Below are 72,089 nucleotides of genomic sequence, written 5' to 3'. Positions count from 1 at the left end.
TTTTAAATAAATTTGGAAATGTTTAAATTTAGACAATTGAGTGTATAAGTTGTTCTTTAATGCACCATGTAATTAAAATGGAAGAATTGCACCTGGCAGAGAAACACCCAGATGGACAGACTCCTACAATACTGTTCTTACTCACTTTGGACGCTGTCACCTGGCAGGTCTCCTCTTTCCATGTTATATCTTGCTACTAATCAACACTGTCCTGTGGTGCACTGAACTGAAAAGAATCTGCAATCAATCCTGGTGCTGTGAATATTATAGTTTGATAACAATGTGTTGGTGTGTGGATAAACAGATGCCAAAACTAACAAGATTCAGATGACAGCAAGAAAGATGAGAGAAAGAGTCAAGAGGAAATGCCAAAGACTGGCATCAGGGGAAACAGAGAAAGATGGATGAAATATGTTCTGCTTAGGATTCATTCAAGAAAGTTGTGGTTAGGGAGAATAGGAGGAAAGGGATCATTTGGGTTTACCAGGCAGGATGTGGGAGAATTTGAAAGTAACTCCATTTACTGCTTGCTTTCGTTCCTTGTTCTCTGTACAGTAACTCTGCTACCTCTTTCTGACTCTTTTGCACACTGCAGTTTTTTCACATCCCCTCTCCCTGGCAGAATGCTCAGGGAACATAGTCCTCCTCTGTCAGCCCCCCACACCCCCATCTTCTGCTTCACAGGTAATTAAATGGATTTCCTGTCTTGTAGTCAGTGAGAGAACATGACCCTGCACTCTGCTAGAGCGTGTCCAAAGGCACTCCAGGGCCGGCTCCCTGCACCATCTGCATCTCAGTGTCCAAGCAGAGCACTGGCCCTAAACAAACACACTCCACCCTGGGGACTGTCAAGCCACGGGCACCCTGACTAAACACACTCCACAGATACAGTGAGCAATAATGAACTTTGGGGAAATTGAGCTGTAAGCACCAAAGACCTAAACTACAGCACAAGTGTAGTGTTTAAAATGAGTAAGATTTACTGGTGATAACAGGTAAACATAAATAAATTGATAAATATTGGCAATAACTAGTATAAAAGGATCATAATTGTCTGAAATAATATCGGAGAAGATGTCCACTATTGCTTTTAGTCTGACCCCTTCCCTGAGCCCATTATGCCATTGGGGACCCTACCAGAGGCTGAAGCCCCCCTGACAGCGCAGCCCCCCAGATTATGGGGTACTCAAACTCAAAGTTAAGGTGACAATTCTGTGGAGGAACTGGAGAGGTTAGCTGTGGAGAGAGGTGCCTTGGTTTTTCTCCTGGACCTGTCACCTCCATGACCCTATCCATCCATTTTGATGGCTGAATGGAAAAATATGCTTACATTGTTGTTCCTAACATGCATTTACAGTCATAACTAGTAAGCACCAAAGTGGTGATTGTGTATATTTCAACAAAGGGCAGAACTTGATTTTGAAATTTCTTCTTTCCCTTTTTTGATATCTCAAAAGAAGAAAGACACTGCTATGAACGCTGGTGTCTCCCAGGGGCAGCATCTTATTGTCTTACCTAACACCATGATTTACTCATCCCATTAGCAAGGCCTGAGTTTACTTCCAGTACAGGACCAACGATTGTGAGCGTAAGCAGATCTTTTCCTTTACTTGGCTCTAGTTCAAGCATCTTTGACATGAGACTTCAGAGGTCTGACATAAAGATGAATTACACCTGACAGTCTACTTAGAGGCATGGGAAAATGTGTATGCATGCAGGATCCTGTCAAAGTCAATGCAGTCATCAAAAAGCACTATATGTCTACTGGCAAATAGTACCCAGAGTTTAAATGCTGTTAGGAACTCTGGTGCTACTCAAACCACAAATCTCTCAGATATTTTATTTCTGTAAAACCAATTTGTAAAGCAAAATTTGTCTCATGTTTAGAAAAACACAAAAACTGAACTATTTTTACTTAACAATCATTTGTATCTGTCAAATATTTTAGGTTTTCAGATTTTAAATTAGTTGGGCATCATGTTGGTCAAAACATCCTTTCTTAATCTCATCATAATCTCTTCAATTAAATTATACACCAGTTCCCCATGTAACATCTAGCTAATGACTCCATCGTAGTACTGCAAATTTCATACAAGCTATCTAGACACTGCCTTCAAATTATAACTACCAAAAAGGACAGGTGGCTTTATTTTGTGAAGAAAAACATCACTAACTTGTGTTGGAATGTGCATATACTCACTATAATTGCATTCAACTGTCAACTCAAAAGAGGAATAAAAACAATTTAAGATTTTTAGCTTTACATACTTCTTCTGAATAAAGTGAAATAAAAGCATAAACCCATGTCAGACCTTCTCTCAGTTTCCACTATGCATTGTTGGGACCACAGTATTGGATTTTAACATCAAAACTCCAGTACAAACTTTTCTGGAACTTTAAAAATAAATTGCATTTAACCGATTTCCAGCACAACTTCCGAAGGAGGAAACGGGATAACTGCGGAATTCCTGTGATGTCACTGCCTAAATAAAAGCACCGCTCTTGCTACATCCTGCCTCTACCATCCACACTCTGTGGAAGGCTGGCTGGTGAGAAAGCTCGCCAATGTCTGTTTGCTGGCAAAAAGACATAAACTCTTCAAACTGGATCCAACGGTGTCATAAGATCACGCGATCATAAGCACAAGTTAAGTACTGATGAATTACTGTTGAAAGAATCCAGTATTCATTCATAAAAGGGAAATTAAGGTATAAGCATTGCTTTACTTTCTCTCTGAGGCCTGCAGAAGCAAACCGTGCTCCAGAGTTCCCTGCAGAGACACGGTCTCTACAAGCCAAGTCTGAAGGAAGGACAACGGCCCTGCATCACTGTGGTTACGTAATGTGCAGTTGGTTGGCAAACAGAACGAGCCGTCTTTCATCCACAGCTACGGAGGTTAGCTGGAAGCTAACCTTTTGTTCACGGAGCTTTCTTCAAACGTTGTCGTCACCTGGACTACTCCTCCTCAACACAATTCAAACGAGGTTAGAGTTTGGGCAGAGAGATATTTAAGATGAAATTATCTAAACGTTTTTCATTTTGTGAAGTTTGGTTTTGTTTGTGTTGAACTCAGCTATCTTGGTGCTATCAGATGATCTGCAGCACACGTGTTCAGTTTTGTGTTCTTTTTTTATGTGTTTTTAAAGTTAAGACAAACTTTACTTGAAGGGTGATTTTAAACAGAAGATTGATCATAACGCGCCATCCGCGCTTATGCATTTTAACCCTTTTATTGACGGTATTTTTAAAGGTGTGTGTTTGATTCGGGTGCTAAGCTATCAGCTTCCTTTGTTAGCTTCAACTGCTAACAGTTATGGACACGTGCTTGCTGCCAAATAATATTTACCCAGAAAGGTTTAGTTTTCAATCCAGTAAATGTGTCCTTAACATCATTTTACTAAATTTGATAACTAAGTAAACACCATTAAGCCCCATTTCTCCAGAAAGATTTGGCTTTTCCAAAATATTCCCTTAATATTTCTTTGAATATTATTTTAATAAGTAAAGGCAGCTAATGAGACACCATTGAGAATTAGTCATCCAGAAGGTTGGTTTTATTCAGCAGATCATTCTTAAAACATTATTTTATTAAAATAATATTTTATCTGATCTTGCATTGTGAATGGTTGTCTAAAGGTATGCTGATTGTTGCCTAAGTTCATCTTTAATCAACTTGTTTATATTGTACATAGCCCATGAGTCTTCGTTATTCTTTAATTCTGCTTGGTAGTTTAGTTGGATTGTTTTAGCATAGTAAAGAGTTTGTTGATATATGTTTGACTTTGAGTTGACTTATTTTTGTTAATAAATTATTGTATTTTAAGAAATTGTGTGAATTTATTCCATGTGTGTACAGAGTTTTTGCTGTTCAATAATGTCAGAGCTCGTCTCACACCTTTCTATTTTGTCCTAATACCATCGCCTTACTGGGCTGGTATTCACAGGATAACCCTTAACAGATCGAAATATTATTTGATAAAAGATTAAAATATTATTAAATAATATTCTCAGATTCATAATCACAATAGCATTCATCTTTTCAGGGACCAAGGTAGTTTTCTCTGGTAGTTTGTCTTCGCCCTGCGTTTCCACTGCAGATACTAGAACCAAATCAGTCAAAAGTAGATAGAAATCTAACCCAAAAATGACCCTGGTAGGAGGTAGGACTTTTTAGATGGACCCTGAACTTAAGTTGGAGCTTTGTAGTGGGAGGACACTAAGAATTTATTACTGATTGAATGTCCCCAGTTCATCTCTTCCGCAGGTAATTTCTTCTATTAACCACAAATTAAGTAACAGTTTCCTTTAACTTCATAAACTAGCTTTAATGTCAAAGGGATAAAAAAGTTAGTGTTCTTTTAATGATTGACATGATTGAATTTAGGATGAATACTTAGTATTACTGTTTTACAATGAACTAAACAATAAAACTGTATTATTTTACTGCGCTAATAAAGCTGGGTTTTTTTGGTCATCAAACACCGGATAAAAGACATGTCAGCAAAAGGCAATGAGAAAGCAGCGAAAATAAAGCAGGGATATTCCGAGCAGCAAGTGTTTAATGTTTCTTTATCCTCACTACGTGCAGAAAAAAACAACTTGAATCCTCAGCCACCAGTAGCTTCTTGCTGCCTATTGGCCAGAGCTAACTATCTTTACTTTTAGCTGAATGTCTCTCTTCGGAAGTTTTTTTTTTATTTGCCACCAGCTTGGACTGTCAGCACTGTAAGTGAATGTCTGCTTATACTGGGCAGGACAGCAAAAATAATAATGACCCTGAAGCAACAACATGCTATTTTGTAGCATCAAATTGGAGACTGAACTAAGACAACTTCCTTCAGATCTTCATAATAAAAGCATTAAGCATACATATTGTGTATGGAAGCAAATCGTTACCATATTTCAAATGAAAAAGCATTTCTGAAAATGCTTTTTCATTTTAAGAATGTGACTGCATTGTTTGACTCATAAATGAAATTTGTAATCAATAATCCTATTTGCATTTTAATTTTCTTCTTCAACACTGCTCATTCTTTCACTTAATTAAAATGAAAAAAAAAAAGACATTTGAGATTTATTTTTCAAAATGTACCCCAGCAAATAGATACCAAAATTCAATTTGAAATATAAAATTTGAAAATGACAAAGCATTTCCAGAAATGCTTTTTCATTTTAAGAATGTGGCTGCATTATTTGACCCATAAATAAAATTAGTAATCAATCATCCTATTTGCATTTGCATTTTCTTCTTCACGACTGCACATTTTATGTCATAATCAAAAAGAAAACAAAGCAGACATTGCTTTTTCGTTTTCGTGGTCTGCCCACAAAGTACTGTCCAGAACTCGAAAACAAAAAAGCATTCCGAGCGGCGGGCACAGAAAAATGACGTCAGCAGCCGCTCTTCCTTGGCTCCCTGCTGACCGAGCTACCCATCTTGTTCGGTAGGGGGCGCTGTGCACATCTACATTGCATTACATTGCAAGCGTGCTGAGAAATTGATTGAATTGCAGCAGGGCCGAGCTCAATTTGTGGCAGTGGCAGGCAGAACTGGCAGTTCCAGTGGCAGGCTGTGGCAGTTCCGCCACAGCCTGCCGCAGGGTGGCAGGAGATTCCGCGAGGATGCCAGAAGGTGCCAGACCGGTCATAAAAGCTTGCCAATGCAGTTGCCGCTGTTTTTGTGGAATGTGCTGATTATCGGCAAATGGGTTGTTGTTATTGTTATAGCCTGTTGGCTTTAAATATATAATATATTGATTATTATTTAATAAACAGCTTTAGACCCATAACATAAGGTGATTGTATTTACTTGACATGGAAAATAAATAGCACTATGTGTATGTGTGACGTGTTGAAAGGATGACGAAGATTTATTGCACAAACAGCCGGTTTATTATAGAGTACGAGCGGCTATTCTGAATTGTCACTCACAGAAAATTATAAATAAATGCTTAAAAACATGCTCGATGTCCCGGGCCATAAGGCTGCCACGAGGATGCCACAGCCTGCCACCGGAACTGCCAGTTCTGCCTGCCACTGCCACAAATTGAGCTCGGCCCTGCTGCAATTCAATCAATTTCTCGGCATGTTTGCAATGTAATGCAATGCAGACGTGCACAGCGCCCCCTACCGAACAAGATGGGTAGCTCAGCCAGCAGGGAGCTGAGGAAGAGCGGCTGCTGACGTCACTCTGCTGGGCCCGCCACTCAGAATGCTTTTTTGTTTTCGAGTTCTGGGCAGTACTTTGCGGGCAGACCACGAAAACGAAAAAGCAATGTCAAAAGCAAATGCAAATAGGATGATTGATTACTAATCTTATTTATGGATCAAATAATGCAGCCACATTCTTAAAATGAAAAAGCATTTCTGGAAATGCTTTGTCATTTTCAAATTTTACATTTCAAATTGAATTTTGGTATCTATTTGCTGGGGTACATTTTGAAAAATAAATCTCAAATGTCTTTTTCTTTTTTATTTTAATTAAGTGAAAGAATGAGCAGTCTTGAAGAAGAAAATTACAATGCAAATAGGATGATTGATTACTAATTTCATTTATGAGTCAAACAATGCATCCACATTCTTAAAATGAAAAAGCATTTCTGAAAATGCTTTTTCATTTGAAATATGGTAACGATTTGCTTCCATAATTGTGAACCTCAAAGAACATGTTTTAAAGCCTTTTGAAACAGCTCACAGTATCCTTTTAAAAACACAGCAGTGTGAATACAGGGAGTATTGTGTCATTAGGCTGACGATTATGATTAATGTATATTGCCATTACCTGATGAACTCATGAAATCAAACACTGAAACCAGGCTTTTGGAGCGTATTGTATCGGTAGGTCTCATTGTCTGCAGGTGAAATACAAAAAGAAACATCGACCAAATCAACAGGTCACCACTCAAAGTGTCAGTTTGCAGTAACCACCGCAAGAGACTACAGTTGGACTTTGCTATTTCCTTGGCTTAACGACCCTGCTATTAACAGGCAATTGAGATGAACCAATAGAAATCACAGCTCGTGCTCAGAATTTATTAAGAGCCAGAGCGTGACGAGTCACAAGAAGCACAGTAATGCAAAGCAGGGTGGCACTGCTTCGGGTTTTTCTTTTTTTCCTCCCTCCACCATGTCTGCTGAACATAAATCAGACAACGAGACAGTGTCATTGAGACAGAGCACCCCTGGAGTCTTTGTACTAGTCAGAAAGGAGTATGCAAATGAGGACCTTGACCCAAATCAAATTCCAGAGCCCGTTCGTTAATTGCAAATTACAGACCTCGACACCCCAATCAACGGCCTTTTAAGGGAATGATTTCAGACTCATTTTTGCTATCCTCAGAAAAACATGAAAGGGCAAGACTAAAATGCAAATGTCCTAGTTATATGAAGCATACACCAGTGTAAATTGTACCAAAACCACTTTTGGTAAATCCAGTTTGTCTGTGCCACAACTAAGTGGAAGGGGTTAACTTATTTATTTTTGACAAATTCTGTTTTTTCTAACTGCCCAGGCTGCAGCTGAGATGACAATCAGTTCATCTAAATCTAAGGACAAGGTTCCCAACAAGGTTCCCAACTGTGTCCCAACCTCCAGGTTGGGGAACAATCTGCCTCAAGGGAGAAGTTTAGCAGTGACGGTAAACTATAGATGGATAAACGGATTTTAGGTGTTATCTGCAGTAATGCAGACATTGCTTTGCATGGTTGTACTGAAGAAAGAGTGGAGCCAAAAAGCAAATCTCTCAGTTTATTGGTCAATCAATTAATCAATCGATCAACCTTTATTTATATAGCACAATTACAAACAGTGAAGTCACCAAAGTGCTTCACAGGTAAGATAAGGCAAAAAGAGATAAAAGCAGTAAGCCATAAACACAATATCACAGTTAGGATTAATTAAACAATAAAAACACAACAATAAAATTTACCCTAAAAAAACGGACCTAATGCTCAAGCTCCCCAGAATTAAGTACCGACCGTCAGTTGTGTTCAGCAGATATGGATCATGACTGGAAGAACCACTTCCCAAATACAAGCACCTTAAATAAACCTCCACCATAGGATTGCTGAGCTCTATCAGCTGGGAGGAGCTCTTAGTACCACTGCTCCTCCACCCTGAATGGAATGAGCTGAGGTGGTTCAGGTAGCTGATCAGAATGCTTCCTTGGGTGCCCCCTTTGGAGATTTTTCAGCCACGTCCCAATAGGAAAATTTACATTTACTTTCTGCCCCGGGAATGCCTTTGGATGCCTCATAATGATCTACAGAGTGAGCCTGAGAAGAGGCATGTCTGTGTTTCCCACCTGGACCTGTTTCCCCGCCCACCTTATCCTGGATAACAGGAACACAATGAATGGATGGATGTTTTTTCAACCAACTAGAATCCTTGGAAGTGTCATCCACCTCAGTTAACCACCAACTTAAAGCACTTCTTTGTGGAGGCACTCATATTACTGCATGTGACAGTGACTATATTGTGGAAATCCTCCTTTAGCTTTAATACATCCTGACAAATTAGGAGACACCACTTTGTAAATGCAAATCACTGTTGTGTTTCTCCATCTCTCCATCAGTGTTTTGTCAACTGCCCTGCAGGCCCAAAGACAGAGAATTACTCCCAATTCATATTTTCTGTTCTTGTTTTTCACACCTGAGCTGTTTTCTAACAAGCAGCAAATAAGGGAATACAATATACACAATTTACACAGTTCCTGTAAATGTGGGGAAAGGACTTTTGTTTCTTTTCATTTGGGGAGCATGACTTAAGCGGTTGTGACAGATATTTTGCATTTATTATACTGTATCTATTACCGGTTAGTCTTTTTTAGAACTTCCTAGTTAACAGTTTAGAGGGAGAAGAGCGTATTTATACCCCCTGTCACATTTTGTCACATCACAACCAAAAACTTCAGTGTATTTTATTGGGATCTTATGTTATTAAAATACACAAAGTTGCGTAGTTGAGGAAGTGGAAGGAAAATTATGCATAATTTGTAGAATCTTTGCCAATAAAAATCTGAAAAGTGTGTCATATCCTTGCAAAAGAAAAGCATCGCAACATCATGATCCTGCCATCACTGTTTCAACATGATTAGAAGATGCTTGAGTTTTGTTTCAGATGTTCCTCTCATCATGATTATGTTTTCCAGGTCGTGCTTTAGTTCATTCCTTTAGGTTTTGTTTTTTACTTGTTCTGTTTATGGTGCATTTTATGTGCTGTTACTTACTCTCAGCCACTGCTACCTTCGGCTTTATTCGGTCCATATGCTCCATGCCCATCAGTCTCAATGTTTCCACCTGTGCCGTGCCCTATATTTACTCATCCATTCTGTTTACTCCTTGCTGGAGAATAATGTTTGTTCAAAGCCTTTTGGGTCCTACTCCAAGAGCCTCCTCCATTGACACATAATGTTTAGTTTTGGTTGCTTCTGACCAGAGTATGTTCCTACATGTTAGATGTCCCCTCTACATGACCTGTGCCAAACGTTAACAAGACTTTCAATGATTTTCTTTCAGCAATGACTTTCTTCTTGTCACTCTCCCGTCTAGTCAAATTTATGGAGTACGTGACTAATACTTGTCTGTCCTGTTGACAAAGTGTCCCACCTGAGTTTTGGACCTCTGCAGCTCATCCAAAGTTACAAGAGGGCTTTTCTAAATACTTTCATTGCCCAGCCTGTCAGTTTAGGTGGACAGTCATGCCTTGATAGGTTAGTATTTTTTCCATACTGTTTTCAGATGATGGGTTAAACAGTGCTCTGTGAGGTGTTCAAAGCTTGGAACATTGTTTAATAACCTCACCCTGCTTTAAACATCTCCGTAACTTTATCTGACATGTTTGTTGTGTTTATCGGTATAGCATAAACTCAATGGGGGTTACTGATTGCTAAAAGGGCATTTTAACTCTGTTACACTACTTTGCCTCCTATCACATAAAATCCCAATGAAGTACATTTAAATAATGTGAGAAAATGTGAAAAGGGGTATAAATACTTTTGCAAAGCACTGTAATCATTCCCTGATGCCTTTGGAAACCAGACTTCTTTGTATTATCCTCCTGAGCAGAGACCTCACATAAACAGGTTCTGATAGAGACACACACACACATCCACTGCTTCACAAATGCTCTTCGTTCTCTGTGAACAACGCCCAAACACACACACACACAAACACATAACCAGGCAGTTAGGAGCTGTGAATGAAGCGATATGGTAACCTCAACCTATGCGGCACTTCCCCACTGTGGGTTCAGCCAATGAATTATCCCCTCCAATAAATCCTGTTTGGAGGATAATCCCTTTCCCATCTTCCGGACAGACACTTTCTGTAATGAAATAGCCCTGGGTCCTCCCTGTAACCCAGTCCCATACCAGGCCTCTAACTCGGTCTGTCTCAGGGGGAAAGAAGGGCTTACAGTGTGACTTCAACCCCACTCAACCCCTGCTTAGCTTCAATGGCTTTGTCACCAGGCCCCTGCCCCCACAACTAACCCAGCTTTACGTCGCTTCTTCCTCCCTTCGTTCCCAATGCAACTTCATTTCCTGCAGAATCTTGAGTACAGTAGGCTCAACCTCTGCTGCAGATCTCTCATGGTTCAACAGCTCATCCCTCTAACTCATCCAAGTATTGCTTTCTCCTACCTTTTTTTTCCTTTCTGTTCTGCAAAAAAAAAAACTGAATCAAGCACAACTCTTCTTGTCTGATGATCTGAATGAAGGCAAACAGCAGAAAGTCTTATACTGCTGTAATGAGATGTCTCGCTGTGTCATATACTCTGTCTCTATTTCCTAGTAGCCCAGTTTTACTTGTGGACTGTGTGTTCTTGATCAGCAGGGGGTAGTTGTAGTTGGCAGCGTGCAGCAGGGGGAAGGCAGCCTAAGCCAGTGCGGGAGATGGAGGTGTAAATGACACCGGTGGAGAGCTGAGAGGAAACTCTCCGGGGCCCGAGACAGATGCAGGATGCAAGGCGTAACTCTGGGAAAACTAAGCCAGGGTTTTATTCAGTAATTGGGTTGGGGTTAGCGGCTGGCAAGCCGAGAAAGAAAAGACTTGTAAACAATGCTGCACACTAGAACATGGAGGCACAAGTGGAAATGTCCTTTGCGTAACTTTTAGAGGGGTTGTGTCAGAGTAGATCACTGAGAAACTGGAATGTCAAAACAGAATAACATGTCTCACAGATGTTCTGCAAAATACCTTTTTTATTGTTGTTTTTTTTGTTAGATTTTTTGGTTGTTTTGTTTTTATGACATGCCCAGGCTATATTTTCATTAAGAAAACAGTAAATGTGTCATGTTCTTCGATTTTCTGTCTGAGACTCTAGAAGGACAACAAGGATAAAACATTAATCCGATGTAGATGGTGTACTTGTAAACAGAGGATATAATAATGTGTGTTCTGCTTGTTCTGCAGGGAGTTTCCTGAGAGGAATTGAAAGACGGAAAGATTTTCAGTGAGTGCCGGCCCACAGATGGATGGAGTAAGATATGAAAAATTAAAGTTGTTGTTTAGTGTCTTACTTGGTTGGGAGGCTAATGATATCTGAGGAAATGGTACCATATTTCTTGCTGTGGCTAAAGTTGGCAGAGCTCAAGATGGTGTTGGCATTTCCTTGGGGCTTTTTCCTAGTAGATCCTTTGGGGAGGTGTGAGCTGGGGAGGGCAGATGGGCAGGTGTGTGACATCCAGGACTCGATCCAAGGAGCAGTTAGGAACTCAGGAGAAGCTTCCTTTTCTATTGTTGTATTTAGAACAAAATGCCACAGACAACACAGTCGAACATGTAATAGTATTTTTGCAACAATGAAGTCTCTTTTTTAAATAATTAAACAAAAAAACACAAAACATGGGATTGCAGAAAAACTCCAAAAACATTAGGGTAGCTACTTATGCCGAAGGCAGACAGTAGCTTCGAAAGCATGGTGACAACATAAAGGTAAATCATGTAAATGCACACATGCACATGCAAAGCACCAGTTAAAGAAGGCATACATAACACACCACAGAACTGGTGTGAGCTGGTTAAAGGAAGCTTTATAGAAAGAGCAGCACATTTAAAATCCAAAAGTCTACAAGACATTACAGATAAAATCAGTGCAAAAAAAGTCCTTTCTTCCTATTTTATTATCCCGTGAATGATATTTTTAAAATATTTGAATTTCAGACTAAACAAAGCAGATCATCTTGCTTTGGTAAATACTGCCTTCATCTCCCAGCCTTCCCTTGCTAACTCCATCACCTCACCCCACTCCAATCTCCCCACCCAGCCTGCCTCATCTTCCTCGCAGTATCTCTTTCATGGACACCTGGCTGATATGGCCGCTTAGAGGCAGGAAGCTTCCCCCGCTTATTATCATCTCTGTCTGGCAGGCAGGAGCCACTCCCACAAGCCTTAGAGTGAGTCTGCCCTTTCCATTCTCTTTCTCTGCCTCCAGAACACTGTCTATGCATGTGGAATGAGTAAGGTGTGCATAATAATTTAGTGTAATATTTGAGAAAGTTATAGAACCTTGAAACCTAGCTCTAAAAGGAAATGGCAATGTACAATTGGAGGTTCATGACAAATCCTAAAACAAGTCAATTCCAAGTATAGACAAAACAGAGATCCACGCATATTGTTCCTAGATTTGTAGTCTCAAAGAACATTTTCACTGCTCTTTTAAAGGTATTAGAAAGATAAAATGATATCTCATATAATCTCATCTGGACTGCAAGTCTTCAATTCCTCCACTCCTGCATTTACATTCTCTTGCAAGTTGTCTGTTGTCTTTGATCGTATCATTGTGGTTTCTAATTCCACCCTCTGTTTAACCCATGTTTCCTGCTAATCACCACAGGTTGCACCAATTGTTTAGGCTTTGATATCTATGCTAAAGCCTAACACCTTTCCCTCCCCCTATTGCTTCACTGACCGGGGAATGTTAATCTTTGAGATGCACGAATGTTTCCAATTAATAGGCGTCATTAGTGAAACGGTCGATCCCTGGTGCAGAGAGACATGATAAATGGGCAGGTGAAGGGGCGCATGCAAGTAAAAGTGAACCCTTGTAATGTGCCATGTGGATGCATGCCAGAACATGCTGAGTATCATTATTCTGTGTTTACCAAAGCTTGATGTTTAATGTGTTTGGCATCCAAAGATCAGAGGTGCATTTGTCAAAATTTCAAACAGCTTTGGGATAAGGAAAATTCTTCCATCTGCAGGTGATACAGCTTCCTTCTCCAGATTTTGCTCGTACGAACATATTCAATCTGAGGTAAAAATGTGAACAAGACTATTTGCTGTTGTTAGCATATGAATGAATACATTTTAACACTAACATTACAAGTATGTCTCAGTACATCGTTTTTAGACTGTACTTTATTGTGCCCCTGCTCATCACAGTGTTAAGGTCTGTACATACTCCCCAAGAACAGAGAAACTTGATCCTTACTCAGGGTGGCATGAACAAGATCTTTCTCTCTTGGACATTTTATACTTTACAAATTTAGAACTCCTTTGTTAAGTGGCTTGTACACAATCATCATACCAATAGCAATCATGCAGCTTGTGAAATGCCTAAACCTTACTTTCATTAAATGATAATCACTTACATCAGTGTTTCTCAAACTTTCTTAGGCTGAGAACCACTTAACCTATTCAACAAACTCTCACAGACCACCAAACTTGAAATTTCCCCCACAACTACACAACATCAACACTTTAATGTATACAACCTGAAATGAAAATGTCAGTCTCTTAACTCATTCATTGTTGTCTTCTTTTCTCATTCGAATGAGAAGGGTTGTGCTGTTTTTTCAGGGATACAAGTAAATAAATGTCTGGCTCCAAAGTGGAGAGTTTCAGCCTCATGTCATAGTCCACACTTGTGGACTATGACATGAGGCCTGTGATTGTGCTGCTCTGTTTTTACGCTAATAGGTGTTGAAAATCCCACTTCAGCCTTCCCTTGAGCCACATTCATTGTGTTGAAAGTGCTGAAAGAATCATCTAAGTATGCCAATTTTGCAAGCCACTGGGAATTATGCACCTTTGTCATACATTTTATCAGTATGCTCCAGGAAGAGGTTTACCTCATCTGAGGTGAAGGTGAGAACGTTTTACATGATAACCAGTAAACCTCTGTGTGAAAGAGAAGTTTGGTGTGTTTGCTTCCCATGTCATCACACTTTGCTTGAAAAAGATGTGTTCAGTGGCTTTCCTTTAATCTTGTTAACTATTTTCACAGAATCGTCCAGAGCAGATTCTAGGCACCGCAGCATTTTTTTCCCAAGCAGCTGTTTTGTGTGGATGCAACAGTGTGTTGCAGCTGTAGATGTTGCAACTGCACGAACACACGCTACCAATCCTTTTTTGTTTTACAGTCATGGCAGTTGCACCATCAGTGCACAGCTTGTGACACATCTTGAAAATCCAGTCCAGGTTATTTTTCACCAAAAACTCATTAAATGAGATGAAAATTGCTTCACCTTTGGTGTTTGTTGGCAGGAAATGACAGAAGAGAAAGTCATCATGCACTCCACTGGCATCAATGTATATTACATAAACTATGTTGGTAGATTCATCCAACTGTAATGAGAACAACCAGCTTTGGCGTAAACGTGTCACCAGCTGATCTTCAACACTTTCGGCCACAGATTTTATGCGGCATCATATGCTTCTTTGGTTCATTGTGTTTTATTTCACATAATCCGATAGGTTTCCCCACATACTCATTGTGTTTATTTTCAAACAGTCGTGTTACTTTGAAGGTTTCATATCCCCATTAGCTAACATTTCATGATACAAAGCACAGTGTGGTTTTGCATCCTTCTCATGGCCAGTCCATAAAAAACTACTTTTATGTAATCATGGTGGGATTTTCTTTTTACCTTGGCAGTGGATTTTCTGCACTCATGTCAAGTTTGTGCTGGGGTCGTTTTTGAAGAGATTACTAAAGTTTAACCGCGGTCCTCCTGGGGCTCAACAGCGATGCTTGAAAGGATGCTGCTTGCACTAGCATCAAGTTGTCACACTTTCCCTGTTGTGTCAGATGTTTCTTCAGATTTTCTTTTGAGCGACTCAGTCCTAAGCCATTACTCATTATTATTTTTAAATGTAATCTGTTTAGATTTGCTTACTGCACACGTTGCATTTTCTTGAGCTCATAGCAAATAAACACAGTAGTAGCATGTGGACCATTGGGGGCACTCCAGGGACCACAGTTTGAAAAAGACGGACTTACATCAAGTGATTCAAAGAATGCAAATGATTAGAAAACAGCATCAAAATAAATATTACAATATGATTTTCTGGAATTAAAGGGTACAATGAGGTTGATAAAGTTTGATCATTTTGTAATTATACAGGGAAACTGTGGATATCTTCCTAAAGGATCATCAAAACAATGTGTAGGGCCGTAATTCATGTTTGCAAGCTATGCTCAGGAAAAGCTATGCTCAGGAAAACTACAAAAAGTAGACCACCATCAATAGGAATCGGTACAGGAATTAACCCTAGGCAGGAATTGTTAGGACTTGAGCAATGGAGGACCCCAGAATGTAGATGAGGAGGCAGCATGATGGTAAGTGAAAAAGGATTTAATGACTAAAAAACAAAAACTCACTCAGAGAAGAGGCAGGAACAAAACAGTAAATGGGCTGGCAAGACAGGCATGGCATGACCCGAAAAACAAGACATGAGCAAGATCTGAAAAATGTTTCCACGAGGAATAAACAGGACAGGTGTTTATATATGGAGTATGAACCAGGTGAAGCAAGAAGACAGATTAACTAGGTGCAGGTGAACCGAATAAACTTAATTGACAGGAGAGAACAAACGTGACTGGAGCAAAACAGGAATTCAAGAATACAAACTAATAGAAACATAACTAGAAAAACATGAAACGAAAGCATAATCAGATCCAAAAACTTAACAACACATGAACTAGAAGACAAAAACTAAAGCATGACTAGGAAAATAATAAACAGAAACATGATTTAAAACCTTAACTGTGAAACAGACCAACAAAACCCAGAAACACCCACAAATCATAACAGGAATTATGATTATGATCATTTAAAAAGGTCTTAACTAGGACCCTGTCCAGTACCTGCAATCTGACATTCATTGTCATACTTTAAGGCATTCAGATTCATATCATTGCACAGACATAGTGTATATGCTTTCTGTTGCCTTAACATATTAAACTCCTCATTTGTTAATATAATCAGTGCCATTGACACTTTTTTATAGTAAATAATGATGATAGTAAATGACAAGTTTTAGATGGAAAGCCCTGATTAAACAGTGTACTTGTTAAAAAACAAAATAACTCATTTATACAAGTAAAAAAAATGTTTTACAAAATGCAAAAAATTATTTGTAGTTAATATTATTTAATGATTTTGGAATGCACAGTGAAATTGCAGAGCCTCCCTGTTGATTTTCATCCATATTGATGATTTAACCAATTACTTCTCCATCGAAATTTATGCATGAGGAAGATTATTCATGAAAGAAATGTCAGAATTAGATAGAAATCTTTTTTCACTTTCATTTTGATGTGGGGGATGTTTTGACAGTCCCTGTCCCATCTGGACATACTTAAAGAAAAGAACAGACGTCCTATGAATATTGACATTCTCTCAGTCCGGAAATTGAGCAATTTATGATGAATTATTTCATCCCATCAAGTATGTTTGCATTTGAAATGATGAAGCAAACATTAAGAAATGCTTGACATCCAAAATTATATCTATCTGCTCAAAGCTTCACTATACTTTGTGTTGATTTTTGTAAAACAGATGGTTCTCCTCATCAAACATCTACAGACTCTTTTCGCTCATCTCACTTCGAATTAAAACCCACAGAGGGTGCACTTTCAAAAAAAATCTTCTATTATGTATATGTTCCTGTCTCAGCACCTCTGTGTTAGGAGGGACCCACCGATACCCCGAAGCAGCTTCACAAATACACATTTTGATCCAGTTAGTCATCTCATCACAGTACGCGATGAGGGGACATTGTAATTAATCTCCTCTGTCCTATCTGACTGTTAGATCTTTCCACACTAATGTCGTCCTGCTGGTTTGATTGGAGGGAGCATTAGATGTTTTGTTTTGAAATGTGTCAAGCATGAAGAAACTATTAGCATCTAAGACCTACTGGCTGCCCTCTGGCACACTGTTGCACTTTTCTGCTACATCTATGAAATTCTTCCTCTTTGTGCTTTTAATATTGTCTCACCAAGGATATCTAGGCAGAAGACGCCAGGTGAAAGAGTTACCATTGCAATGATTTAAGGGCAGTACACAATATTCTAAAATAACTTTAGTAGTTATAGGTGATGTCACATTATTTATTTTTCACCACAGAACAATTGAAAATGGACAAAAGTATAAAATGAGAACACATACCTAAAATTTCTATAATTGTATGAGAATAAGTGTTTTCAAAAGGCATAAGTGGGGTATACAGCATTATTGCACTTTTCATTAAGTTGAGCTCAAAACATTCATACCTGCCATATATAAATAGCAGGCATGAGTATATCATGAGTAAAACTACAATGGCATTATGATATGACACTCAGAAAAAACTAAATATAGTATAATACAGGTAGAACTCTTAGTTTACATAAAACATTTTTTCCACTTACTATCAATTTGAACAGTTTAGGAAAGATCAGATGATAATGTCGTCTGTTTTTAAGCTCGCAACATCTGATTTAAATGGAGACACATCTGTCGATGTATTTTAAGGCATCACCTCAAACCCTTTGCTTTCGTCATTTGAAAATCAAAGAAATCACCCAAGATATGAGGAAGCAAACTCTGAACCACCAGACATCTTGTTCATCCTCAGGTACAATATCCAGATCCATGAAGGTGCCACATTAATATGTTCATTCATTGTACTGTTCAGGAAGGACGGAGCTCCTCTGTCCCAGAGATAAATAATGTTTGGTGCGGATTGTGCCTATCAACCTCAGCACAAAAGTTAAACCTTGTAAAAATTTGGTCTGAAACTGGTAAGAGAATGTCATTATCCACAGTAAAATTAGGCCTGTATTGACATGGACTGAAAGGCCACTTAACGATGAAAAAGCCATTACCCAAAAACAACAGAAAAAATGCCAGATTACAGTTTGCAATTTAGCTGTAATATCCATGGAGGAAAGGATAATCAGGAAGCTTGCAAGCCTGAGGTGTCACAATCATGTTGTGGGGTGTGTTGCTGCAGGTGAGACTGGTACATTTCACAAACTAGATGACATTATGAGGACCACAATTTGAGCAAACCATTGTGAGAAGCTTATGAAAGTATAACTACAGAATCTGTATGCTCACACACATTAAATAATAGTGTGTAAACTTCTAAATATAAAGAAAGTTAAAAACAATTCTCTAAATCATTCTCTTATTATTCTGCCATTTAGTGAATAGGAACCCTATTTCTGCCCTCAACTGTATAGTATCTTTAATTTAAAACAGAAAAGCGAGTATCATTCCAACTGCTGTTAAAACAGTATAACGCAATGAATATTACAGTTGTGCCATCTATAACATTTATATATTGTTACTTTGATATTTAACAGACTAATGCAAAAATATGAAATAAATATCAGGTAAATCTATTAGTTTTCAAGTGCTTTTTGTGAAGAACATTATCCCACTTTGCCATTCTGCTCTTTATAATGCTGATATTAGCAGGCTATTTAGACAACCCAGGTTTCCAATTGTAGTTTTTTGTTTAAAAAGCTGCTGCCTGTTATATACCATTGGGCAGCTGTATATGGTAGTGTTTTTGAGTACTAATGTACCACAAAACATTTACAATGTTTTGTGAACAACCGTCTTGTTCACGCAAGGTTATTTTCTCACTGGCTTACTTAACCATGAGGCATCATCAGTTTCCAGCAACTAACTAACTAACTAACTAACTATCTTACCCACCTACCTACCTACGTACCTACCTACCTACCTACCTACCTGCCTACCTACCTACCTACCTACCTACCTACCTACCTACCTACCTACCTACCTACCTATCGATCTAGATAATAACAGTATAACTACGCTGCCAGTCAAATGTTTAAGACATACAGGTGTTGGACAATGAAACTGAAACACCTGGTTTTAGACCACAATAATTTATTAGTATGGTGTAGGGCCTCCTTTTGCGGCCAATACAGCGTCAATTCGTCTTGGGAATGACATATACAAGTCCTGCACAGTGGTCAGAGGGATTTTAAGCCATTCTTCTTGCAGGATAGTCGCCAGGTCACTACGTGATACTGGTGGAGGAAAACGTTTCCTGACTCGCTCCTTCAAAACACCCCAAAGTGACTAAATAATATGTAGATCTGGTGACTGTGCAGGCCATGGGAGATGTTCAACTTCACTTTCATGTTCATCAAACCAATCTTTCACCAGTCTTGCTGTGTGTATTGGTGCATTGTCATCCTGATACACGGCACCGCTTTCAGGATACAATGTTTGAACCATTGGATGCACATGGTCCTCAAGAATGGTTTGGTAGTCCTTGGCAGTGACGCGCCCATCTAGCACAAGTATTGGGCCAAGGGAATGCCATGATATGGCAGCCCAAACCATCACTGATCCACCACCATGCTTCACTCTGGGCATGCAACAGTCTGGGTGGTACGCTTCTTTGGGGCTTCTCCACACCGTAACTCTCCCAGATGTGGGGAAAACAGTAAAGGTGGACTCATCAGAGAACAATACATGTTTCACATTGTCCACAGCCCAAGATTTGCGCTCCTTGCACCATTGAAACCGACATTTGGCATTGGCATGAGTGACCAAAGGTTTGGCTATAGCAGCCCGGCCATGTATATTGACCCTGTGGAGCTCCCGATGGACAGTTCTGGTGGAAACAGGAGAGTTGAGGTGGACATTTAATTCTGCCGTGATTTGAGCAGTCGTGGTTTTATGTTTTTAAGGATACAATCCGGGTTAACACCCGGACATCCCTTTCAGACAGCTTCCTCTTGCGTGCACAGTTAATCCTGTTGGATGTGGTTCGTCCTTCTTGGTGGTATGCTGACATTACCCTGGATACCGTGGCTCTTGATACATCACAAAGTCTTGCTGTCTTGGTCACAGATCCGCCAGCAAGACGTGCACCAACAATTTGTCCTCGTTTGAGCTCAGGTACCCCATAATGTTGTGTGCATTTCAATATTTTGAGCAAAACTGTGCTCTTACCCTGCTAATTGAACCTTCACACTGCTCTTACTGGTGCAATGTGCAATCAATGAAGACTGGCTACCAGGCTGGTCCAATTTAGCCATAAAACCTCCCACACTAAAATGACAGGTGTTTCAGTTTCATTGTCCAACCCCTGTACTTTCTCATTTAATGGTTCTCTTTATTTTCATCACTTTTCACATTGTACGTAGATTATCACTGAAGGCATCAAAACTGAATCAACACATGAAATTATGTTGCAACAAATTATAAAATAACTTTAAATATACAGGGGTTGGACAATGAAACTGAAACACCTGTCATTTAATGTGGGAGGTTTTAAGCCTAAATTGGACCAGCCTGGTAACCAGTCTTCATTGATTGCACATTGCACCAGTAAGAGCAGAGTGGGAAGGTTCAACTCACAGGGTAAGAGCACAGTTTTGCTCAAAATATTGAAATGCACAAAACATTGTGGGTGACATACCAGAGTTCAAAAGAGGACAAATTGTTGGTGCACGTCTTGCTGGTGCATTATGTGACCAAGACAGCAAGTCTTTGTGATGTATCAAGAGCCACGGTATCCAGAGTAATGTCAGCATACCACCAAGAAGGACGAACCGCATCCAACAGGATTAACTGTGCACGCAAGAGGAAGCTGTCTGAAAGGGATGTTCGGGTGCTAACCCGGATTGTATCCAAAAAACATAAAACCACGGCTGCCCAAATCACGGCAGAATTAAATGTGCACCTCAACTCCTGTTTCCACCAGAACTGTCCGTCGGGAGCTCCACAGGGTCAATATATACGGCCGGGCTGCTATAGCCAAACCTTTGGTCACTCATGCCAATGCCAAATGTCGGTTTCAATGGTGCAAGGAGCGCAAATCTTGGGCTGTGGACAATGTGAAAATGTATTATTCTCTGATGAGTCCACCTTTACTGTTTTCCCTACATCTGGGAGAGTTACGGTGTGGAGAAGCCCCAAAGAAGTGTATCACCCAGACTGTTGCATGCACAGAGTGAAGCATGGTGGTGGATCAGTGATGGTTTGGGCTGCCATATCATGGCATTCCCTTGGCCCAATACTTGTGCTAGATGGGCGCGTCACTGCCAAGGACTACCGAACCATTCTTGAGGACCATGTGCATCCAATGGTTCAAACATTGTATCCTGAAGGCGGTGCACCAATACACAGAGCAAGACTGGTGAAAGATTGGTTTGATGAACATGAAAGTGAAGTTGAACATCTCCCATGGCCTACACAGTCACCAGATCTAAATATTATTGAGCCACTTTGGGGTGTTTTGGAGGAGCGAGTCCGGAAAAGTTTTCCTCCACCAGTATCACGTAGTGACCTGGCCACTATCCTGCAAGAAGAATGGCTTAAAATCCCTCTGACCACTGTGCAGGACTTGTATATGTCATTCCCAAGACGAATTGACGCTGTATTGGCCGCAAAAGGAGGCCCTACACCATACTAATAAATTATTATGGTCTAAAACCGGGTGTTTCAGTTTCATTGTCCAACACTTGTATATCTAAGATTCCTCAAAGTAGCCACCATTTGCTTTGGTGACAGAAATATTACCCTTCGCTCATTGAACCTCTGGGAAGTTATTTTAAGGCCAAGCAGTAATCAAAGCAAAGGGTGGGTATTTTGAAAAATATAAAATATAAAAGATGTTTTGAGTTATTTCACATTTTCTGTTTGCTGCATAATTTCATGTGTTCAATCACAGTTTTGATGCCTTCAGTGACGATCCACAATGTAAATAGTCATGAAAATAAAGTAAACCATTAAATGAGAAAGTGTCTCTAAAGTATTTGACTGGTAATGTACATAAATAACCTTAAAGTGATAGTCATAATAATCTGACACTTTCATCATTAAACATATAATCACATTTTATATGCACAGCAATAATCCCTCATTTTTGCTTTGGGTTCATATGCCTCTGTATTTCAGCATTAGTGGGAGAGTGCTTTCTTAGTTTTCTATCCTGCTAATGAGTTGACCTCAGTTCTCCAAACCAGGAAAATACTTCTTAAAGTGTTTATTACGTGTCACCACAGGCTAGGGTAGCGATGGGGTGCATTTGTGGTTTCTTTACTTATCTTTCTGTCACCCTAGTACTGAGTCCGCAGGCCATTAGCTATGTAGAATCCCAGAGGGACCAACTGTGGGGTCCATGTGGTAAAGTATAACTTCAGCTGCACAATATCTCACCCTCTAAAGAAAATTATTTAACAAGAAACACAAAAAGATCCAATAAGAATACATAGTGAGCCAATTTTAAGAAGTAAAGCTCAGAATAATGCCACCATATTTTACCAGCAGCATCAAATTCGGAGAGTTAAAAGGATGCTATGAGTCAATGACAAAGAGTACATCTGTGTAATGGTCTAGACTGGGAATTGGTGTGTGAATGCCTGCATTGGTGTTTGTATCTGAAAACAAAAAACAAAGCAACTGAAGAAGTAATAGAAAAAAGGCAAATGAAAAAGTAAGTTCTTTTCCAGCCTTTATAAAGAGGTTTTATGCCCTTCCCATGTCTAGTTTGTGCGTTAGTAAGAGAGAGAGGGAGAGAATCATGTCCCCAGACAGCTTGATGTGTATATGCTTTCATGGAGGAGTGCTGTAGCCTGCTGTCTGTAGAGTAAACTTTGAAACGGAGTGCCGAGCTCTGCTGACAGAGTGAAAACATTGCAAGGTGTTTGCACTGTGGTGACTAACTGTCGCACATTAACATCTGGATAGGTGCTAAAATGTCCTTTAGAGCACGTTGTCAGTGTTCATGCTACCATTACTGTAAGCTTTTTCTTGGCACTGTGAAATCTAAACCATCAAACATAAAACTAATTCTGTGACCATCTGTAAACTAAAGCATTCCAAACATTACTTATTAAATTAACTAGATCCTAAGTTTTGCTATACACTAGATCTAAAAACTTTCCAATTTATTGGAATTTTATGTGACACACCAACAATAATTCTATCAGTGTTTAATTTGGAAAGCAAATTAAACACTATTTTTTTGTAGAAATACAAATATGAAAAATGTGGCCAGGACACTTTAAATTAGCTCACAACAAATGTTTTTACATTGTTGTTTATGTCATGACATGTTTTGTCCTTTTACAAAAAAAGCAGCATTCAATTCATTTACCGAAACATATAGTAAATTAAATTCACCATATAGAGAGATTCAGTCAATTGCATAAATGCCAATTACAATGCAAGCAGTCAGTCAGTCATTTTCTATACCGCTTCTTCCATGTTCTGTTTGTTGTGCTTGGGTATGCAACCTGCTTGATGACTAAAATATGCAATAAATAAATGCAGAAGCCGGTTCTTATGCATCTGTGTATTATGCATCTGTGCTTATCCGGGGGCAGCAGTCTCAGCAGAGACACCCAGACTTCCCTCTCCCTAGACACTTCTTCGAGCTCTTCTGGGTGGAGCCCTAGGAGTTCCCAGGCCAGCCGGAAGACTTGGTCCCTCCAATCACATATATTAAACTGTCACATTAAAAATCATATGCAAATTATTTTAATATAAAATATGTAATTATAATCCATAGTTGATGTGAGTTTTGTATTTTTAAAATCCGAACGCTGAAATGTGCACACACCTTTGACTTGGCATGGCTGCCCAGGTAAACAAAGACTCAAAAAGGGCAAGCTCATTAATATTGAGACACTTTGATTAAATGAGTGGCGCACTGATTAAATGATTACATTTATTTGTCCTATGGAAAAAAGGAGGATAGTGAGAAGGAGAATTAAAATCTCAGATTCAGTTTTGCTCCCATTTTTATTTAGATTTTTTTTTTAATTGGGAACCATACCCCCTTGGAGGCAAAGTCATTAGGCCTTATACATAACCATTGCTGCCACATTAAAATCACATTACACAACAACGATAATCATTGCATTCAATTACACATGGTAATAAATACTTGACGCCATCTCCTGTAAATCCATTAGCCTGGGAGACACACACAACACATGCAGCCATTAGAGAATCTCAGTGTTTGGACCCCTGGTTTCCCAGATAGCTCTCAATTGGTCTTATGGATACATCAACTGTTTACATTGTCTGATTGTAGCACATTATGAGGTGATTACAGTAACATTTGGCATAAGTGGGGTATACAGCATTATTGCACTTGCTTTTAATTAGACACAATATAAAAGAGACTTTCTGGGATAACGCAATAAAAAACTGCTTTAACTTTGGCCAAAAGCTAGAATTTATACCGCTTCAGTCCACTAATTCCTCAGCAATACATCAAATAAGTCTTATGTACTCCAGTTCCACAGTTTTATGCTACATTACTCTTTGAAACATTTTGAAACTTGCAAGCTGCATCTTTTCAAGACTACTCAGTGTCTTTCGTACAATGTGCATCTATCACTCAAATGACCCAAGATATGAACAAACTTATACCAAACAGGATTTTTGTCTCACTTCATTAACAGGTGACTGAAAGTGTGGTGTGGGGAGCAGGCTAACGTGCTGCAGGTTGCTGTGCAAGTCTTAAAAAAGAAACTGCTAGAACTGGAAGGCCTAACAAGTAGGGGTCTATATAAAAATTTCCCACTTATATGCATATACACAAGCATCCTCAACTTGATGTATTTCATTTCATATCTCTGCTGTCATCCACTCAATATTTCTCCACCCTCCCTCTTGCTTTAACAAAGACAATCCCACACCTTGCCTGCTCTACCTTTTTGTTAGCTTCAATCTGCTTCTCTCTTTTTCTCCTTCTTGTTTGATGGCAGCCTCACTTGTAATTAACTGTTATGTGGGGGATTGATTGCGGACAGCTTAGCATTGACCAGCTTCATTATGGAGTCCCTTCAAAGTGGGATTCTGGGCCTGCCAATACTCCTGAGTTTATTTCAGTGAGGGGATCAATAGTCTGCGCATTAAAAGCTTTATTTGGGCTTTGTCCGCCCCACAAGTACCTTTGCTCTGGCTGCTCTGTGGAGATTTTAGGTGCCACAAAAAAAAGCCGTTTGGCCTTTCACAGGTGGGAGGATGGAGTGATCAGTGGTGCATGATGAAAAATATAGCGGGAATGGAATCTCACATTGCATTCAGTCCCTTGAAAAAGCATTCATGATCATGTTGTAAATTTAAAAAAACTTCAGTGTATAATGGTTTATTATGATGCTTCACCCAACATTTGCAGCTTCAACTCTTGTGAGAAGGCTTTATGTTGAGAAATACTATCACTCTAATTCTCTGCCCTAATTCATTCCTGGGTTAAAGTCAGAACTCAATTTTTTTCTCACCAAACTCATGGCACATCCATATACAGGTCCTTCTCAAAATATTAGCATATTGTGATAAAGTTCATTATTTTCCATAATGTCATGATGAAAATTTAACATTCATATATTTTAGATTCATTGCACACTAACTGAAATATTTCAGGTGTTTTATTGTCTTAATACGGATGATTTTGGCATACAGCTCATGAAAACCCAAAATTCCTATCTCACAAAATTAGCATATCATTAAAAGGGTCTCTAAACGAGCTATGAACCTAATCATCCAAATCAACGAGTTAACTCTAAACACCTGCAAAAGATTCCTGAGGCCTTTAAAACTCCCAGCCTGGTTCATCACTCAAAACCCCAATCATGGGTAAGACTGCCGACCGGACTGCTGTCCAGAAGGCCACTATTGACACCCTCAAGCAAGAGGGTAAGACAAAGAAAGAAATTTCTGAACGAATAGGCTGTTCCCAGAGTGCTGTATCAAGGCACCTCAGTGGGAAGTCTGAGGGACGGAAAAAGTGTGGCAGAAAACGCTGCACAATGAGAAGAGGTGACCGGACCCTGAGGAAGATTGTGGAGAAGGGCCGATTCCAGACCTTGGGGGACCTGCGGAAGCAGTGGACTGAGTCTGGAGTGGAAACATCCAGAGCCACTGTGCACAGGCGTGTGCAGGAAATGGGCTACAGGTGCCGCATTCCCCAGGTCAAGCCACTTTTGAACCAGAAACAGCGGCAGAAGCGCCTGACCTGGGCTACAGAGAAGCAGCACTGGACTGTTGCTCAGTGGTCCAAAGTACTTTTGTCGGATGAAAGCAAATTCTGCATGTCATTCGGAAATCAAGGTGCCAGAGTCTGGAGGAAGACTGGGGAGAAGGAAATGCCAAAATGCCAGAAGTCCAGTGTCAAGTACCCACAGTCAGTGATGGTCTGGGGTGCCGTGTCAGCTGCTGGTGTTGGTCCACTGTGTTTTATCAAGGGCAGGGTCAATGCAGCTAGCTATCAGGAGATTTTGGAGCACTTCATGCTTCCATCTGCTGAAAAGCTTTATGGAGATGAAGATTTCATTTTTCAGCACGACCTGGCACCTGCTCACAGTGCCAAAACCACTGGTAAATGGTTTACTGACCATGGTATCACTGTGCTCAATTGGCCTGCCAACTCTCCTGACCTGAACCCCATAGAGAATCTGTGGGATATTGTGAAGAGAACGTTGAGAGACTCAAGACCCAACACTCTGGATGAGCTAAAGGCCGCTATCGAAGCATCCTGGGCCTCCATAAGACCTCAGCAGTGCCACAGGCTGATTGCCTCCATGCCACGCCGCATTGAAGCAGTCATTTCTGCAAAAGGATTCCCGACCAAGTATTGAGTGCATAACTGTACATGATTATTTGAAGGTTGACGTTTTTTGTATTAAAAACAATTTTCTTTTATTGGTCGGATGAAATATGCTAATTTGTGAGATAGGAATTTTGGGTTTTCATGAGCTGTATGCCACAATCATCCGTATTAAGACAATAAAAGACCTGAAATATTTCAGTTAGTGTGCAATGAATCTAAAATATATGAATGTTAAATTTTCATCATTACATTATGGAAAATAATAAACTTTATCACAATATGCTAATATTTTGAGAAGGACCTGTAGTTATAGACCTTGCTTTGTGCACTGGTGCACCATCATGTTGGAACGGAAAAACTGTTCCCACTAGCAGAAAATTGTCCAAAACGTCTCGGTATGGTAAGGTACTGAGAGTTCATATCATTGGAATAAAGGGACAAAAATGTTGCAGCAGGACTTATTGCAAATTTGGCATGCTATCACGGTACAGTGCTGAAATTGCTCAAATCCCGAGAACAATCCATTCTGTCTGCAATGTTTGTTTAAGCATTCAGCAAGCCATGGTGCTTGACTTTATAAACTTGTGGACATGGAAGTGGTTGGAATTCAATGATTTGGGTTGGTGAACAAATACCTTTGGCAATATTGAGTATTTTATTTGGATTTTTTGTGACACACCAACACAACGATGTGTATTATTGTGAAGTAGAAGGAAAATGATACACTGTTTTCAAATCTTTACAGATTGTCTTTGTAATCAGACCCCCCCCCCCGAGTCTATAATTTGTAGAACCACTTACAGTTCCAAGTTTTTTGGGGTATGTGTCTACCATATTTTTAACATTTGAGCCCACCATTTTTTGCGAATAACTTCAAGTTTTTCAGTCTTGCCACAAATACTTGTTAGATTAATGACAGGATGTTGACTGGCCTAGTCTAACACAGAGATAAGCATTGATCTGAACTGTTCCATTGTAGCTGTGGCTGTATGTTTAGGATCCCTGACTAGCCAGAAGAAGAATGTCTGCCTCATTGTTTCTGGCCTCTGACTGTTTCTTTTGCCCCAGGATTGCCCTTAATTTAGTTCCACTCTGCTTTCCATCGACTCTGACAAACGTCACTAGTTCTACTGGCAAAAAACATCTCCAACACATGGTACTGTCCACACCATGTTCCACCATCGAAATGGTTTGTTCAGTATTAGTTTTCAGCTACACATGGAATTTTGCATGTGCAAGCCAAAAACATTCATGTTGGTGTTATCTAACCAGAGCTCCTTCTTGAACACATTTTTAGTGTCCTCCAAATGGATTTGCAAACTTTAAACGGGAATTATTAGGTCTTTCTCTTTACCTGTTTTCCACAAAACCAAGAGTATATGAGTAACAGTTGTCATGTGAAAAAATTCTGGATCTCCAGAGTTTCCACTGGCCTCCTAGCTGTTTTTGAATGTTTGTACACTAATGTTGGCTAACAAATGTCTGAGGCCTTCATAGAACTGCTATATTTATATTGAGAATAAATTACACACAAGTGGAGACTATTTCCTAATTAGGTTGCTCTGAATCTTATTTAGGGGTATAAGATTTATGTTTGCTATTGTCTTAAACTTATCTCTAAATTTGGAAACTAAGTGCCTAACAACCATGCTAACTTAAAAATCGTATTAAAAGCATGAGGGCAGTGACGTTTGACAATGTGAGAAACTGGCAAATCTAGTGATTTCTAATCAAAATCTTTCAAAGAGGTTTTGATGTCTAACTTAGTCATTAAGGTGTCTGCACATAACTAAGGCAGTGAGTGGGAAGCAAATAGAAAATAAATATGTGAAGGAAAGAAAAATACTAAATTAATGAGTACTGTTAAAAAACTAAGGGAAAAAAGTCAAGCTAGGTCTCCTATGAATAGAAATTTCTGTTGTCTGAATTTAACACATTACTTCCAATTAATTTTTATATCAACTGGTTGATAAAGTTTGGATTTGTGCATGTTTCCAGAAAACATAAGGACACGTTTTAAACGATTTAGATTTTCAAAAGAGATTCTAGACATTTTACTTGGAAAACTAAGTCTAAAATAGTATGTTTGAAGCCTGTTTTCACTTTTACTCACTTTTTCAGTATTCTCAGAGTCCAGTTGTCTAAACTAAATGACATTTGTGTGTTTTTAGATATATTTGGGTTCAAGCTGTGCAAAAGTATGTTTTACGCAAAATGATGTCCTTTTCCTATCCACATAACTTTTGTGTTTTGTCTTTTGTGTTTAAGCCTTACCAGATTTGTTGCTTAGACTTACTTAACAAAACACATTGTACCAAAAAACCAACACTCACAAACATACTATGACATATTCTGTTACTACACTTAAAATGTGTAAAAGACGTTTCTCATTCAAATCCCTATTGTTACATCATTGCTTTGAACCCACAAAGGAGGTCTTCTCTTCCATATGCCAACCAATACAGCTCCTTGACTACCTCACATGACCACACAGAGATTTAGGAAAGGCTGGCTGACTTCCACCCCACCACCGCTCCATTTAAAAAAATAATTACATCAGGACAGAATAAATGCATTTCATTCCCAACCTGAAGTGTTTTGTGAAGGTTGCTGAAGTAGACTTGTAGACCTCTTGTATCCGATTCCCCTCAGATAAGGTTTCCATGAATTGATTCATGCAACTTGAGAGTTTTAAAAAGAAAAGCTGATCTTAAAAAGAAAAATTCCGATTTTTTGAAGTGGGTTTCTGTGAAGGTACTCCCTGCAATTATTCCATTTTTCTGTCACAGGGAGTGTGTAGAAAAGTCCAGGGTTCCTCCGCTGAAAATTATGCAATTTGATTTAACCATTTTCAAGGTCTAGATAAGTGTGGAAGAAAATAGTATGGCGTATGGAAAAATATTTGTATTTCTAGACGTATTTCCCCATTCCATTGTCTAAAGGTTTTGACCACCCTATATTGTACCTTCCTTTCTCTCTCATGTTCTTCCTTTTTTCCTTTCTTTGTTTCTTTTCTGGTGTCGTTCCATATGCAAAAGGTAACCAATGCAGATATTGTTGCCAAAAAAGCTTTTTTTTTCCCTCAGTAATGGACTAAGAATTTTAAAAGTATTAAATTTATACGTGAAATATTTGTAGAGACACTGAAATTGAGTAAGTCCTCTGAACAGACGAAGGTTAGAAGCTTCCTCCACCTGTGATTTCATGATCCGCAACTGTTTTGTGTTTGTTTGATTGCACTCACCTGATTTCTGTTGTATTTGAGTGCGTGTTTTCTGTTTCCTCATTGTTGGGTCTTTTGTTTTTCTTCCTGCTGTGCTGGTCTGTTAATCCTTCTGTTAGGCTGTTAATCCTGCTGTCCTGTAACTCCTGGTTCCTGAGTTTTCCTTTGTACCCTATAGTCTTTGGTCTTTGTTTTATTAAATGTATCTTTCCACCATGCGCCTGCTGATGATCTGCTGCCCCGTTGGTCCTTCACAACCTTAAACTATGACACCTTGTTTTTGCTCATTTTAACGATTTAAAACAACTCACCCAGAAAATGTTCACATCATGTGATACAAGGTCAAATTTGCCAATACTGATGATGTAAACACTCACAAAATACTGTTATTTAGGTGGTTGCTGATTTATTAGCTGAACAACTTCTATGTTATTACACAAATGCGGCCAGCTGTATCAGTTTTCTCGTGATCAGCTCCTACCTGTGAGTCTGATCAACATTTGCCAAGAGCATTGTCAACCTTTTGATATTGTGAGAGGCTGTTATTCAACATCAAAGACAGTGTGTTCCTGTGTTTTTTTTCAGGAATCGTAATTATTTCAGTGGACTCACAATCAGCTGAACAGATGGATCAAAACAGTCTCTAAGAATGTAACAATTAAAACTGACTAAAGTAGCAATGCATACCACAGATAAAAACAAAAATAAAAAAATTATGTTTAGAATTGCTATAATCAGTCAATTTAACTAGCTGTCTTCCCCTGCTCTAGTGATTATTCCCTGTAATATATCTCCCTGCTACATGTGAGAGAACTATTACGGAAAACTTCACAGAAACTCACTTCAAAAACTCCAAGCCATCTATTTGAGGTGAGATGCTGATGCAAGAATCCGAAAACTGCTACCATGCCGGCTTCTATGATCTTCTTAGTTATTGAGCACTTAGTTTATCTTCTGCAATCAATTAAAAAATTGTAATAAAAACCTGACAGAAAAACTGTTAATCAAACACAGCCAAGATAACACTGCAGAACATTCACAGTCTTACTTATTCTGCTTGCTCTAACTTTCTTCTAAACCTTTTGTTTGAGGTTTAAGTGCACCCACCTGCACACATGTTTATGCACCACGCGCACGCCAGCACTACAAAAGCTAGGCTTTGCCTGACATTATTAGTTTTGCATTTGGGCGCTCTGCCCAGAGTAACAGTATGGATTTTTGCCTTGGTTTCCTATAATTGGATGAGTTAAATTTCTCCATTCATTACATGTGCATCTGAACTCTGGACCTCAGCAGCTCCAGTGTTTTATTAGCACTCTCATCCCCTGATAATAGGGAAGCCTTTCCTTCACACACATTCCCTGAGTCCCAACAAATTAACTCTGTGTTGAGCATCCATGTCAAAGACAAAATATATACAATAGTAATCCATTTAATGCTCTCACATTCTTGTTTTTTGAAAATTTAATGTAGCGATCTGCAGAGTAAACAATTCTATGAATTATGTTGTAAATTTAATTTAAGTTTTGCTCTTTACAACTTCTTGCTGTCCTGTGGAATTGTCCATTGCAAGAGTTTCTCTACATTTCCTTTGTTTCCCACCGCTTGAACCTGTCACATTAGTAAGCCAAACTTTAATGTGTTTTATTTGGATTTTATGTGATACACCAAGACAAAGTAGTACTTTCAAATTTTCTTTCAAATAAACCTCTGAAAAATGTATTGCCTATTAGCATTGTTCCCCTTTTACTCTGATCCTTCCTAGATAAAAGCTTGTACAAGCAATTGCTTTCAGGGGTAATTTAGATTAGATCAGGTGTGTCTGTGAAGCTATTTTCAAATCTTACCATACTGTATATTGTCAATAGAATTTAGGTCTGGACATTCACTGGACAATTCTGACACAAAAATATGCTAATGCTTTGGCTCTATGCTTAGTGTAGTTTTCTTGTTGTAAGGTGAATCTTTACCTCAGTTTCCGTATTTCCTGATGAAAAAAAAAGCATCCCTACAGCTTGATGCTGCAACTACCATATTTCACAGTGGGGATTGGACCAGAGCACATTTTTGGTGTGTCTGCCACATGGCTTGTTTTGAACAGCAAATAGGACTTCCTCAAAGGTCAAATTAGTGCAGTGAACAACTAATGGTTGTCCTTTCAGCAGATTCTCCTACCTGAGCTATGCATCACTGCACCTCCTCCAGAGTTACCATTGCTACCTTAAATGCATATTTGTCATCGTTTTTAAGGCCGACTTGACCCACATGCAGAGAACACTCAGACAGAGAAGCGTAAACTCAAAGTTTTATTACTCAGTTCAAGGAGGCGGAAGAGCGAAGCGGGCTGGTCGTCAGACTGTAAGGGAAAAGACAGAGATGAGCTAAGGAAACAGAACGGATTATTCGATTCCTAGATCTATGCTTACTATTAAGAGGTGATCGATCTGCCTGGGGGGGGGGGGGACAGGTGCGAGTCTGGGGCGTGACCCTGCGCTGACTCGACTCGACTGGAGCGCTCTATTGATCCAGATAAGCGAAGGTGGGTGGACCGGTTGCGCTCAAACAGTCTGGAGGTTTTGCAAGGGTGGCAGCCAGGCCAAAAACAAAGTCCAGTTTTCACAGACTGTGTGTTCCAGAGAGAGAATCCCAACTCGGCGGCTCAGCTTGAATGGCCTAAGGCAAAGGGGAAAAAACAGACCATTAGTCAAAGCTTACAAGAGATCTTCCAAAATTCAGGAAAGGCTGGCCAGGTGATCACTACCGCAGCAGGCAAAACACTCAGGCGTAGAAGTGCCGGCGAGCCACCCTCATATAGTCCTCCATCTGATGAGGCAACGATGTGCACCTGTCAAAACTCCGATCTGCAGCTCCAGCAACTCTTAGAGGTGAGAGAAGGTTAGTAGCAGGCAGGCAGAAAACAGACTGTGACAGTATTTGATTTATGCTCTCCTTGCTCGGCTTGTGAGTTTACGTGGATGGCCATGTCTTGGTCTCCGTTGTGTCTTGTTTGTTTTTCGCATGATACATTATAGATGCTCAAAGCTTGGGATACTGTTTAGCCTTATCTGAGATTAAATTACACACAGGTAGACTCCACTTACAAATTAAGTGACTTCTGAACTTGGTGGCACTGGATTTTATTATAGGAGGAAAAGGGGGCTTAATTCACGTTTCAGATTTACATCTTAAAAATATATATTTTTTAAAACTCAAATCCTCCTTTCCATTCTTCATGTGTTTGTGGTTAATGTTTTGTTCTGTTACACAAATACACAAACTTTTTGAGTATTGTAAGATAAAATGTAAAAAAGCTCAAGGCGCTGTAACTACATTTTCAGATTTGTAAACTAAACATAAACACAGAGCATAGTTATACAAGTACTGTCTGAGTTGGCCTTGTGTAACAATGCTGTGATAATTTTGGCTGAGAGAAGATGAAACACATGAAGGAAGTCACAGATATGATCACCATGGTTCAGTGGGACACAGGTGAATTACATCTTCTGGTTTCTAATCCCTGCGGCTGCAGCGACAGGCTTTGCATGCCAACCCTGGTCATGTATATTTCATGGGAGCATGTATTTTTAACACCGCCATTTATACCATATGTGGATATGATGTATGGGTACTGACAACAGTCCTCGACATTATATGCACAATTACTCTTTGGCCCTGCTGTAAATTTTCAGATTCACTGGTAGTAAACAAAAAAGAAGAAATGTGTCTGAGGGGACTTGAGTTTGGTATAAGGTCAAAGCCATTGTGGACGACTTAATCTGTGACTTTATACAAATAGCCCAGACTAAGAATCCATTTGTCAATGAATAATTTACAAAGATAATGTATGCAACAACAAATGTTCCCACACAGCAGAGTAAGGCACCAGAATCAAGACAGAAATACTTTTCTTTGTTCTCCTGCAATCCTGGCTTTCACATTTAGATCTTCCGCATTCCTAAGGGCCCAGGTGACACCTTATTGATCACAACCATCTTTCAAGGCCAGGAACTTAAAGCCTCATGTGGCAATTTCAATGACCTTTGGAGACAGTAATGTCATTAGCAATTGTTCTCTGAGGACCCGATGAACAAGTATCTGTCTGGCAGCAGGCTTTTGGATAAGAGTTTCTGACAGCTGCAGAACAATGTTAATGTATGCTCTTTTGCTGGAGCTAATGTGTAATCAGCTCAGCACTCAGCTGTTAAAACGTTACTACAGTAATGTATGCAAATATGAATTCCATTTATTTCCCACCAGGTCCCAACAGGCAGGCTTTAAAGCTGCAAACTGTCTTACATCACAAATTACTTTGCTGGCACCAAATGCATTTTATACCCCTCAATCCTGGTGTTCCACACTAATTAGTTGGACTTGCCAGCGTGCATGTTTTCATCATTATTTGGTAACATCAAAATCTTTTTTTCCATGGTCCCCCAAACCTACCCTGAGCTCGCAGTCTTTCCACAGAGCAGGTGAAGCAATTTGAAGGTTTTGGATCACAAAGGCTGTAAAATAGTTTTCATAAGTAATTACATTCCTTTCAAGCTGAACCAAACTAATCAGAATTTCACAAGCCCTCTGTACTTTTGTCATTAAAGCAATGGTGCCTCTAAGGATTGTTATAAATCCAAATAAAGATATTAAATGGAACGAAAGTGTCATTGTTGGCCAAGAATAAAACCACAGGTAGCGCTCTATACAGGTCCTTCTCAAAATATTAGCATATTGTGATAAAGTTCATTATTTTCCATAATGTCATGATGAAAATTTAACATTCACATATTTTAGATTCATTGCACACTAACTGAAATATTTCAGGTCTTTTATTGTCTTAATACGGATGATTTTGGCATACAGCTCATGAAAACCCAAAATTCCTATCTCACAAAATTAGCATATCATTAGAAGGGTCTCTAAACGAGCTATGAACCTAATCATCTGAATCAACGAGTTAACTCTAAACACCTGCAAAAGATTCCTGAGGCCTTTAAAACTCCCAGCCTGGTTCATCACTCAAAACCCGAATCATGGGTAAGACTGCCGACCGGACTGCTGTCCAGAAGGCCACTATTGACACCCTCAAGCAAGAGGGTAAGACACAGACAGAAATTTCTGAACGAATAGGCTGTTCCCAGAGTGCTGTATCAAGGCACCTCAGTGGGAAGTCTGTGGGAAGGAAAAAGTGTGGCAGAAAACGCTGCACAACGAAAAGAGGTGACCGGACCCTGAGGAAGATTGTGGAGAAGGGCCGATTCCAGACCTTGGGGGACCTGGGGAGAAGGAAATGCCAAAATGCCAGAAGTCCAGTGTCAAGTACCCACAGTCAGTGATGGTCTGGGGTGCCGTGTCAGCTGCTGGTGTTGGTCCACTGTGTTTTATCAAGGGCAGGGTCAATGCAGCTAGCTATCAGGAGATTTTGGAGCACTTCATGCTTCCATCTGCTGAAAAGCTTTATGGAGATGAAGATTTCATTTTTTCAACACAACCTGGCACCTGCTCACAGTGCCAAAACCACTGGTAAATGGTTTACTGACCATGGTATCACTGTGCTCAATTGGCCTGCCAACTCTCCTGACCTGAACCCCATAGAGAATCTGTGGGATATTGTGAAGAGAACGTTGAGAGACTCAAGACCCAACACTCTGGATGAGCTAAAGGCCGCTATCGAAGCATCCTGGGCCTCCATAAGACCTCAGCAGTGCTACAGGCTGATTGCCTCCATGCCACGCCGCATTGAAGCAGTCATTTCTGCAAAAGGATTCCCGACCAAGTATTGAGTGCATAACTGTAAATGATTATTTGAAGGTTGACGTTTTTTGTAAGATCTGAAATATTTCAGTTAGTGTGCAATTAATCTAAAATATATGAATGTTAAATTTTCATCATGACATTATGGAAAATAATGAACTTTATCACAATATGCTAATATTTTGAGAAGGACCTGTATATAATGTCTCTCCAATGTTGTAAAACCTGTCTTGGATATCTTTCTGGACACATCATAAAGGTTTGTAGCACAAGAAGAAGTGTGATAAATTGAATACAGTGCAACAGCACTTTTCTTTGTCACAAGCTCCAACTATAAAACTCTTTTCTGCTGGGACAGTAATATGACATCTGCTTGCTGTAGGTGAAAGAAGTGCAGGATACATTTGTATTAAGCCCCCTTTACTCTGAACACCCCTCAATAAAACTTACCAACCAGTTGCCTTAAGAGATCAGCTAGATTAGATGGAGAGCAGCTGTAGATAGGGAGGAGTAGCAATAAGAAAGTCATTGTTGAAAAAAACCATAGACGTCCAATTTGGCAATGTGAGGTGCACAGCTAATATGTGAAGGAAGGTGCTGTGGTCAGTTAAGGTAAAAACGTAAACTGTTTGGTCAACATGTTGAATGCTATGCGTGGTGAAAAATGTGCACACCCTGACAACACCATCCTCATGGTGAACAATGGTTATACAATTGCAGCAAAAGATGGTTCTAGAAAGCACTGACTGGGGATACATACATATGCATGCCAAGATTCTGAAGTTTTTCTGTAATAGGTTTTGAAACCGATGTATAATTTTCCCACCAATTCACAATTATGTGCTACTTTGTGTTGGTCCATCACACAGAATCTTGGTAAAATATATTACCAATAAAAACAAGGAGGTATTCAGGAAATGTGAATACTTTTGCAAAGCACTCTGGTTTGCCTATTATACTTTATAGGTTCATTTTAAGAGATTGCTTTCATCTTTTTACAGAGCTTTGCCTGCCAGAATAAACTTTGAAAATGTGTAGAACATCAATTGTTTTGCATTCCTCACTGATTCTAATCTGAAATAAATCACTGCTCCAAGAACAGTATTTCCATGTAAAGATAATTGTTTTTTTTTTTATATTTCAAATGTCAAACATTGCCTGTGAACTTAAAATGGTACCTGTAAAACTTTGTAGTTTATTCCTTCAAAAACTTCAAAGTCAGTTGCTTTAAATCTCATTAGTTACAGTGGATTATAGTTGTGTCAAATTGTCATTGCAAAAAATACATTAACATCTCAGTCATATTTTTGGCAAAACGCAACTGAGCAAAATTTATGCTCAGCTTTTTTAGCTTATGATTATGTATACATGTATTAGGGTCAGGTTGTGCTAGAAACAAAGCAGTTATTCCAATCATAAAGGTGATTATTTATCTTTTACAACTTTTAGCATATGCACAGAATTTGGGCAATACACAAGTGCATATCTTGGATATATTGCATGGCAATATGATTTTTTTGTGATTATTGCTGTTCCGTTTCTTTTTGTTGTAACAGCTGTTGTTCAAAGCTTATTTTTACCTTTCAACAAGAGCTTTGAAGCCTCAGAAAGATCAGGCTGAGATTTTTAAAGAAATATGATTCAAAACACTCCTTGATCAGATGCTTCTCTGACAACTGAGAAAACTAACAACGAAGTCCAATTATTGGTTTAATGATGCCTTGTTTGATTCACAGAAACAAGAAGCTGAGGATGTAATGAATATTCACCAAAAAAAGAAGAAAAACATGGCTGATGATTCATTGTATGAGAAATCAAGAGCTGATTCATATGCTGACCTTGGAGATGCTGCAGATGTCAGGATGTCTTACAAATCCTCATTGGCATTCATCGTATACCACCAACAGCACACATGCAATATGTGATGAGAATGGAAAAAATACAATATCGATAACTGAAATATGCCTCTGTGCATCTGTGTGTGTATTTGCTTCTGCTTATTTGAATTAATGGCTGCACATGCTACACTGCAGTAAACACTGAAATACTGTGAACTGTTTTCTGTGAGCAATACGACTTGAACAAACAAACAATCTAAAAACAGGCTAAAATGTGAATATATTTTCAGCCATAAGCATATTTAATAAAATGTAATTATCAGAATAATATAATTATCTTGGTTCTGTGAACGTGCTATTGAGAAGCTTTAGAAGTGCTCTGTTAATTTTATTAAGCAAAGATATGTTACTTGCTGCAGCAAAGCTTTGTGGTTAATTTCAAGTCAGTTTACAGAGTTTTGTGCAATTAGTAAACAGACTTAACACCTCATCACAATATTGTATGTTCAGCTTGCATGTCTGAGCAGGGCTCCAGTGTCACCTTTCTATGAATATGACTTTGGAGCATATTTAATGTGATTTTCAGCTAAGCTGGGTCGGCACATAACTGTATTTTGCACGTTTCCAAACAACTGACCTCAGCAACTTAGACACAATAAACATGGCACATGGGTGCCACTGTAACAGCATTTCTATAAATGCTATGCAAATGTTGCAGCAAGATCTAATAATGTAGACTAATCTACTTTCATTATAGCACATTTAAAAAAACACACGATGGAGACATAGGTAGCCCAACATTCAGAATACATAATAAACAATAGAGAGCAAACAATCCTAATGCAGAGTTTTAAGCCAAGAAGTAAAGATATTTAAGAGACATTTAAAAATTAAAAGTTTAACAGTTCTTGAGCCAGCACTGAGAAACTCAGTCACCTCCTGATTGTTGCCTTGTTTTAGGAACAACAAGTAGAGAAGATTTATCAGTGAACCTTAGAGCCCGAGAAGGTGTATAAAACTCTGACAGGTTTAAGAGGAATTAGTGCTAATCCGTTTAAAGACTTAAAAACTAAAAGTAAAGTTTTAAAATTAATCCTAAAACAAACAAGGACCCAAACGGGGAGAGACCAAATGAGGAAAGATTTGATCATGTTTCATGTTGTGGTTATTATAACATTATTTAATCATGTTTTACTATGCAGACTCTCAGTCTACACAGACGAAGATTCACTCACTGCTGCATTCCAAATGCTTGGAGTGGCTGACATAGACTAAACAGTATTTTGAGCATTGACTTTAGTCAAAGATGGTTAAGGAATTATTAAGAATGAAACAAATAAACAGACAGTGATGTATTGGCAAAAGAAAGTTACTGTGTCCATACAGACTGGTAGTCTGGATATTTTCCAACCTTCATCATAATATGCACACACTACATAAAAAAGGGTCACACGTCATAGGCATACTTCAGGACTTGCTGTTTCCCAAAAGATTTATTTTTCTCTTTATATTTAATCAGTTTCTTAGATATGCTAACCTATGTGGCAACACATAGTAGAAAAGAAGAATAAGATCCTTTTTGTTTTTCCTCTTAAAAAACAAAAATCACATGAACTTACGTGCTGTTTTCAGATTATGCTACAATGAAGGTAAAATGTGATAGGTGAAAAGGAAGGATAACACCAACCTGCTCTAGTTGAATACAAATGTATATTCTGGACACCATGCAAAAGTTATTTTTTATACTACTGCAACCTTTTATCTACCCAGGTAAAATAAAGTGTAAGTTGTCAGATTTTGTATTCCAGTAGGTTTGTGTAAAGAAGGGCAGTAATTTTTACCTAAAGAAAAAAGTTTGCAAGTTCTTGGTTCTTTTTTTACTTTCTCCTTCTGTCACAGTCTGACAAATAAGTGAAGGGCAGCTAAGGGCAGAGACCCCTTGTAGGCAACAGCTTACATTTGATAGAAACTACCCAGCTTCTTTGACAGATCTGAATTTACCTCATGACATATGTGACTCAGCAACAGACCAGAATTGGAATCCAAATGTCTTGACATTTAATTGCCACTTGTAGGTCACTGGCAATCCAAAAATCCTGCAGTAGATCAGATCATCAAAGCGCTGACAGATTCCCAGCTTCTCTCTCTTTCTCCTGGCACCTGATGTCGGTGCGAGGTTGCTGTGCAGGCTGTGATGACCTGGTCAATAATCAGTAATAAAGATGGTGTGCTGAGCATGATTGTAGAATGATTGGTCTGTCGATAGTGCATCGAGCCAACACACCGAGAACCAGACAGATGCACATTTTGGAAGCAACTGAAAGGCAGCACAGCACGGTCTAAAATACGGTAGTTATATTAGGACAATAACAACACCAAAGCACTCAAGCATTGAGCTTATAGACCAGGGCTCTGTATACATCTGTTTGAGCTTTTTATTATAAATGTTTCATTTCATAAAGCTAATTTCAATGCATGATAAAAATGTGCTGGGTAAGTACAGCATGCAGTTTTCAAATGATGATTTCAGTTATTAAGGGAAACAAGCCAATCCAAACCAAGCAAAAACGGAATTGCCCCTACACCTAATAACAGTGTGTGCCACCCTTGGTTGCAACAATTCCCATCAAGCATTTGCTATAACTGGATATGCATATTTTAAATCACAGTGGCGGAACCTTGGTCCACTCTTCTTAGTAGAATTATTTTACAGGTCCTTCTCAAAATATTAGCATATTGTGATAAAGTTCATTATTTTCCATAATGTCATGATGAAAATTTAACATTCATATATTTTAGATTCATTGCACACTAACTGAAATATTTCAGGTCTTTTATTGTCTTAATACGGATGATTTTGGCATACAGCTCATGAAAACCCAAAATTCCTATCTCACAAAATTAGCATATCATTAAAAGGGTCTCTAAACGAGCTATGAACCTAATCATCTGAATCAACGAGTTAACTCTAAACACCTGCAAAAGATTCCTGAGGCCTTTAAAACTCCCAGCCTGGTTCATCACTCAAAACCCGAATCATGGGTAAGACTGCCGACCTGACTGCTGTCCAGAAGGCCACTATTGACACCCTCAAGCAAGAGGGTAAGACACAGAAAGAAATTTCTGAACGAATAGGCTGTTCCCAGAGTGCTGTATCAAGGCACCTCAGTGGGAAGTCTGTGGGAAGGAAAAAGTGTGGCAGAAAACGCTGCACAACGAGAAGAGGTGACCGGACCCTGAGGAAGATTGTGGAGAAGGGCCGATTCCAGACCTTGGGGGACCTGCGGAAGCAGTGGACTGAGTCTGGAGTAGAAACATCCAGAGCTACCGTGCACAGGCGTGTGCAGGAAATGGGCTACAGGTGCCGCATTCCCCAGGTCAAGCCACTTTTGTACCAGAAACAGCGGCAGAAGCGCCTGACCTGGGCTACAGAGAAGCAGCACTGGACTGTTGCTCAGTGGTCCAAAGTACTTTTTTCGGATGAAAGCAAATTCTGCATGTCATTCGGAAATCAAGGTGCCAGAGTCTGGAGGAAGACTGGGGAGAAGGAAATGCCAAAATGCCAGAAGTCCAGTGTCAAGTACCCACAGTCAGTGATGGTCTGGGGTGCCGTGTCAGCTGCTGGTGTTGGTCCACTGTGTTTTATCAAGGGCAGGGTCCATGCAGCTAGTTATCAGGAGATTTTGGAGCACTTCATGCTTCCATCTGCTGAAAAGCTTTATGGAGATGAAGATTTCATTTTTCAGCACGACCTGGCACCTGCTCACAGTGCCAAAACCACTGGTAAATGGTTTACTGACCATGGTATCACTGTGCTCAATTGGCCTGCCAACTCTCCTGACCTGAACCCCATAGAGAATCTGTGGGATATTGTGAAGAGAACGTTGAGAGACTCAAGACCCAACACTCTGGATGAGCTAAAGGCCGCTATCGAAGCATCCTGGGCCTCCATAAGACCTCAGCAGTGCCACAGGCTGATTGCCTCCATGCCACGCCGCATTGAAGCAGTCATTTCTGCAAAAGGATTCCCGACCAAGTATTGAGTGCATAACTGTACATGATTATTTGAAGGTTGACGTTTTTTGTATTAAAAACACTTTTCTTTTATTGGTCGGATGAAATATGCAAATTTTGTGAGATAGGAATTTTGGGTTTTCATGAGCTGTATGCCAAAATCATCCGTATTAAGACAATAAAATACCTGAAATATTTCAGTTAGTGTGCAATGAATCTAAAATATATGAATGTTAAATTTTCATCATAACATTATGGAAAATAATGAACTTTATCAGAATATGCTAATATTTTGAGAAGGACCTGTATTTCAGAGGGTTTTTTTGAGCATGAATTACCTGTTTAATGTCATGCCTCAGCATCTCAGTTGGATTTAAGTCCAGAATTTAACTAGGCCACTCCATAACTTAAATTGTTTTGTAGGCCATTCAGAGCTGGATTTGTGTGTGTGCTTCAGATCACTATTGTCCAGCATTACTCATTAGGGTTGAAGTTAAGCTCACAATCTAATCTAACTTTTCATCAGGATTTTTTTACAACATGCTAAATTCATGGTTACATCAATTAAGGCAAGTCCTCCAGGTCCTGAGGAAGAAAATCATGTTTTCTTTTTTTTTTTTCTAAAATGGCATGTTGGTTTACACAAGATGCACAGTTAAGCCAAACATTATTTATTCTCATGGCAGATTTAGATTTACAGCAAGTTTTATTCTCTTAAGAAGTTTGTTTTTGATATACAAATTGAAGGCATCTCTCAAAAGATAATCAAACAGGTTGCAGCACATTGCCCACATACGGAGGCCTCAGTCCTTGACACAGTCATCCCGGGTTCAAGTACCGACCCCAGAAGCCATGCTACATGTCTTCCCCCTCTCTCCCTTTCTGCCTACTTTACAAAAATAACAAAAATAAGGCCACTAGTGCTGCTACAAAAATAAAAGATAACAAAACATTGTAAAGAAGTATCTTGCTTGAAAAACTGGTTTTTATTTAAATTTTGTTAAAACTGCCATTTTATGTTCCCAACATATCTAAAAGTGTACAATTAAAGTGTTTAACAGGATTTCTGCAAGGATGGTAAGGGGTGGTTCTGGTTTTGATGATTCCAGCCATTTGAAGAAGTCCATGCATAGTTTACTAATGGAGCAGCTCTTTCCGGTTGTGATTTTCTCTTCACGCATCTCTCACAGGCCTTGATTTTGTCGTATACTTCTGCTGTCTTCTGAGGCCAGAAAAACCTAGACCTAATGAGATCGAGTGTTCTTTCAATGCCTAAATGGCCCATTTGGTCATGGAACTGGACAAGGACCTCTGGCCAACACTCCTCGGGCAACACAAGCTAGTAGGGTGGTTCAACCCCAACGTTTCTCTTCCTCAAGAGAACATCCTTGTGTAGCTCCAAGTGTCTCAGTTCTCGCAGGAGTAAAGGTAGGTCAGGAAGCTCTTCCCTCAGAGAAGTCCTTGGAGTTTCTCTTAGTTCCAACTGGCCGATGACGTGTTGAATGACTGGATCAGCCCACTATTTGGCAGCAACCTCGGCATCCAAAAAGGAATGAATCACAGGAGATCCAAATTGCAGGTCATCCACAAAACTGTCTGGCAGACTGTCAGCATCGATGGAGAGAGTTTGGACAAGAGCAGCCACATGGTCTTTTTCAGACAAACTTTACATCAGTTGTCAGTCACACATGTGGCCTGGACTATGTGCTGGTTTATTGCAACACAGGCAGGATCCTCAAGGTGTTTCTGGGTGAACTTCATGATTTTCTCATGTCTCCATGTGGTCATCGAAAAAGTCCATCCGCTTTGGTATTTTGTAGATGATCAAAGGGTACGTCAAAGGGTTAGTATGTGTCAACACAGTAAACTCTGTTCCTTACAGGTAGTCACTGAATTTTTCGGTTACTGGCCCCTTGAGCACCAAAAACTCCAGTTTGTGGGCGGAGTATCTGATTTAAATGTGTGACAGACCTCTGTTGGCGTTTGCAACAACTCTGTTTCTTCCCTCGTGCTCCTGGCATAACACTGCACCTAGGCCGGTAGAGCTGCAAAACAGTAATGGTTCTTTTAAGCTTAGGTAGTGCTGAGGTTTTATAGACTGCTTCAACTTCCTCTGGCTAGGTGGATATTCTGATGTTAGCTCGTTCAAAGGTTTTACAATTGTTGAGTAGCCCTGTATAAACTGGCGGTAAGATCCTGCAAATCCAAGAAACAATCAAAGCAACTTGAGGTTTTGTGGTACGGGCCAGGTTTTGAGCGTGGCAATCTTATCCGGTCCAGTCTCCACATAATTTCTCTACATCACATGCTCTAGGTAACAAACAGAAGTTTGAAAAAAGGCACATTTCTTAACAAATAGCTTCAAGCAAAACTCTTTCAATTGATGAAGCACTTTCATTAATCGCTCCTAGTGCTCTTCCAGCATTAGAGCAAATACTCTTGTCCAACTCCTCAATCTCAATTTGATAAGAGCCAGGTGTCAGATCCAAAACAGAGAACCACTCTGAGTTTAAAAAAAGTTAAATCAAATAAATTAAAGTTGTGGTATTAGGGCATATTTTTGCACGGAGACTAGGATAAATAATTAAATGTGAGTAGTTAAACTCGCACTAGAATTCCTCAGAAAAAAAGACAATAATATATTCTTGATGATATGTTTGTAATGACATAATGATGTGGATCTGACTTGGCTCCTAGGTTGTGAAAAAGCAAACTGGTTCATAGAAACAGTTAGGAACTGTCTCTAGCACCATCCCAGTTTTAGGGATTGGAACCTCCATGATATAAAAACCCTATCTGTGATTTGCTGGAGTCCCAAGGCCAGGGTATAGTTTTGTAAAACTTCCTGGACTGATAGATGTCAATGAATTTCTTTCTCATTGGACTCTTTAGCCTACTTCATGTTGTAAGATATGTTACATTTAACGGATTTCTTGAATCCACAGGTTTGGCTATAGTAAGGCCTGAGTGTGGCTAGCAGATCTGAACAAAAAATGTGCTTATCCAAAGTTAATTTATTATTAACTGGGGGCAATTATATTTAATACCAGATTAGTTTATTTTTTCTCTTTTTTACTCTTAACACATCAAGCATTTTAAAACTGCATTTTTTTAATAAACTTAGATTATTTTTATCTGATATTTGAATTTGTTTGACATATGTCAAATAAAAACAGAAGAAACATGTAAGTGGCCATTTTTTGTTTTTTTGCTGTACTCTGTAGACTTAAGGAAACTTAGCTAAACTAAATAGTTCAATAAACAATTGTGTGCCACTGACAGCTACCACAGAAAAATTTAAGAAACAGTTGACACCAAAAACGAAAACAATCTGTGTATCAGAATGATATGTCAAACCATCTATCAGGCTTTTGATTTGTTCTCTTGCATGAAATACATTTTAGTGATGATTGGATCTACTGGAGTTAAGAATATGTATAAAAATATCACCTGAATTTTGTAAACTACATAAAATAATTTTCCTCGAAGAAAAGTGTCACTTTAGTTTAGCTTATCAGGACAACATTTATGGCAATCAAACCAAGAACACAGACGTCTCGTCCTAACAGCAAATGATCATTCAACTGCCAATCAAATGAGTCACCCTGCCATTTGGGTTCTTTAGATCACTAGGAAAACATGGACATTAAGTGTGAACTAATCTAACCTATCCAGTCAAAGGTTTTATAGAAGTATAAACTATAGATCAAAATGTAATTCTTTTTAAAGCTTGTTGTGGAAAAATATTTAATGATCCAAGCACTGTTGTGGCTGTTTCTCAATTATATTACAGGTGCAGTCTAGTAGGCAACCTTCAGAGTGGGAAAAGAGAGAATCTATCCAACACATAGTTCATAAGTTTAACATAACCCCTAAACTCAGGACAGTCTTAGCACTTTGCAAGACAAAGGTCAAACAGTCATCAGACAGTAGCCAGAAACAACATTTTCTACTGCAAGAGTAAATGAGGAACTGTACATACAGTACAGACCAAATGTTTGGACACACCTTCTCATTCAAAGAGTTTTCTTTATTTTCATGACTATGAATATTGTAGCTTCACACTGAAGGCATCAAAACTATGAATTAACACATGTGGTATTATATACTGAACAAAAAAGTGTGAAACAACTGAAAATACGTCTTATATTCTAGGTTCTTCAAAGTAGCCACCTTTTGCTTTGATTACTGCTCCGCACACTCTTGGCATTCTGTTGATGAGCTTCAAGAGGTAGTCACCTGAGATGGTTTTCACTTCACAGGTGTGCCCTGTCAGGTTTAATAAGTGGGATTTCAAGCCTTGTAAATAGGTTTGGGACCATCAGTTGTGTTGTGCAGGAGGTGGATACAGTACACAGCTGATAGTCCTCCTGAATAGACTGTTAGAATTTGTATTATGGCAAGAAATAAGCAGCTAAGCAAAGAAAAATGAGTGGCCATCATTACTTTAAGAAATGAAGGTCAGTCAGTCCGAACAATTGGGAAAACTTTGAAAGTGTCCCAAAGTGCAGTCGCAAAAACCATCAAGCGCTACAAAGAAACTGGCTCACATGAGGACCGCCCCAGGAAAGGAAGACCAAGAGTAACCTCTGCTGCGGACGATAAGTTCATCCGAGTCACCAGCCTCAGAAATCGCAGGTTAACAGCAGCTCAGATTAGAGAACAGGTTAATGCCACATAGAGTTCTAGCAGCAGATACATCTCTAGTACAACTGTTAAGAGGAAACTGTGTGAATCAGGCCTTCATGGTAAAATAGCTGCTAGGAAACCACTGCTAAGGACAGGCAACAAGCAGAAGAGACTTGTTTTGGGTAAAGAACACAAGGAATGGTCTTTAGACCAGTGGAAATCTGTGCTTTGGTCTGACGAGTCCAAGTTTCAGATCTTTGGTTCCAACCATCGTGTCTTTGTGCAGCGCAGAAGAGGTGAACGGATGGACTCCACATGCCTGGTTCCCACTGTGAAGCATGGAGGAGGAGGTGTGATGGTGTGGAGGTGCTTTGCTGGTGACACTGTTGGGGATTTATTCAAAATTGAAGGCATACTGAACCAGCATGGCTACCACAGCATCTTGCAGCGGCATGCTATTCCATCCGGTTTGAGTTTAGTTGGACCATCATTTATTTTTCAACAGGACAATGACCCCAAACACACCTCCAGGCTGTGTAAGGGCTATTTGACCAAGAAGGAGAGTGATGGGCTGCTGCGCCAGATGACCTGGCCTCCACAGTCACCGGACCTGAACCCAATCGAGATGGTTTGGGGTGAGCTGGACCGCAGAGTGAAGGCAAAAGGGCCAACAAGTGCTAAGCATCTCTTGGAACTCCTTCAAGACTTTTGGAAAACCATTTCAGGTGACTCCCTCTTGAAGCTCATCAACAGAATTCCAAGAGTGTGCGTAGCAGTAATCAAAGCAAAAGGTGGCTACTTTGAAGAACCTAGAATATAAGACATATTTTCAGTTGTTTCACACTTTTTTGTTCAGTATATAATTCCACATGTGTTAATTCATAGTTTTGATGCCTTCAGTGTGAAGCTACACTATTCATAGTCATGAAAATAAAGAAAACTCTTTGAATGAGAAGGTGTGTCCAAACATTTGGTCTGTACTGTATGCTTTTATTGTGTTGGCAGGCTTCACACACGTGTTTGTTAGATTTGACCACTGTTGTTATGATCTTCAATTAACATTTTATGCACATCTAAATTTGACTTTTAGGCTGCCAGTTAAATGTTATTTAATTATCTTGAACATGAATGAGCATGGACTCTGAACTGTACACACAAATGTAACAAAGTTAAGTCATGATTTCTTGTTCAAGTACCCAGCATTCATTCATAAAAAGGGGGTAATTAGGACAAATTGACTTCTTTTCTGAGGCCTACAGAGACGTCCTGTGTCCCAGACAACTCCCCAAAGCAGCTCGAAGGGAAGCGGTTTTCCCCACAACCTGAAGGAAAGGTATTGGGACTGCAGTTCAGCCGTTTAAAAAAGTTGAGACAACTTTATTTAAAGGATGGTTTTTAAACACAGATCAGCTATAAAGCGCCGCCAGTTCTTATGCATTTCAATCCTTTTATTAATTGTATTTTAAAGGTGCGTGTTTAATTTGAAAGGAGTGGTAACAAGCTATAAGTTTTCTTTGTTAGCTGAAACTGCTAATAGCTGGCACCAGTCAAGTTAGTGGTAACACATGACTCGCCGCCGTCTTATCAGTCCATAGGCTTTGACGTTACCAGGTGAGGGCCAGTGAAAGATCATTTATCCAGAAAGGTTTTTAGTTTCCTCTCTGGGAAAATAATATTTCCATAAATATTATTTAACTAAAAGTGATAGCTAATTAAACACCAGTTTCGAATATTTTTTCCAGGAAGGTTAATATTTCCTTAAATAGTATTGTACTAAATAAAGGCAGCTAATTAAACACCATTGAGAACTAGTGTCCAGAAGGTTGGTTTTATTCAGCAAATCATTCTTTGAAATATTATTTTGTTAAAATAATGTTTTATCTAAAGTGTTGCATTATGCTTGGTTGTTTGGAAGTACCACTTATAACCTAAGTTAGTTACAAGACTAATTTAACCTCATTTCCATCTTTCTCAAGATAATTCTTGGTTCTCAACATAAATAACATTGAATGGTAACGTTGCATCATTTTATTGGTCATGGTTTTAACCATCTTTGATTCCCTTGTTTATATTGTATATTATTAATTGCTCTTACTCATCCTTACATTTTGCTTTAGTTGGATTGTTCTAGTATAGTATAACATTAAAATATGTTTGACTTTGAGCTGACAAATTTTTGTTAAAAAAAAATTGTGGTATGTTAATAAATTGTGTTAATTTATTCCATGTGTGTGCAGAGTTTTGCTGTCCAGTAATGCCAGAGCTTCTCTCACCCATTTCACTATTGTCCTAATACCACTGCCTTATTGGGCTGGTATTCGCAGGACAACACTTAACAGACCAAATCATTATTTGAAATTATTTGAAAGTTTTATTTTTGGGTCTTGCCTCTTATAATGATTGTTTATGTTATCCAGATGGGGCTTTAGTTCATTCCTTTAGGTTAATTTTCTGTTTTTGGTGCATTTTAGTTCTGTAACTTTAGGATTTGTCCTTTGGTTTCATTGTCATTGTTTCTCTGTTCAGTTCCAATTATGTTTTGTTTCCACCCTCAGCCATTGCCACCATTATCAGCGTCATTCAGTCCACCTATTTGATGTCAATCAGTCTCCATGTTTCACCTGTGCCATCTACTATTTATACTCTGCTGTTCTGTTTACTCCTTGCTAGTCCATACAGTTGTCATGCCAAGTCTGTCTATGACTGTCTGCTACGCCAAACCTGCCCATGTTTATGCCTGTCTGTGCTACCACCCACCTGTTGTAAGTTTTTTTTTTCACTTACCGTGGGCTGCACAGTGGTGCAGTTGGTAGCACTGTTGCCTTACAGCAAGAAGGTCCTTGGTTCAATTCCCGTCCAGGGGTCTTTCTGCATGGAGTTTGCATGTTCTCCCTGTGCATGTGTGGGTTCTCACCAGGTGCTCTGGCTTCCTCCCACAGTCCAAAGACATGCCTGTTAGGTTAATTGGTCTCTCTAAATATCACTTAGGTGTATGAATGAGTGTGTGCATGGTTGTTTGTGTGTTGCTCTGTGATGGACTGGTGACCTGTCCAGGGTGTACCCTGCCTCTCGCCCATAGACTGCTGGAGATAGGCACCAGCTTCCCTGCGACCCACTATGGAATAAGCGGTAGAAAATGACTGACTGACACTTACTTACCACACTGACTCTGCCTGCCTGTCTGCAATTTGGTCCTACTCTGAAAGCCACCAGCTTATTGACAATTATGTTTTGTTTTTGTTTTTTGTCAAACTCAGAGCGGTTCAATGACAATCCCAAGACAAGAAGCAAGACTTAATCACTGCATTTCAGGTTATTTCTCTTAAGTATTTTTTACTTTTTTGTAAAATGTACACACACACATGTGCCCACAAATTTATTCATACCTGAAATGGCTACTCAGCATTTTAAAGCGTATTTGCCTTGTTGAAACCTCAAAATGAAAGAGCGCACTGAAAGAAGATAGGAACAGGGATAAAGCTTGCAACCCATGTATGGAGGCTACAGTCCTCGATGCATCTGTCACGGGTCCGAGTCCCAGCCTGTTGACCTTTGCTGCATATCTTCCCCTCTCTGTCACCAACCCAATTCGTGTCAGTCAACTTACAAAATAAAGGCTCGTAGTGCAATAAAAATAAAAAAGAAGCAGTTTATTAGAATGGTAATTAATTTAAAGAGAACTAAAACTATTTTGAGATCAGTGTATAGAAAATAGTTCACAAGTGGAAGACATAGAAAACACTGATATCATTCTTTAATAAAGCGGAACACATGTTGTTAAAAAAAGTCTCTAAAAAGTCTAAAATGTCATTATGGGATGTTGCTACTTTGTTGAGAAACGGTCTGTTTGTACAAACAGATAGAGACAGCACAACTTAATTTGAGGGTTTAAAGGAGGAAGCCTTTGGTCTCTAAGAAAAACTTGAAGACCAGATTAAAGTTTACCATACAGAATATAAACAAAAACCAGGGCATCTGGAATACATTTTGTCAAACAAATCAGTCTAAAAATGAATTATATGAACATGAGAAAAGATTACACGTTTGGCATGAACCATATACAGCATTCCAGGAAAATAACTTCATACCAACTGTGAAGCATGGAGGTGGAGATGGTTTGGGATTCTTTGCTGCAATAGGACTGGATCAGCTCACCATCATAGAATCCACCAAGTATTCAATACAGTCCATCAGAGGATCCCTGAGGAAAATGTGGGAGCATCTGTAAAAAATTAAAGCTGCAGCAGAACTGGACCCTGCAACATGACAATGACCCAAAACATAGTAGTAAATTCACCGAGGACTGGCTGAGAATTAAGCGATATGTCTATAAGGTATAAGGTATAGATAGATAGATAGATAGATAGATAGATAGATAGATAGATAGATAGATAGATAGATAGATAGATAGATAGATAGATAGATAGATAGATAGATAGATAGATAGATAGATAGATAGATAGATAGATAGATAGATAGATAGATAGATAGATAGATAGATAGATAGATAGATAGATAGATAGATAGATAGATAGATAGATAGATAGATAGATAGATAGATAGATAGATAGATAGATAGATAGATAGATAGATAGATAGATAGATAGATAGATAGATAGATAGATAGATAGATAGATAGATAGATAGATAGTGACATTTTTTTTTGGTCTCTTTCACATAAAAAAGTCTGCATTACAAGATTATTTCACAATTCCCAGATCGCTAAATCTAGCTGCTCAGTTCAAATGAGACAAAGCTCGGAGGAATGTGGTCACTGTCGTTAATGGTACTTAGATGAGCCACAGGGTTTCAAATTTTCACCACTGCACTTCATATTCCCCAGAGGAAATTGAACATTGTCATGGATGGATTAGCTCTGTTATGGTGAGACATAGCTTGAGCAGGGGAGACCAGCTAAAAAACATTGGCCAAATGAAGGAGGGAAAAAGGTATGAAATTCATTTCATACCTCCTCAGGCACACTGACTTCAGGACTGTCTTCCTTCCCACAATGCTAAGCCAGTACATAAGCAACTTTTGAAACATTTGAAGATTACATAATGCAGCCCTTAAAATTCAAAGAACTGTCTTCATTTTCTGATAAGAACTAAATATTTTTTCACTCAGCTTCAAATTGTAAAAATATGTAAGCACATAATTCTCAGTTATTGCAACACATTACTCTTGCAGTTTTATTTTAGGTCTGCCAGGTATAATGAGCAGACTCACAAAATGGGATATACTTTACTTACAGTAAGATATGGTTGGAGTTGCTCTTTAAAAGTTTGTTAAAATGTATAAAAGTTTGTTATAATGTATTCTCATGTCATATTGTAAAGTATGACTCTATATATGACAAGCTCACCTTGTTGCAGCTGAAAATTTGAAAAAAACCTGATTTAAAATGGAATCCCTTTCTTTTTTTTCCAATGAAGTTACAGATGTCCATGAGCTGTAAGTCACTGTCTGCAAACTGCAGCTCTTCATTCAATAGATAAAATATTTCCTTGTGGAAGTGTCTTTTATTTTATAAAGAAAAAGGCAAAGCATGTAATGTTCAGATGATTTATAGCTCCAGGAAAGGCTGTTTCCAGGACAGTGCTTAGGCTACTTGAAACCCATTATTTGTTTTATGTTCCATACTGACAGTCCTGTAATAGAAAATCATGAAACAAGGATCATTTGAGATGCAGATGTGTTTTTGCCATAGCTAATTCAGTACAGTATACTAGCTATGCCCGATTATTTGGAATTACTACTACTACTATTTGGAAACAGTTAAATCCATTGTATTTACTGCTAAAATTCATATATAACATATGGCCCCTTGTTACAGCAGCATCCCATATCTGTGGGCTCTTTCACATACTGTATGTTTATTTCTCTGGGGGGTTCTTGAACTAAATAGTCTCTAAAGAGAAAGTACAGTAAAAATGAGTCAATAAAATGAATAAAATCTCTAAAATGTAACTGAATGTCCAACAATAAACATTAAATAACCAGGGTTGTTGGCATTCCAATTTAGCTTTTTTTTTTTTTTTTTTTTTTTTTTTTATGTGTAGATTAGGAAGTGACAAACATGAAACTTTCAAAGTGGTTTTGTCATGCTTTTTTCTCTGTTTGGTCTTTTTGTTTAGGTGTTTTTTTAATGTTTAGTTTTAGTTTGGCTCCTGCTCAGCTCTGTCTTTTGCCAATTCATACCCCCAATTTGTATACTATGACAACTTGCTGACAAGTTATTGCACATGAATACACACCTAGGTTTTTGTGGAATTATAAAATATTAACATTTTGGGGAAAAAACAACAACTTCTAAAGCACTCCCAGTCAAATACCATCCCATTCTGGAGCTTCTAAACATAAGATCTTCACACCCTCCTCCCCTTTCACCTCCAGGTTTACTTGTTTTTCAACTATACCTGGAGGTGGTTGGTTTCGGCTGGTCCAGCTTAATTAGAAAGCCACTGTGAACTTAATCAAAGTATCCTCTGTGTTCCTCCTTTTTCTTTTCCTTCTTGCCCTTACAATTATGCATGGTTGTATAAACAAATAATAAATTAAATGTTTATTTTATTTTTCTTAAGAAACAAAAAAATCAAAATATTGCATTAGATATATAAAAATTTATGAAAAAAAAGGTTCTAACACAGAAATGTAACATTATGACAGTTTTAGGCTCTACGCAAATACGGGGGAGGCTGCTGACTTTACAGTTGTCTTCCAGCAAACAGTCATTGACACCTTTCACAAGGAGATTAAGCCATAAAAGGTCATTTCTAAAGAAGCTGGCTATTTACAGAGTGATGTATCCATATTAATGGGAAGCCAAGGAAGGAAAAAGTGTGGTAATAAAAGGGATATAAGTGACAGGCAGAACTGTAGCCTTCAGAGGACTGTTAATCAAAGTCCTTTCAGGATTGGACTGCAGATGGAGTCAGTGCTTCAAAAGCCACCTCACATAGATGTATCTGGGACATGAAGTGAAATTGTCTCATTTCTTCTGTTATGCTACTTCTGAACCAGAGACAATGTTGGAAGCTAAGGATGAAAAAGGACTGTTGTTCAGTGGTCCAAAGTAAACAAGATTTTGGGCCACTAAACCACAGTCCTGTATACATTTGAGCTTTGAGCATTTCATGGAGCGCTGGTTAATTCATTACCTGAATGGAAAGAGCATGGCACAATTGAAAATCTACAAAGACATGGCTCTCCACCTAAACTGAGAGGCTGGGTAAGGGGAGTGATAATCAGAGGGGCTGCCAAAAAAAATGTAATTTGATGGGATGCACCTGTTTCTTGTGGACACATTCTTTAACATTCTGAATAAAATATAACACAAGTTATAGCAAACATTGCCTAAAATACAAAAAAAATAAGGTCAAAAAAACTTTTGGATGGTCTGTTTTCTGCTTTTCGGATCCAGCAGCAAATTCAGTACACACATCTGTCTTTCTTGAATTATTAATCTGATGATTGATTTGTGTTTTAGTGTGTGTGGGACAAACATAATGAAAATGGGAAAAATAGAAAGTACCAAAAGTTGTTCTACCCCACCCTGCCACCCCCTGTCTTGCCTCTATCTAATTCATTTACTGCAGTGTCTGGTTTTCAGGCAAAATGGTCAGAGATAATGTTAATCTTGGTCAGCAGCAGTAGGAAGTTGTGCAGTTCCACACAACACAACGGATTGGGATGATAACACAAATATAGTCAGAGGCAGACATAGGGTACTTATCTGCATGCTGAAAAAGTTTGGGGCTGACCATGCGTGACAGCAAAATTCTCGACTTTCACAGATAAGTCAATGTTCTTGAAAGACAGAATTTGATATAAAACAACATAAGGGTACCATCGGTTCATCCTGTAACCATTGTGTCAACTGGCATTAAGGTTTAAGTCTAGGAAACGAGTAAGAAGGGAATAACAATTGACAGGTAAATGGCTGCCACTGTGTTAGAGGAGGAAATTCACTAACCTTTATTCTCATTTTCAGTATAGGGATCATTCAAGTTTCTAATTGACAACTCATCAGACTCCCTGCTATTATGACTTCATTATATCTGCAGAGATAAAAATTAATGAGAAGCAGAGACACTAGATGGATATGCCAAACTTAGAATTCATTTACATTAAAGAGGGAAACTCTCTATTGGCCAGAAGCATATCTGTAATGACTTTAATCTGTGAAAACTTCTAATTTAATAACATAGTTCATTTATTGTTATTATTCTTTATGACCTTGTATATTTATGACTTTGAGCTCCTGTCACCAAATTCTGCCTAATAAGCCCTCATTACAGGCATTTATTCCAGATGTTTACTTTCCAGAGGCCATTTCCTGACAAACTTTCAATGATGCATCCTACATTTCTTCGCTTGTGGCTTCTCCTTCTCCTCTGACAAGGATAGGTTTCATTACTGTAGTCAATCTAGGCCCAGTGGACAGCTCCTCTGCAGCACTGTGCACCTCAATATAATCCTTTTAATTAAAGGCCTGCCCCCCACCGCCGCTGCCCTGCTCCCGCCTCTGCCCTTTTCTCTCACAGCGCCAGCCTTTTGTTCACCCAGGCACTCACCCACTCGCTTCATGTCAAGCCACGCTCTTGCCATTTCAAAAGAGGAGACGTCACCTTTGTCTCTACCTCTTTCATTTGGCTTTAATCTCTGCTGCAATATTGCAGAAAGTGTTTTGTGTGTGAGTATGTGTATTGGTGTGCATGTGTGTGTCTGAGTGTCTGTGTATGGGTGTTCATCCAAGGTAGGTTTCATCAGGGTTAAATCAGTCTTTAAAAGAGCTTGATTGCCTGTGATTGGGTGCTGATAAGAGGGCAAAGGGTGTGGTGGCATTTAGGCTGAACTCTGCTGTAGATTCTCTCTATTGATTTGCTATTGTAAAGGTGCTTTCACCTGTTATTCTTTTCAGCGGTTCTTTGAATATAAAGAATAATTTTCAGTCATGTTGCTCAAACTATGTCAATCAGTGGTCTGCAATGCACAATTGGACTATGATGTCATCAATTAAACACCTGGAAGAAGCTGTGCAAGAACATTAAAAAGCCATTATTTTTCATGCCACCTTTCCATTACTAAATACACTGCTTGCAGAAGTATTCTTACACGTTGTCATGTTACAACCATAAACTTCTATATGTTTAGTTCAGAATTTATGATAGACCAACACAAAAATAAAGCATAAGTCATTGTCAAGTGGAAGGAAAATTATATGCTGTTTCTAAAAAATGTGTCTGACTTCTGATACCTCCAAATTCAGTCCAACCAATTGCCTTGCAAAGACACCAAAATAGTATTGCCTATCTGTGTCTAACTGAGCTCAGTAGAAATACAGCTGTTCCCTGAAGGCATCAAAGGTTTGTTAGATAACATTGAAAAAGCTTCATGAAGACCAAAAGCACACCAAAAAAGTCAGGGATAAGGTTGTGGAGAGGTTTATAGCAACATTAGGTCTTAAAAAATATCAACAACATTTAAAATGTAAGAAATGGAAAAAAGTATGCAAACTCTACCCAGCATAAACCTACCACGACATGGACGTCCACCTAAACTGACAGTCTGGGCCAGAATGGGAAAACAAATGCTGCACATCAGTCAGCCCACCATCCCAACTATGATTATTCCGTTGGTATAATTTTCTTCAGCAGGTACATGGATGCTAGTCAGAGTTGATGGGAAGATGGATGGAGCTAATGCAGGGAAATCCTGGAAAAAACCCTGTTAGAAGGTTTACCTTCCAACAGGATCCTGGAAGACCTAAAAAAAATAAACAATCTATGATGTAGCAGTTTACATTAAAACATGCTCCTGTGTTAGAATGGTCAATTCAAATAATAAACCTCTTTAGATTTTTACTTGTAAAAAAGTTTAAAAACAATACATAATTTTTCTTCCTTTTAACAATGATGCACTATTTCATGTCTGTCAAGTAAAATCCCAACAAAATACCTTGCAGTTTGTTTGTTCCTTAAAAATGTGAACATGTTCGAGGAGGATTATAACTTTTGCAAGGCACTATCCATGTGTTCTGTGTTAAAATCGGCCTATATGTAGCAAGAATGAAGACTTGGTTACTGACCACAAACTCTCATGCAGTAAAACAAACACAATGACCTGATGTAATATATTTCTGCTTAGATAGTTTTGATTTCTTCTCACCTCAGAAAATGACTTCAGTCAGGCTAGTAAAACATGACACCAGTGACATAGACCTAAAGGGCTCAAAATCCAGGAGTATTTACTATCACAAGTTGTTATACCCTTTCCACCCCCCTGCATCTATGTCTCTTGTTCACAGCTATGAAAGAAGCTTTATCATGGTGCCACCACCTCAACCTCTAACAAGCCCAGCTTGGTGATTCACTTCTTGCATTCCCTCAGTGGCTCTCTGATTGATAAGAAAAACTTCCCCACCCATCCTGCCCTTGACCTGTCTCCATGCACTATTCATCGGCATTTTAAAAGTCACATTGGGCTTGCTTGGATTGTCCGCTGTTTGAAGCGAGGTGGGGATGGGGGGCATTATCAATCTCTCCACTCCCCGGCCCCAAACCCCTAGGGTTTTATGCATGCGAGGTGGTTTGTGAGAGTGAGTGCACCCTGTCCCAAGTAGACAGGGTATTTATTCACTCAACTTTCAAAGTCTGTCGGTGGTCGGCAGCCATAGCAATAACGCTCTCGGCCTCGGTCTGTCTCCCTCCCTCTCTCTTTCCTGCTCTTTGTCCCATCTTTCAGACCAGTGTGTTAGCATGCGCAACAAGCAGCCAAGGCTTTGGCCCTTTGACAGGCAGACTGTGGGGAATAAGATGAGCGAGAACAAAAAAAAAAAAAAAGATGAAGGAGAAAAAGGAGCAAGTAAGAGCAGTGCCCTTAAAGGGTTAAATCGGCTACTGGCATCGCCTCATTGAGAATTGTGCAAAGTTGAGCTAAATGACCATGCATGGATGAGCGATAGAGCCCGGACTAGTGCAACATAAAGAACAGAAAAGGAACCATAAACTGCGTTGGGATCAAAAAGAAAACCAGGGTGATATTCCAAAGGAGGTGTTGGTACATCGTAGAAGTGTTTAGACCTTCGGTGTAACTTGCAAATACTGTCAGTCCCTTCTGTTTATGTTGTCTCAACTTGCATTACGATCAATTGTGGGAGACAACTGGTTATTCACGAGCACCACCAGAGGTCAATACAGTTCTTCTTGTCTGCCTTCAGTGAGAAGGCAGACAGGAATTATTCTCTCATTAAACTGGACTCAACCCTGTCATCCCATTCACAGACAGTTAATTAATAAATGTTTGGACAATCTGAGGAAATGCCCTTTACAGTAACCCAGACAAAAGAAATGAAGGCCTTTTTACTTAACATTATAGCTCGCAGTGGTGTTTTCACACTATCGTTCTGAGCCATAAAAAGTTAACTTCCTATGGCTACATTTTCATTTCCTGTAGTGAGCAGTTCATATTGGTTGGAGGTGTTTATGTGAAAGTCTCCTTCTGTGTTTATTACACCACAAATGACAGATCAGGCTCTCTGACCCCTCTGGCCAGCTTTAAATAAAAGCAGTTTATTCCAAGGCAGCAGCCCCACTGTGGACCGCTGACATGAAAGAGCCTGAATAGTGCTAGGAAAGCAAAAGGGCCAGTTAAAGGGAAATTATATTTCTAAACAAGGTTTGACAATAAAAGCATGAGTGGGAAAGATAAACAAAAGGTACTGTACCTCCTCTTATTGCTTTTCAACAGAGTGCATGAAAAGGCACAGGGGATTTGGTGGGTTTACTGTGCTATGTTTACTACCTTCTCTGAATATTTTTCCCCGCTATTGGTTTTCCTCTGCTACATATGACTCCATAATATGCGGCTTAACAACATGCCCCACATTGTTGTGCAACAGCCATTATCCACACTTTTCTTAGTAACAGTGTATCTGATGAAAATTGTCATTTCGAGAATATACATTGGTGTGAAAAAAGTATTTATCCCTTTACGGATTTGGTGTTTTTGCTCTTTTGTTACACTTAAATGTTTTGGATGATCAAGCATTTTTTTAGACAAATTTACCCAGAGAAAGCACAAAAATAATACTTATTAAGGGAAAAAAGATATGCAAACCAACTGGGTCTATGTGAAAAAGTATTTGATGGAGATCCTTTAACCGAATTTAGTCTGAAGATGTCTGGATAACCAATTAAGCTTAATCTGTTGAATAATAAGACTGATGCATGTTCATTCATTATTTCAGACCTGTTCTCTTTAATTTTGATCAGTAGAAGTAGCAGTGGGTTCCTCCAATGTAAGTCCCTATATTTGTTGTTACGTGGGTTATTAAGTATTGTTTGATAAATTCATGAGAATGATTTATTATGCAGTAGTAATATAATGTGGCACTAATCAGTGTCAGAGCTCACACTGAAAAGCAACAATAAAGACCATTTAGGCACTTGGTGTCATGAGGTTGATAAAGTTTATTTTACAAGTATTGAGTCCTGACAAAGATCTTTGATGTTTCTTCCTGTCCTTCCTGGATTATCTAGAGAAGAGAACAGATATAGTCAGAATAATGTTGGCACAAAAAGTTTATTTTTTTTTTAAGGTAAAGAAAACACCTTACTGCAAGGAGGTGAGTTAATGGCTAGGGAAGGATGATAGCAAATCCTGAGATGTAGGTGGTGAGTGCAGTGTTGGAAAGTTTAAATCACAAAATTGGAGTGAGGAGGTAAGAGCTAAGCATGGGACGGAACCATGCAGGTTTTGGCAGTGGAGTGGGGCCGCCAAGAAACGGTCAGGTAATTTCCAGGTAGCATTTTTAAGGCTCTGACTTTGTGCTTGATAGGATAGATCTTCATGTGAGGAGCATTATTGGATCTCCAGAAATCTTCCCTTGGAGGAAACACACGTATGAAAGCTATCTCAGCCATTAAATGACAAACAAATGTTCCTAGAGGCTTGGCACTGTAATGGTGCATTCACACCGAATGCGGATTCTACGAATATTTCGCGTCATTTGTGTGCTTTTGCCCGCTTGACATTCTGCGTGAACTCTGCGTTGCCATTTGGCAACAAGTGGCAACGCTTCGCTGCGTCATCAAATAGTAGGAGCTTCCATCTGCTGCTTGCTGGTTTCAACTGAACATGGCGGACATGGATTTCACAGACCTAATTACGATGTTGTACCTGTGGAGAGCCGAAAAACGCCGCAGATGTCGACGTCCCCGGGTGCACCAGATTCTTCAGGGACGGGAACAGTTCACAGAGTACCACCACCTACTCCAGGAGCTGCGTCTGGATGACGGTCGATTTCAGCGGTACTTCCGTCTATCCAGGACCCAGTTCGAAGATCTGCTGTCCCGCGTTGGGAGACGAATCGGCCTCCGGGACACCAACTACCGGCGGTGTATCCCCACTGCTGAACACCTGTCCATCTGTATTCGGTGAGTAAATAAATCTCAGCTCAATAAAAAAACAGCTGACTTTTCATGTCCACATCTCCTAAATATAAGATATTTGTGTCTAAACATAACCAGGCCAGGTCCTTTCTGTACTTGTCTCGGTAAAAGTAATTAGTTGAGTCATACAACTCTGGCTTGCCGCACACCGCCACTATGATCTGGTCCTCCATCTTCACTGACAACCGCTTCTTCTCCGCTGCGGTCTTTCACCCTATGTCACAGCCACATCCAGTCCCTTATTGGTTGACGCGACACGAATTTAGGAAAAAGTTCAGATTTTTCAACTCGTCCATCGTTCTTGCTCCACTCTCGCTTCGCTCGGCGCGCCTTCCGCACCGCGTCCTTTGTCTCCTTCGCACCGCCTTGCGCCGCTCAGCTCCTGAACGCGCCTCTACATAGGGATAACATGTAAATTGGCCGCTCCTATCGCAGAATCCGCGTTTGGTGTGAACGCACCATAAGGTTGACACAGAAGAGTCGAATAATGAGCTTGAAAAGTAGTAGGTATGCCAAGTACAACACACCTAAAGATCCCAGATCCATGACACACAGATGTAATGCCTCCATGTAATTTGATACACATGCAGATTGGTGATGGGTATGTAAATAATTTGATTTGCAAGAACCTGGCGTGTTTCTTACAGGAACTGAATGTAGAGCAAAATAGCTTACAGGAACTTGCTCTGCAGCATTACCAGCACTTGACAGAGTTTGATAATGGTCACATAGTGAGTTTGCACAAGGTTGAGTGGGTTTGTCATGCGACTGCCCGGCAAATGGGGGTTCATATGTCACAGTGGACACATTGTGTAACCAATTAATAAATGTGAACACACACAAACATTGCAAAGGTCCTGGTCGTCAAAAACAGACAATATAAAGGAAGAATCATTGCACTGTATACAAAACAGAATTCCATGACATTTGCCATAGTGACACATGTATTGGACACCTTGCAACATGGCTCCAGATGATCTATTGCTGCTCTGGATGTGAACCAAATTATGTCCAAATCACACCATTCGTTCTGGGGTCTTAGAAAGATGCTTAACCTTTTTTGTCAGTGAGTGTATTTGCTGATTGTTTTAATCATTTTTCTTATTTTTCTGAAATGTAATGTGCAAAGCTCAGTACACCAATAAGCACAACACCTTAAGCAAACAAAAATGATTTTTGAAAAAATTAAGTTAACTTTTTCAAAATAATACTGAGATGAAAATACTCAGTAGCCTTTGAAGTATTATAAAATACTGTATAAAAAGATAGACAACATCCTGGAACACTGAGATATTTTCTGTCATTACACAGACATTATGTCAAGCACTAGTAAGCATGCTCTGAGCTGGCCAGAGGTCCATCGGGGGGCGTTGTTATCTCTTCAGAGTAGTTTCCCTCTCCATGTTCCTCTCAAAGAGTCAATGTTGCGGCACATCAGAAAGAGCCTTTGCCTCATTAAGCCATTGATATTCTGTGATGCTGGCGCCCTGCTGAACACCATATATAGGGACAGTGGTGCCAAGGGAAGGACACAGTGTGGGTTTTATGGAGAGGCTCTACTAATACTGAGAAAAATACCATTATTATGTGAATATGGTTGGTGTGTAGCAAGTGAATGTGTGTGTCTGTGTTTGTGTGATTATTGTGTTTAACAAAGTGTGCGAGAGTGTGTGTTTGGAAGGTGGACCTGCAGCCTGGGGCAATCCCACTGTTATAAATACAGCATTCTAATGGTGACTTTATGGTGTTGCTGGCGTAAGGCTATGGCCCCACAGGGACCACTTCCCCACAGCCCTTCTCCTCCCTCATCTCCCTCTCCCTCTTTTCTTTTTCCCCCTAATATATTCTCCTGTTTCCCCACATTGAGAATTTACAACCTGACTGGGTGAGATGGGAGCTGTAAATTCTCTGCCCTCCCTTTGCTAAATTATTTATCTGCAAGCTCTGTGACACAAGCAGCAGATGAGAACACTGCTTAAGGAGATAAAAGGCGGAGAAAGTTGGGGCCTAATTGACCATAATGATCAGGTAATGAAGAAATATACCAAGCATGTTAGGGCGAAGCAATTTTACTACATGCAAATGTGGTGACAGCGTGTGCTAAGTAAATAAAAGTAGACTTACGACATGTAGGTGCAATAAAATTTGCATGTTTGTGCTGCACAACAAGACTACTGGATGAGTGCCATCAGTGCTGGAGTTTAGAACAAATTCAGGGAAGAATGTTACAATATGAAAATTTTGTACCATGAATATTCTGTGCAAATTCATTTCGATAATTATGATTATCAATATTATTAGCATTTTGTAAAGTGTGTTGAAAATGTACCAAAATAATTATCACATGCTGAAGAGGTTGCACTAATAGTGACCAGCATTATCCAGTTTTCCTGCACCATAGTTGTTATCAGTATTATTAATATTATTATCATCATTAGAATTATTTCACTACTACTAGTGAAAATAATCATTATTTTTCAATAATTTTTCATTCTGTCACATTGACTTCTACATTGCAGTTGTTTTTATTATAATTACAGATTGTGGCTTAAGAATGAGACCCCATATCTCAATGAGATTACCTGTATAAATAAGGTTTGAAGCAAAAAATTAATTTTTATAGTGTTTTTTTTACACATTTCTAACCAGGAAATTTAAAATCTCATTTACAAATATCTTAACACTCTAACAGTCCTACGGGTAGCCGCTAATAATGTTTTTCAATTAATTACATAACATTTTTTCAAATAATCCTTTAATGAATTTTAGGATTTAATAAACATCACAAAATAAAACGTGAATAAAGATTAGCGCTTTAAAGTATGAAATATGCCTCTCCCAGGATGTTAAAAATGAACAAAATGAAGCCTGTTTTATTTATTTATGTAAAAATAAAAAAGTCTAGGTTTTATGAATGTTGAAACAGATTGAAACTGATCAAGAATCAGACAGAATCAAGCCTCAGTTTAGTCATGAGGGCATCTCAAGAATCTATATAACTTTGACTGATATTTCTTAACCATAAGTAATATTTATAAGTCCAGTTCAAATGTTATTTATTTACTTATTCACCTTATCTACTTTGACTAAAATGGTATGAAGTAAATTTGATTTATTAGGCGGCACAACGTCTACCAAATCTTGCACAAAGTCAAACTTTGTGTCTGTTGGGTCTGAAAATGCAGCAAACAGACCTGTGTCTATCTTCAAAGAGTGCATTTAGCAGCTTAAAACACATTAACCAATGAATGTTGTCTCTGCACCTGCTCTTCATGCATGGTGCTTGTGCTGCTGTGGTAATGCAGCAAAACCTTCCAGAGCATCCAAACCCTGTTTATCTTCTTTTTTAACTTCAGGCACTTTCATACTTCAGACCACTTTGGTCTTTGAGAACTTTGAAAAGTTTTTACAACAACACAGTGAATCAGATGCTTTACCCACAAATGTTCTCTGACCCAACCAAAGACTGGAGCCAAACACCTCTGACAAACACAGCACACATGCACAGACACACAAGTTCCTGCAGCCATGAGCTTCTATTCAGTGACCTTATATGTGAACATCTGTGTACCAGTCCAGTCTCTTAACAGAGCCCTCTGGAGTCACAACATCTGACAGTGAAGAAATTTGTGTATCCACTGTTTACAAGCCAGCTGATATTGGGCTTTGACAACTTCACTTGGCAAGTTAGAGGTATAACAGCAGCGGGTGAACTTTAGCAGTCCGTGGTAAAGTGATTCGCGCATAGTAGTACTATCTTTGGCAATGTGACTGGAACATTGCCCTAAAAAATAAAATGAAACAACGAATCTCTGTTATCCAACAGCAGGAGAATGTGCATGGACACATGTGGGTCTTTGCGGCCAACAACAGAACATCTGCTTTTGAGGGTAGCCATTGTCAAGCGCCTGTAAGGTAAAACCAGCAGGCGGCAAGTGATCCTCTACTGAAAATGAAATGGGTGAAGCTCCGCCTCAGTTGCTAGTCAGCGACGGGACTCAGGTAAGGTTGCTAGGTGCCAGTGTAACTGTAACATCACAATTACACAATTATGTTTTCTAGAAAAAATAAAACATTCATTTGTAGCCAAAAAATGGCTGAATGTTTTGTTTTGTTTTGTTTTTGCATTCGGACTGTTTTTAGAAGCATTAGAGATCCAAATGAAAGTAAACAAGGATCAAAAACTTAATTTTGCATAATAGATCCCCTTTAAGTGGAGAGAATTAAAGCTGACTGTTTTGACAACTAAAAGCAGACCAGGTGTTAATAAAAGGCTAGTCCAATAAATCTGACCTACTGATAATAATTTAAACAGAAAAAAATAGACAATTTTAAAGAAGACTGCAAACAACTAGCTAAACGTTACCTGACTTAGATGCCGTTTCCTTTCAGTGAGGACAAAAACCTTTTTAAAAAGTCAAAAATAAAGCTACATTTAACATTTGGTGTTATTTTTTGGTTGAAATATCCCCGCCTCATTTTTATTGCATTGCTTGCATCTGTGGCAAAGCATCTGAGACGGCGGTTTTGAGGGACAATGTTTAATAATGTAATACTCAAGTATCGCTTAATGGTAATTATATTTTAACACTAATACTCAATGTTGGAAATGTTATTACGGCAATCTGGAAACAGTTTCATCTCTCTTTCAGGGACAGCATTAACATCCATATATTTTTGTTTTATTTTGTATCTCCCAATAAAAATCACACCTAAAACAGAGGAAATAACTTTTTAATTAAATCATCCAAGTTTGCAGCAACGCTTTCACTCTACTGTAAATGTCTCTATCTCGCCTTTGTTTTCCCTCTAATGATGCAGCCTCCTCCTATATATTGCACTGTTCACATGATAAATGGTGATAAGAGTAGGCCATTAATACACTGCACTGCAGAAGTCAAAGGGGGACAGTACAGAAAAGTAAATGTGATGTCCCTCCTCTCTCTCCTCCCGGTGATCCTTTAGATCTAATAGGCTGCGGCTTCTGTAAGGGCACCCTGATTTCTAACCCATCAATGCACTTTATTAAGCAATGACATGGCTTGATCGTGTTGACCCCAAGGTGTCAAACAGGCTGTACTGATAACTTCCACATTTCCCTCCACCAAATACCTCTGGCTCAGGGCCAGGGGTGTCTATAGAGTCAAAGTATGGGACAAGAAAAGCAAGGGAGAGTTAGGTAAGGAGAAGGATATATGCAACACTAATAGATCGTTATCTCCTCCCAACACCCCCCCCCCCCCCCCTCACACACAAACACACACACACACACTCTCTCTCCCATCCTCCCACTCACTATTAGCCTGGTAGAATACCAGGAGCACCATGTCTGCTGAGATAAATAAAAGCAAGCCTCCAGATCGATCCTCCCCACCCCTCTAGTTTTCAGGGGGCCTTGTGGTGACCTTTACACAAGATAAGGTGGTCACAAAGGTCACACCAGCTTCACGCCCCACCTCCACAAACCTTTCCTCCCAGGCAAGCCAGCAGGGAGGGATGGAAAGTCAAGATGTGTATTCTTGCAAACAAACTTTTCCCACCTGCCTCCAAAGGGGTCCCAGAGAAGAGTGACCGAGTCACAAGCGGACTGATGAGATGACGACTGTCAGATTGACCTTTTTCGAAATGCATCAGGGGGTGGAAAGATGGGCGTCCTCCCCCTCAGCTTAAAGCAGAAGTACGCAGCGTCACATCCCAGGCGTCGCTGTCTTATTTGCTTCAAGTAAGAGCAAGGGAGAAATCTAAAGAGCAGTGGTGCCAGGATCACGTCTCTGTTATTCCTCAGCAGAGAAAGGTTAAAGAAACAGTCTGTACGAATTTAGATTCAGTCCCTGTCATCAGCATTGCTTATAACAATCTGCTCTCTGTGGAGGGGAAGAAATCCACATTTATTCTCACACTGAAGAGGATGTGCTACTACAGGAAGCCTATTTCAGTTAATGTGTACCATTACCTGGCAAAATGTATATGTCTACTGACAGTTGTTCCCTTGATGGTCTTTATTGTTCCAAGATGAACATAAGAAAATCATTTGTTCGAGCAAAGATTTATCAAAAGACTTTTCTCATTCAGTTACTTAGGAAATATAATATAATGGAAATTCTTTCAGTAGGCATTCCACAATGTATGACCTTTGGGTTACCTCACTCCCCTGAACCTCTGTGTTATTGGAGAAAGCTGTAAAAGTCATTAACAGAAGTTTAATGGTTAAGGCCATTTTTTAGGGTGATGCCTTTGGGAGAGTAGATGGTTGTTCCTAGGTAACCTTGTCACCTTTGAACCCGAGAAGGGTCTAGGGTCGTAAAACACAGACTCTTTGCAGTTGAGATAACACTGTCATGTTCTGGTATAAATACTGTGTGTAAATGTTGATCGGGGCTCTGTTTCACTGACTAACCTCAGTGTCAGGGTCTTCAAATGCTGAATGCCTTTGAATAAAACTTATAAAGACAAAGTCCGGATTTTCTCTTGTTATGAGTCAACTTCTACCCACTTTGATAAGAAAATTCCACAAAAATTTTGGCGTCACGAACAGGATCTAACGTGCCAGAGGAGACCGCAGGAGGGGACACGGATGCCTGGCCAGCCTGAGAGTTGTTCTTAGTCCACTTCCATTTTATGGAGGGGAGTCCGGGTGCCCGCCTGCGGCTTCTGGCCGATTGGATCCGAACTATTTGTCTTCAAATATATCTGGGTAAGAAGTTGCTCTGTATGATATAATGTATATTATTATTTTTATTACACATTAACCATCATCTCCTAACTAATTAATTAGGTTCCAGAGTTGCGAGAGGGAGGACATCAGCTGAGGGCCCGGTCACCCTGCAAAAGGAATTGCAGGGAGGTTCTCATTGGTAACAATGGGATAAAGCAAAACACAGGGTTTTGCGGGTGGTTTTTAGCAATTTTCTACACCTCATAAAGGAGAAAAGCCTGTCGGCAGACGTGCCGCTGAACGGGTAAAAAAAAATGGTTCCGGAACCTTGAGGCATCAGGGGTGTCTCCTTCTTCATACTCTGATTTATAAAATAATGAAAGGAAAAAGTGGGGATGATTGTGTTAAATGTGCTTTAATTTGGAAGATAAGTTTGGTTTTTCACAGCGTGGAAGTTTGAGTGTAAATAAGTTAAATAGTTTCAATAGTTTCAAGTAAAACAGTTGATGGAAAAATAAAAAAAACATAAGAAAAAGATTAAAAATCACAGAATGCATCAATTAAGGTGTTAAAGAGTTAAAACTTTCCTGAAGGAAGTTTCGTTTGTCTTAAATATTGCGATCAGTCGGAAAAGAAGGTAAAAGTGAAAAGGGACATTAGAGATGCGAAAAGAAAGTTGTTTTAGAAAGGAGTATAGTGCATGTTATGAAAGGAAGTGACAGGCAGGGGGACAACTAACTGACTGACTGATAATATTTCTTTGTGCAAAATCTGAACCTATACTAAACTTTTCTTTTGCCTCTCTCACACACAAATACACACATATATGGGATTTGAGTTCAACATCTGCGTTTTTGAGTCCACCAGAGACGCTTCTCCAGCACGGCCTGAAAGAGAGAGATCTGCCTTCCTGTTGAAAATCGCAGTGTGACTTTCTACAAGAAAAAAAAAAACGAAACTCAGAAGAAGTCTGGACCCACTGAGATGGACAACGATCCATGCTGTTTGCAAGAGCCAGAAGAGTGATACACTGGATTTATATTGAAAGCATCTTATGCGGGCAGAAGATAAACTGGAGCAAAGTTTCTTCTTTCTCCCTCCTGGAGAAGTTAAAGTGGACAAAGAATGATTCAATGTCTCACCAACAGACCTGGGAAGGGCCTGGTTGTTTTTTGGACTGATAGAGAACTGTGTGCCATGACAGTCTGACTCTGGAGCGATTAAGAAACTGATGGGGGTAACGTACAAACACACACACATTTGCATAAATCTTTTCCTATTTACTGCAATGAAGAATGCTTATTAACCGCTGCTCATGTGACGCTTGCTTTTCCCACATTTGCTGTGTCCCCTGCAATGGGCAAGACTACAAAACATGTGGCAAAATATTTTTTCATAAATAATTTGGCAACTTATTCACAGATTTGAACAGTGTATAGCTAATACTTGTCCTGTTTGTGAGGAGTAGATCTCTGCAACTCATTCAGAGCTCCATGGGCCTCTGGGCTGCTTCTCTGATTAATGCTCCCCTTAACCAGCCAGCCATATAAGGTGGATGGCCATGTCTTGGTAGATTTGTAGATGTGCAATATTGTTTTTGAGTTAAGATCATAGATTGAACAGTGCTCTGTGAGATGTCCAAAGCTTGGCATATTGTTTTATAACGTGCTTATTCAGAACTTTCGGTCTTTGGATTTTATTCTGAGGTGTCAATGTTAAGGGGACAGAACACAAATGCAAATCACACTTTTCTTCTTTTTGTATTCCACTTCACAAGTACACACCAATGTTTGCCAGTCTGCCAGATATGAATCCCAATAAACTAAGCTTTTTGATTATTACTGAACTAAATGTTAAAAGGTTAAAAGGGTGTGAATACTTTTGCAAGGTACAGTGAAAAAGGGAAGAAGATTTCAAATTATCTGATCAGCCTGAATAACGCAGTAGAGCAAAGATTACCACTTAGTGGTATATCAGTTTCAATGAATATTTTGGCTCATAAATGTGCTTATTAATAAACAGTTGCATTCCCCTTGCATTCACTTTCTAGAAGTCAATGAATTGAATTGAAAAGCCTCTTTTTACCAAATAGCATGTTGTTTACTTCGTTCTTCTCTAACTCTAATCCTTATTTACACACATAAAATAGACAGAGCATCCATTTATTTATTTTTTCTCTTCATCCAACTTTGTATTGTGTGCTTTGATTGCACAAGGACAGGCTCATAACCTTGACGCAAGTAAATAAAGACATAAGCAAGAGTCCAGATTAGGTCTTATCTTGGGTAAAGGTGTTGCGTGATGTCAGCTGCAGGTGATGGAGATAATAACCTTTTTCCTTCTGGACGGTAGAGGACACCTTTAATTCCCCTCCATGTTTGTGTGAAAAGGGAGTATCCTTCAATGCTTTATCTTTGCATCATCTCTTGCCCGAAAACATCTTAGAGATAGAGGAGCGGCTAGCGATTACACGCCAGTTCATATCAAATGCCCAACTGTAGCTGCAGATACAAAAGAAAATAGCTTGTGTTTCACATTAAAATGCACACTACACTGTCCATAATGAAAGTTATGCCCTCTTTGGTCTCTGCACACCATGTTGCTAGTGACCAGAGCTAAACACTTAGTGTAATTGAAGAAGGCAATGTGCAGAAATCAAGACGGATTGGTGCTGCAAACGGGGGCCACCTCCCTGGAGCCTCAGTCTATTAACACTGTCACTCTGCTCATCAGCCCTGCACCTGCCCGTTCCCACTCCTGGTTGGCTTTAATCATGCTTTCTAATAAAAGCCAATATATCATAAAACCCACAGTTACTCACGCTGTTTAGCATCTGCTGGTAACATGCTAGGCTCATGCACAGATTGCGAAAAGATATGGAAACACTGTCACTGTAGATTCCTGTTCTACCCGTCCCTAGTTAATTTGATGAACTTTCTGACTTTGAACCAATAGGATCTCTAAGGTAAAATTATCAGGTTCTGGCTGCCACCCTACCTGTGCGAGAGAAAAAAAGATAGCTCACGTGCATGTTTAGAGTGACTGCCTGTCATAAAGATGAATTGCTCCTCTGTTTTTATGACTTGGCACCGGTGTGTTGTCAGAGCAAATATAGCAGAGATGGTAAACAGAGACAGGTGCATTTGTTTATCACTAATGTGAGCTAGAAAAGCTACAATGCTAATGTCCTCTTGAGAAGATTCTAGGCACATGCTTTGTGGTTGTCAATAGGGGTTAGTTATCAGATAAAAGCACTTACAGCCATTAATATGTGCCTTTAAAGCCTTAGAAAATTGTCAATAATCTGGAGTCCACTAGGTCTATTTTGCTTCTTTTCACTTATAGAAACTACATCATGTTGTGTACCTTTCAGCAGAACGTCTTTATATTTGTCATTATCTATCTGCAACTGAAACCAGATATTTACAAACAGTGCATAAAAAATAAATGTCCCCCTTTTTTTCCTTACTGTCCAGCATTAAATCAGGCTTTTTTGATTTAGGTAAGTTAGGATTACCAAATGTATTTACATTTGCTAAATGTCAAAATAATGAGAGAATTGGTTGGAGTTGTTTTTTTAACCTGCACACAGAATTGTATATACATTTCCGAGAATTGCCTTTTAAACAGTATAACATTTTAGCTATCCTTCCACAAGCTCCTCACAATATTTTGTTGGAATTTTGGCCCATTGCTCAAGAAATGGAGTGACTGAATCAGGTTTGTAGGCCACAATGCTCACTCACACCATTTCAGCTATACCTACAAGGTCAAGGGATTGTGATAGACACTCCAAACCATTTACCTTGTTGTCTTTAAATCACTTCATGCTTACACTAATTGTCCATTTAAAAGGCTAATTTAGAATAGGATAAAAACAACCTTTAATGTCCCACAGTGGGGAAACTCAGGTGTACCAGCAGCAAAGTGATGGGTAAATGGGAGCATGCAGATTCACACAAAGGTAAAACTATAAAAACAGAAAATAAGAATCAGAGACTGTACAATAAGGGCAGATTTACAACATAAGAAAATAATACTGTTCAGTTTATTGTTCAGGTGAACACTCAAGTGCTTATAAGGGTCCATTAGCTCAATGTCAGTTCCCTGGATGTTCAACGATGTTGGTGTGGTGGGTTTGCACCTGTGCAAGTCCACCACCAGGAGGTGGAGGTGGTTCTGCTGGCACCAGTCCACAAAGTCCTGTGTCCACCTATAATGAGGCCGACTATGGCAGAGTCATCAGAAAATTTCTGTAGATGGCAGCTTGGGGAGTTGATGGAGAAGTCTGCAATGTAGAGGGTGAATATTGCCAGCACACTTCCCTGCAGGACCTCCATACTGCAGACCAGCCTGTCAGAGACACACCACCATGTCCTTACATACCGTGGGTGGCCAGTGAAACACTAGACCTTCCTGCAGCAAAATAACACCACAAAACCCAATGCTATCAACCCATAAAATAAAGTTGGGGTGGTGTTCTCAGGCTTACAAGCTTTCCTCTTTTCCTCCATATGCAACAATGGTCATTATAGCCAGACACTTCAATTTTCATCAGATACCATGTAATAACTAAGGTCTATGTACCTGAAAAAAGTAGAAAACTTTAATTTATCTTTCAATGCTTCTTTTGGAGCATCAGCTAATATCTTTGTTGTGCCCCAGCCATAAGATGAAACATGGACTTGAACTGTACACAATCAAAGAGACTGGTAATAGCTACATCAAATGTTCATGCTAAGGAGTAATTAAGACAATCTAAACCTTTCTTTCTGAGCTTCTGCAGAAAAGGAATCTGAGCCAGAGGTTCCTCAACCCCAAAGATACGATTTCTCTAATCTTGTCGAGTGAAGCAGCTTTCTACCCTCCCTGCCTGAGAGGAGACGGGATACGAACCGCAGGTTTGCACGCTTTCCTGCATTCCATCCAGGTAGCTACCCTCCAATATGCTACTAAGTGCAGATTTCTTTGTTCATCGCCTTTGCTACACAACCCAATGCCCTTCAGACCTCCTGTCCTGTTCTTCAGGACAGTTTATGAAAGAGGTGGTGTCTGAGCAGGGAAACTTATTGCAGGATGACACAATCTAAATATTGTTTATTTCATGGTGTTTTGCTTTGTGTGTGGTGTGTGATGGACATTTTTGTAGTAAGTGTTCCAAAGTGTATGACCTTTGGGTTACCTCACTCCCCTGAACATCTTTTAGTGGAGGAAGCTGTAAAAGCCATTATCAGAAGTTTAATGGTTAAGGCCATTTGTTAGGGTGATGCCTTTGGAAGAGCAGATGTTGTTCCTAGGTAACCTTCTCACCTCTGAACCCGAGAAGGGTCTAGTGTCGTAAAACACAGACTCTTTGAAGTTGAGATAACACTGTCATGTTCTGGTGTAAATACTGTGTGTACATGGCATTCGGGGCTCTGTTTCACTGACTAACCTCAGTGTCAGGGTCTTCAAATGCTGAATGCCTATGAATAAAACTTATAAAGACAAAGTCCGGATTTTCTTTTGTTATGAGTCAACTTCTACCCACTTTGATAAGAAAATTCCACAACAATTTTGGCGTCACGAACAGGATCTAACGTGCCAGAGGAGACCGCAGGATGGGACACGGATGCCTGACCAGCCTGAGAGTTGTTCTCAGTCCACTTCCATATTACGGAGGGGAGTCCGGGTGCCCGCCTGCGGCTTCTGGCCGATTGGAT

Source organism: Girardinichthys multiradiatus, chromosome 20 (genome assembly GCF_021462225.1).
Source record: "Girardinichthys multiradiatus isolate DD_20200921_A chromosome 20, DD_fGirMul_XY1, whole genome shotgun sequence".
Classification (NCBI taxonomy): Eukaryota; Metazoa; Chordata; class Actinopteri; order Cyprinodontiformes; family Goodeidae; genus Girardinichthys; species Girardinichthys multiradiatus.
This window is presented reverse-complemented; position numbering follows the sequence as displayed.